At 46.0% G+C, this 70,830-nt stretch overlaps 3 protein-coding genes across 3 annotated transcripts; 1 reads left to right on the top strand and 2 right to left on the bottom strand.

Moving 5' to 3' along the window:
- Window positions 1-19,132: 19,132 nt before the first annotated feature.
- On the top strand, window positions 19,133-23,162 carry LOC121555391 (regulatory factor X-associated protein). Its single transcript, XM_041869218.2, has 3 exons — window positions 19,133-19,949; window positions 20,256-20,366; window positions 20,862-23,162. Exons 1-3 carry the CDS (start codon window positions 19,512-19,514, stop codon window positions 20,964-20,966), a joined length of 654 nt encoding a protein of 217 aa, XP_041725152.1. The 5' UTR covers window positions 19,133-19,511; the 3' UTR covers window positions 20,967-23,162.
- Window positions 23,163-26,423: 3,261 nt separating this feature from the next.
- On the bottom strand, window positions 26,424-28,799 carry LOC121555387. The gene is made up of 2 exons (XM_041869214.2): window positions 28,480-28,799; window positions 26,424-28,321 (listed from the first exon to the last, which is right to left on the bottom strand). Exons 1-2 carry the CDS (start codon window positions 28,573-28,575, stop codon window positions 26,588-26,590), a joined length of 1,830 nt encoding a protein of 609 aa, XP_041725148.2. The 5' UTR covers window positions 28,576-28,799; the 3' UTR covers window positions 26,424-26,587.
- A 108-nt stretch (window positions 28,800-28,907) lies between these two features.
- LOC121555395 (mothers against decapentaplegic homolog 9-like) lies at window positions 28,908-50,507 on the bottom strand. The gene is given in 8 exon segments (XM_041869220.2): window positions 28,908-29,096; window positions 36,203-36,459; window positions 38,242-38,463; window positions 38,727-38,837; window positions 48,003-48,099; window positions 48,101-48,261; window positions 49,092-49,307; window positions 49,981-50,507. Coding segments are annotated over 8 exon segments (1,446 nt in total). The 5' UTR covers window positions 50,219-50,507; the 3' UTR covers window positions 28,908-28,952.
- Window positions 50,508-70,830: the final 20,323 nt, after the last annotated feature.

Below are 70,830 nucleotides of genomic sequence, written 5' to 3'. Positions count from 1 at the left end.
CCCAGGTAACATCTTGTTCCTACAGGACAGCAGGCCTACATGTCTTTCCCCAGGTAACATCTTGTTCCTACAGGACAGCAGGCCTACATGTCTTTCCCCAGGTAACATCTTGTTCCTACAGGACAGCAGGCCTACATGTCTTTCCCCAGGTAACATCTTGTTCCTACAGGACAGCAGGCCTACATGTCTTTCCCCAGGTAACATCTTGTTCCTACAGGACAGCAGGCCTACATGTCTTTCCCCAGGTAACATCTTGTTCCTACAGGACAGCAGGCCTACATGTCTTTCTCCAGGTAACATCTTGTTCCTACAGGACAGCAGGCCTACATGTCTTTCCCCAGGTAACATCTTGTTCCTATAGGACAGCAGGCCTACATGTCTTTCCCCAGGTAACATCTTGTTCCTACAGGACAGCAGGCCTACATGTCTTTCCCCAGGTAACATCTTGTTCCTACAGGACAGCAGGCCTACATGTCTTTCCCCAGGTAACATCTTGTTCCTACAGGACAGCAGGCCTACATGTCTTTCCCCAGGTAACATCTTGTTCCTATAGGACAGCAGGCCTACATGTCTTTCCCCAGGTAACATCTTGTTCCTACAGGACAGCAGGCCTACATGTCTTTCCCCAGGTAACATCTTGTTCCTACAGGACAGCAGGCCTACATGTCTTTCCCCAGGTAACTTATTGTTCCTATAGGACAGCAGGCCTACATGTCTTTCCCCAGGTAACTTATTGTTCCTACAGGACAGCAGGCCTACATGTCTTTCCCCAGGTAACTTATTGTTCCTATAGGACAGCAGGCCTACATGTCTTTCCCCAGGTAACATCTTGTTCCTATAGGACAGCAGGCCTACATGTCTTTCCCCAGGTAACATCTTGTTCCTACAGGACAGCAGGCCTACATGTATTTCCCCAGGTAACATCTTGTTCCTATAGGACAGCAGGCCTACATGTCTTTCCCCAGGTAACATCTTGTTCCTATAGGACAGCAGGCCTACATGTCTTTCCCCAGGTAACATCTTGTTCCTATAGGACAGCAGGCCTACATGTCTTTCCCCAGGTAACTTATTGTTCCTACAGGACAGCAGGCCTACATGTCTTTCTCCAGGTAACTTCTTGTTCCTACAGGACAGCAGGCCTACATGTCTTTCTCCAGGTAACTTCTTGTTCCTACAGGACAGCAGGCCTACATGTCTTTCTCCAGGTAACTTCTTGTTCCTACAGGACAGCAGGCCTACATGTCTTTCTCCAGGTAACTTCTTGTTCTTTATATGGGCAAAGAGGCAGACCACCTGACAAAAGACATTGAGCTGTTTCTTTGCAGGATCCATTCAAAGACAGAGAAGTGCACGGTCACTGAACTCTGACCAAGGTCTTACCAATGCGTTTGCGAGGAGAGCTAAACGTTTATTTATTTTTTTAAGCTTTAATTTACATTCCATCAGTCATTAAAAATAGTTTTCTGCAGTTCAAATAATAACAAAGCGGTTACCATGCCAATGGTTGAGTAAACAGCTGAGGAACAGGGCTGGAGAAATTAAATCCATCTACAGATGCAAGACCTGACCATCCATGATGTCAAAATTATAGTTTTAACCTAGTTTTGAGGCTCTACAGTGTTTTACCTGGATTCAACCAGAAAGCGGGTTATAGGCATCGGCGGATTTTAAAGGCAATGTTCCTGTGTCCGCGGAGATCCCATTGTTGGGAGACACTGCATATGTCGGTTCAATCGGAAATTGCTTTTAAAACCTGCAATGCTAATAACCCGCTTTCGGATTGATTCCAGGCCTTCGTTTACGATTACATTCTTTACAAACAAGCTTATATTGTGGGTTCTGATCGGGTACGACAGTTGAACTAAGTTAACAAGGCATTTATAAGTTATATTATTCAAGAATCAACAGGTATATATAATTAATTTCAAAGTAAAACAATGTATGCATCAATGCCCCTTTAAACATACTTTGTTTTTTTAAACCATTGGAAACTAATATATTTACATTTAGATTACAAAATTTGATTTTAACTAAAAAGCAATGGTTTTAGGATGTAATTTGAGATTAAGTCGCATTTTTGAAAATGTGGATCTCACAGGGTTAAACACTTAACTGGACAAGACAAACCTATCAGAACTGTGCTGACAAAGGGAGTCGCTGGCATATGTGGAAAACACATCTCTGTGCAGAAGTTCATTCTGGGCTGGGCTGAAGGGAAAGCCAATCAGGATGTCATTTTCTAGAGCTGAATTTGATGAAGAAAAACTACAGCTTGATGGAACTTCTTCATCACTTCTCCATGGAAACCAGAACATCAGGAATCTCCAGAAGAGTTCTGTTTGTCTTTGATGGTCTGGATGAGTGCCGACTGACCCCAAGCTGTTGTGATGTCACAGAGCCAACCTCAGTGGATGAGCAGCTGACAAACCTCATCAAGGGGAATCTGCTTCCCTCTGCTCTCCTCTGGATAACCTCCAAACCTGCAGCAGCCAATCAGATCCCTCCTGAGAGTGTTGACCGGGTGATAGAGATATGAGGGTTCAACGACCCACCGAAAGGAGGAGTACTTCAGGAAGAGAATCAGTGAAGAGAACCTGGCCGGCAGAATCATCACATGCATGAAGACATCATGGAACCACTACAATATGTGTCACACTCCAGTCTTCTGTTGGATCTCTGCCACTGTTCTAGAGAGACTGTTGGGTGAGGCAGAGAGTGGAGAAATGCCTAAGGCTCTGACTGAGATGTACTCACACTTCGTGAACTACAACAGACTACAGAGAAGACCGAAATATTCAGAGGGACCAGAAAAACACTGAGACCGATTCACAAGTGAAAACAGATGCAGATCTGATTCTGAAACTGGGGAAACTAGTCTTTCCAACAGCCAGAGAAAGGCAATCTGATCTTCTGTGAGGAAGACCTAAGAGAGCGTGACATTGATGTCACAGATGCATCAGTGTAGTCAGGAGTGTCCACACAAACCTTTAGAGAGGATTGTGGGCTGTACCAGGTGAAGCTGCTTTGTTCATCTGAGCATTCAGGAGTTTCTTGCTGCTTTGTTTGTGTTTGTTTCATTGAACAATGACAATGTGAATCTAATGGCCAAACAAGAACCCCCCTTAAGAACCCTCCACACACTTCAGAAGTATGGACACTCACCTGCAACCATATTTCACAGGTGGTGTGAACCAAGGTGAGGTGAACCAAGGTGAGGTGAACCAAGCCATACAGAGTGAGAATGGACACCTGGACCTGTTCCTACGCTTCCTTTGGGGCCTCTCACAGGAGTCCAAACAGACTCTCCTACGAGGCCTACTGACACAGACAAGAAGCTGGTCACAGACCAATGAGGAAATGTACTGTACAGTGCGGTACGATACAGTACGATACAGTACGATACAGTACGATTCAGTACGATACAGTACGATACAGTACGATACAGTACGATTCAATACGATACAGTACGATTCAATACGATACAGTACGATACAGTACGATACAGTATTACACAGTACGATACAGTATGATACAGTACGATACAGTACGATACAGTGTGATACAGTATGATACATTACGATACAGTACGATACAGTGTGATACACTGTATCGTACTGTGGTCCTCTGCTTCCCTCTGCTCTCCTCTGTAGCTCAACTGGTAGAGCACGGCGCTTGTAACGCCAAGGTAGTGGGTTCGATCCCCGGGACCACCCATACACAAAAATGTATGCACGCATGACTGTAAGTCGCTTTGGATAAAAGCGTCTGCTAAATGGCATATTATTATATTATATTATTATACAGTATGATACATTACGATACAGTATGATAAAGTACCATACATTATGATACAGTACGATACATTATGATACAGTATGATACAGTACGATACATTATGATACAGTACGATACATTATGATACAGTACGATACATTATGATACAGTATGATACAGTACGATACATTATGATACAGTACGATACAGTATGATAAAGTACGATACATTATGATACAGTACGATACATTATGATACAGTATGATACAGTACGATACAGTACGATACAGTACGATACAGTATGATACAGTATAAAGGAAAAGATCAGGGAGGATCCGCATCCAGAAAGGTGCATTAATCTGTTCCATTGTCTGAATGAACTGAAAAACCATTCTCTAGTGGAGGAAATCCAAAGCTATCTGAGCTCAGGACGTCTCTCCACAGAAAAACAATCACCTTCCCTTGGGTCAGCTCTGGTCTTTGTTTTACTGACTTCAGAAGAGGATATGGGTGTGTTTGACCTGAGGAAGTATTCCAGTTTAGAGGAGTGTCTTCTGGGGCTGCTGCCAGGGGTCAAAGCCTCCAGAACAGCTCTGGAAGTACATTAGAAATCTCATCACCAGGAAGAAAACCCCATGTTTGTAAAAACAGTGTTTTTGGATGTGATTCATTTGGAGGTTGCATTAGAGAAACCTGACAGACCACAAGAGTACTTTCTAATTTTATAATGTTTGCCATTATCTTCTTATATATGCAAAACTTGTTGAAAGTGAGATGGAGACGACCTTACTGACAGATTCTGTGAAGTGTTTGATTTGGGCCACTAACCGAAAAGTTGCTGGTTTGAATCCCCAAACCAACTAGGTGAAGAATCTGTCGTTGTGCCCTTGAGCAAGGCACTTAACCCTAGTTGCTCTGGATAAGAGCGTCTGCTAAATGACGTAAAGTGCAGACTATTACGTGTACATTCTTTTTAACATGCCTTTACATCCTTATATCTTTCTTAGACTGAATCAGTTTATCAGAGGGATGCTGTGAAGAGTTAAACATGAACAGCAGTCAGGCCCTATTAAATGTAGACTCAGTGATACACAAAGTTAACAGCTGTAGCGGACTGACTGACTTCCTCTGTGGTTGTCTTGCGGCTATCATATTGCAGCAGAGAGATGCTAACCTCTGTGCACACCAGGGTCGGGGTCAATTCCAATTTCATTTGAAATTCCAATTAAATGTGTGAATTCCCTCATGAAGTGGAGAATTCACGTTGAATTCAATTCGAATTTCAACAATCTTCAAGTTATGGAATTGGAATTGAATTGGAATTAGACTGTTTGAACTGTTTGAATTGGAATTTAAATGGAATTGTAAAAACATTGAATATTTGGAATTGAATTGGAATTCAATATTTGTACATTTCCCAGTTAATGGATTTAATGCTTTTAGTATAAAACATTTACTGCAGGATTTGTTTTAAATCATTTCAACTTGTATTTATTAAATGTTTTATTTAGGAGTGGGGCAGTCCCACTCCTCGTGTATTGATTGTTTAAAGGACGGAAGTAGAAAGGAGAGATAGCAGCAGGCCAGAATCAAATACCCCCAAGACATGCTAACCTCTCACCATTTCAATAACAGGGGAGGTTAGCATTCTTGGGGGGGGTATGATATTTGTGTATCTGTAACTTTCTCAATCATCATTATTCATGATTAATTCAGGATTATACGTAATCATGGTAGCATCCACATTGATGTAGAAGTATTTAGAAACATATTGTATTCTTATTTACAATTAAAGTGACTCCAAAATGACACAATACATTATTTACCATTAATTTCTATTGGGCACAAAATAATCTGAAACACAACCTAAACAAACAGCAAATGCATCCAAAAGGTTTGTAAAGTCACAAGCTTGATGTAATCATTGCGTGCCGTGAATATGGGACCAAATACTCAACCTCTGACTACTTTAATACACATAAGTCTTTTCTCAATACTTTTGGTCCCATAAAATGGGGGGGGGGGACTATGTAGAAAAAGTGCTGTAATTTCTAAATGGTTCACCCAATATGGATGAAAATACCTTAAAATTAAAGCTGACAGTCTGCACTTAAACCTCATAGTCATTGTATCATTTCAAATCCCAAGTGCTGGAGTACAGAGCCAAAACAACAACAAATGTGTCACTGTCCCAATACTTTTGTAGCTCACTGTATCTACCTCAATTACCTCGTACCCCTGCACATGGACTCGGTACTGGTACCCCGTCTAGCAAAGTTATCGTTACTCATTGTGTATTTATTCCTTGTGTTGTTATTTTTCTATTATTTCAAAAAATGTGTCTCTGCATTGTTGGGAAAAATGTGGATCGGTCGAGTTGATCAATATCAAATCAAAATCAAATTTGATGTCTTTTTCAGACAAAAATATGATTTATAATATATATATATATATATATATATATATATATATATATATATATATATATATATATATATGTATATATATATATATTCCATCACACCTAAATGCTTTTTGATCCATTTTGATGTGATTGAATTATAATATTTTTTTACTTACCACACACCTTGAAGCCCATTGATGCATTACTGCAAAGTTTCCAGAAAATCATTCTAAAAACTCAAAATTCGAAAAATTTATCTTTTTCATAAACAGAGGGCTATTACAAGTATTTCTGAAGGGTAATACATGTTTTTCCTCATTTGGATCTGTGCTTGGGTTTCACAGGGTTAAAATATATTTTTTAAATTATTTGACACATTTGACTGTGTAAAATCCCCATCAACATCGGTCAATTTAAACTAGAGATATCAGATTTTTTGCATGGGCTGCGTCTCAATCCATCAGTGTTTGTCAGACCATGAGACATCACGAAAATCGGTCTTCTCACGAACACATCTGTAGCTTCCGAACGGTTTGGCCTACTAATACGACCACTCTATGGAAAGATAAGACTCTCACGAACGCGATGAGGGTCTCCATTTTGCTCTACATCCCCCACAAGCCCTACGGTAGTCGTCTGAATTTGGTACCGTCAATGTGCCAACTTCTGTTTGTAGCATCCACACCGTTTGGGCTACAAACTAATGTGACCCCACTGTAGAAAGTGGAGATTCTGATGAACATGATGGTGTTCTCAGTTTTGCTCTACAACTTCCACAAGTGTCACAGGACTTGTCTGAATGTAACCGGTACCGGTAAACATTTTCTATGGAAGTATGAGGTAGTTTTGTGCCTACCCAAAAAATGGGTTAAATATGTGTATAAAAAAAACACAAATATCTCCTAGATATAGAACAGACACTTCAAAACCTAATTCTTTATTATTAATTGTTTTACTGTCTTTTTTGCCATTCATTCAATGTGTTTCTATGGGCTATAGGGTTAGGGGTTAGAGTTAGAGTTAGGGTTAGATTTAGGGTTAGGGTTAGAGTTAGAGTTAGAGATAGGGTTAGGGTTAGGGTTAGGGTTAGAGTTAGGTTAGGGTTAGAGTTAGGGTTAGAGTTAGGGTTAGGGTTAGAGTTAGAGTTAGAGATAGGGTTAGGGTTAGGGTTAGGGTTAGAGTTAGGGTTAGGGGTTAGAGTTAGGTTAGGGTTAGAGTTAGGGTTAGAGTTAGAGTTAGAGTTAGAGTTAGAGTTAGGGTTAGAGTTAGGGTTAGGGTTAGAGTTAGAGTTAGAGTTAGGGTTAGGGTTAGAGTTAGAGTTAGAGTTAGGGTTAGAGTTAGGTTAGGGTTAGGGTTAGGGTTAGAGTTAGGGTTAGAGTTAGAGTTAGGGTTAGAGTTAGAGTTAGGGTTAGGGTTAGAGTTAGGGTTAGGGTTAGGGTTAGAGTTAGAGTTAGAGTTAGGGTTAGGGTAGGGTTTAGGGTTTAGGGTTTAGGGTTAGAGTTAGAGTTAGAGTTAGAGTTAGAGTTAGAGTTAGAGTTAGGGTTAGAGTTAGAGTTAGAGTTAGGGTTAGAGTTAGGGTTAGAGTTAGAGTTAGAGTTAGAGTTAGAGTTAGGGTTAGAGTTAGGGTTAGAGTTAGGGTTAGGGTTAGAGTTAGAGTTAGAGTTAGGGTTAGGGTTAGGGTTAGGGTTAGGGTTAGGGGTTAGGGTTAGAGTTAGGGTTAGAGTTAGAGTTAGGGTTAGGGTTAGGGTTAGAGTTAGGGTTAGGGTTAGGGTTAGAGTTAGAGTTAGAGTTAGGGTTAGGGTTAGGGTTGGGCTACAGTAGGGAAGGCCAAATTCAATATTTTATGAGATGGCTAGGTGGCTAACATTAGCTAGCTCGCTAACGTTAGCAAGGCTAGGGGTTAGGGTTAAGGTTAGGGTTAAGTTTAGAGAATTAGGTTAAAGGTTAGGGTTTGCTGAAGGGTTAGCTAAAAGGGTTAGGATTAGGGGAAGTGTTAGCTAACATGCTAAGTAGTTGCAAAGTAGCTAAAAAGTAGTTAGTAGTTGAACGGTTGCTAATTAGCTAAAATACTAAAGTTGTCCGTGATGAGATTTGAACTCGCAACCACCCATCCACCCCGACCAATCACCCATCCACCCCGACCAACCACCCATCCACCCCGACCAACCACCCATCCACCCCGACCAACCACCCATCCACCCCGACCAACCACCCATCCACCCCGACCAACCACCCATCCACCCCGACCAACCACCCATCCACCCCGACCAACCACCCATCCACCCAGACCAACCACCCATCCACCCTGACCAACCACCCATCCACCCCGACCAACCACCCATCCACCCCGACCAACCACCCATCCACCCCGACCAACCACCCATCCACCCCGACCAACCACCCATCCACCCCGACCAACCACCCATCCACCCCGACCAACCACCCATCCACCCCGACCAACCACCCATCCACCCCGACCAACCACCCATCCACCCTGACCAACCACCCATCCACCCGACCAACCACCCATCCACCCCGACCAACCACCCATCCACCCCGACCAACCACCCATCCACCCTGACCAACCACCCATCCACCCTGACCAACCACCCATCCACCCCGACCAACCACCCATCCACCCCGACCAACCACCCATCCACCCAGACCAACCACCCATCCACCCCGACCAACCACCCATCCACCCCGACCAACCACCCATCCACCCCGACCAACCACCCATCCACCCCCGACCAACCACCCATCCACCTGACCAACCACCCATCCACCCCGACCAACCACCCATCCACCCTGACCAACCACCCATCCACCCTGACCAACCACCCATCCACCCCGACCAACCACCCATCCACCCCGACCAACCACCCATCCACCCCGACCAACCACCCATCCACCCCGACCAACCACCCATCCACCCTGACCAACCACCCATCCACCCCGACCAACCACCCATCCACCCCGACCAACCACCCATCCACCCTGACCAATCACCCATCCACCCCGACCAACCACCCATCCACCCCGACCAACCACCCATCCACCCCGACCAACCACCCATCCACCCCGACCAACCACCCATCCACCCCGACCAACCACCCATCCACCCCGACCAACCACCCTACTTTCATGTTTTTGCCTTAAGTCTCCACCTGTCTTATGTAACCGTACCAAACGTAACATATCATACTAATTTGAGTGTCCCGGTTTAGTGACCATGAGGCTGCTGGTTGGTATAGTAACCATGAGGCTGCTGGTTGGATTAGTAACCATGAGGCTGCTGGTTGGTTTAGTAACCATGAGGCTGCTGGTTTGTTTAGTGACCATTAGGCTGCTGGTTGGTTTAGTAACCATGAGGCTGCTGGTTGGTTTAGTAACCATGAGGCTGCTGGTTTGTTTAGTGACCATGAGGCTACTGGTTGGTTTAGTAACCATGAGGCTGCTGGTTGGTTTAGTGACCATGAGGCTGCTGGTTGGTTTAGTAACCATGAGGCTGCTGGTTGGTTTAGTAACCATGACACTGCTGGTTGGTTTAGTGACCATGAGGCTGCTGGTTGGTTTAGTAACCATGAGGCTGCTGGTTGGTTTAGTGACCATGAGGCTGCTGGTTGTTTTAGTAACCATGAGGCTGCTGGTTGGTTTAGTAACCATGAGGCTGCTGGTTGGTTTACTGACCATGAAGCTGCTGGTTGGTTTAGTAACAATGAGGCTGCTGGTTGGTTTAGTAACCATGAGGCTGCTGGTTGGTTTAGTGACCATGAGGCTGCTGGTTGGTTTAGTAACCATGAGGCTGCTGGTTGGTTTAGTGACCATGAGGCTGCTGGTTGGTTTAGTAACCATGAGGCTGCTGGTTGGTTTAGTGACCATGAGGCTGCTGGTTGGTTTAGTGACCATGAGGCTGCTGGTTGGTTTAGTAACCATGAGGCTGCTGGTTGGTTTAGTAACCATGAGGCTGCTGGTTGGTTTAGTGACCATGAGGCTGCTGGTTGGTTTAGTAACCATGAGGCTGCTGGTTGGTTTACTGACCATGAGGCTGCTGGTTGGTTTAGTAACAATGAGGCTGCTGGTTGGTTTAGTAACCATGAGGCTGCTGGTTGGTTTAGTGACAATGAGGCTGCTGGTTGGTTTAGTAACCATGAAGCTGCTGGTTGGTTTAGTGACCATGAGGCTGCTGGTTGGTTTAGTAACCATGAGGCTGCTGGTTGGTTTAGTAACCATGAGGCTGCTGGTTGGTTTAGTAACCATGAGGCTGCTGGTTGGTTTAGTGACCATGAGGCTGCTGGTTGGTTTAGTAACCATGAGGCTGCTGGTTGGTTTAGTAACCATGAGGCTGCTGGTTGGTTTAGTGACCATGAGGCTGCTGGTTGGTTTAGTAACCATGAGGCTGCTGGTTGGTTTAGTAACCATGAGGCTGCTGGTTGGTTTAGTAACCATGAGGCTGCTGGTTGGTTTAGTAACCATGAGGCTGCTGGTTGGTTTAGTAACCATGAGGCTGCTGGTTGGTTTAGTGACCATGAGGCTGCTGGTTGGTTTAGTAACCATGAGGCTGCTGGTTGGTTTAGTAACCATGAGGCTGCTGGTTGGTTTAGTGACCATGAGGCTGCTGGTTGGTTTAGTAACCATGAGGCTGCTGGTTGGTTTAGTAACCATGAGGCTGCTGGTTGGTTTAGTGACCATGAGGCTGCTGGTTGGTTTAGTAACCATGAGGCTGCTGGTTGGTTTAGTAACCATGAGGCTGCTGGTTGGTTTAGTGACCATGAGGCTGCTGGTTGGTTTAGTAACCATGAGGCTGCTGGTTGGTTTAGTAACCATGAGGCTGCTGGTTGGTTTAGTAACCATGAGGCTGCTGGTTGGTTTAGTAACCATGAGGCTGCTGGTTGGTTTAGTAACCATGAGGCTGCTGGTTGGTTTAGTGACCATGAGGCTGCTGGTTGGTTTAGTAACCATGAGGCTGCTGGTTGGTTTAGTAACCATGAGGCTGCTGGTTGGTTTAGTAACCATGAGGCTGCTGGTTGGTTTAGTAACCATGAGGCTGCTGGTTGGTTTAGTAACCATGAGGCTGCTGGTTGGTTTAGTAACCATGAGGCTGCTGGTTGGTTTAGTGACCATGAGGCTGCTGGTTGGTTTAGTAACCATGAGGCTGCTGGTTGGTTTAGTGACCATGAGGCTGCTGGTTGGTTTAGTAACCATGAGGCTGCTGGTTGGTTTAGTAACCATGAGGCTGCTGGTTGGTTTAGTGACCATGAGGCTGCTGGTTGGTTTAGTAACCATGAGGCTGCTGGTTGGTTTAGTAACCATGACGCTGCTGGTTGGATTAGTAACAAAGAGGCTGCTGGTTGGTTTAGTGACCATAAGGCTGCTGGTTGGTTTAGTGACCATGAGGCTGCTGGTTGGTTTAGTAACCATGACGCTGCTGGTTGGTTTAGTAACCATGAGGCTGCTGGTTGGTTTAGTAACCATGAGGCTGCTGGTTGGTTTAGTAACCATGAGGCTGCTGGTTGGTTTAGTAACCATGAGGGTGCTGGTTGGTTTAGTAACAATGAGGCTGCTGGTTGGTTTAGTGACCATGAGGCTGCTGGTTGGTTTAGTGAACATGAGGCTGCTGGTTGGTTTAGTAACCATGAGGCTGCTGGTTGGTTTAGTGACCATGAGGCTGCTGGTTGGTTTAGTAACCATGAGGCTGCTGGTTGGTTTAGTAACCATGAGGCTGCTGGTTGGTTTAGTGACCATGAGGCTGCTGGTTGGTTTAGTAACCATGAGGCTGCTGGTTGGTTTAGTGACCATGAGGCTGCTGGTTGGTTTAGTAACCATGAGGCTGCTGGTTGGTTTAGTGACCATGAGGCTGCTGGTTGGTTTAGTGACCATGAGGCTGCTGGTTGGTTTAGTAACCATGAGGCTGCTGGTTGGTTTAGTAACCATGAGGCTGCTGGTTGGTTTAGTAACCATGAGGCTGCTGGTTGGTTTAGTAACCATGAGGCTGCTGGTTGGTTTAGTGACCATGAGGCTGCTGGTTGGTTTAGTAACCATGAGGCTGCTGGTTGGTTTAGTAACCATGAGGCTGCTGGTTGGTTTAGTAACCATGAGGCTGCTGGTTGGTTTAGTAACCATGAGGCTGCTGGTTGGTTTAGTAACCATGAGGCTGCTGGTTGGTTTAGTAACCATGAGGCTGCTGGTTGGTTTAGTGACCATGAGGCTGCTGGTTGGTTTAGTAACCATGAGGCTGCTGGTTGGTTTAGTGACCATGAGGCTGCTGGTTGGTTTAGTAACCATGAGGCTGCTGGTTGGTTTAGTAACCATGAGGCTGCTGGTTGGTTTAGTAACCATGAGGCTGCTGGTTGGTTTAGTAACCATGAGGCTGCTGGTTGGTTTAGTGACCATGAGGCTGCTGGTTGGTTTAGTGACCATGAGGCTGCTGGTTGGTTTAGTAACCATGAGGCTGCTGGTTGGTTTAGTAACCATGAGGCTGCTGGTTGGTTTAGTAACCATGAGGCTGCTGGTTGGTTTAGTAACCATGAGGCTGCTGGTTGGTTTAGTAACCATGAGGCTGCTGGTTGGTTTAGTAACCATGAGGCTGCTGGTTGGTTTAGTAACCATGAGGCTGCTGGTTGGTTTAGTAACCATGAGGCTGCTGGTTGGTTTAGTGACCATGAGGCTGCTGGTTGGTTTAGTAACCATGAGGCTGCTGGTTGGTTTAGTAACCATGAGGCTGCTGGTTGGTTTAGTAACCATGAGGCTGCTGGTTGGTTTAGTAACCATGAGGCTGCTGGTTGGTTTAGTAACCATGAGGCTGCTGGTTGGTTTAGTGACCATGAGGCTGCTGGTTGGTTTAGTAACCATGAGGCTGCTGGTTGGTTTAGTAACCATGAGGCTGCTGGTTGGTTTAGTGACCATGAGGCTGCTGGTTGGTTTAGTAACCATGAGGCTGCTGGTTGGTTTAGTAACCATGAGGCTGCTGGTTGGTTTAGTAACCATGAGGCTGCTGGTTGGTTTAGTGACCATGAGGCTGCTGGTTGGTTTAGTGACCATGAGGCTGCTGGTTGGTTTAGTAACCATGAGGCTGCTGGTTGGTTTAGTAACCATGAGGCTGCTGGTTGGTTTAGTAACCATGAGGCTGCTGGTTGGTTTAGTGACCATGAGGCTGCTGGTTGGTTTAGTAACCATGAGGCTGCTGGTTGGTTTAGTAACCATGAGGCTGCTGGTTGGTTTAGTAACCATGAGGCTGCTGGTTGGTTTAGTAACCATGAGGCTGCTGGTTGGTTTAGTAACCATGAGGCTGCTGGTTGGTTTAGTAACCATGAGGCTGCTGGTTGGTTTAGTAACCATGAGGCTGCTGGTTGGTTTAGTGACCATGAGGCTGCTGGTTGGTTTAGTAACCATGAGGCTGCTGGTTGGTTTAGTAACCATGAGGCTGCTGGTTGGTTTAGTAACCATGAGGCTGCTGGTTGGTTTAGTAACCATGAGGCTGCTGGTTGGTTTAGTGACCATGAGGCTGCTGGTTGGTTTAGTAACCATGAGGCTGCTGGTTGGTTTAGTAACCATGAGGCTGCTGGTTGGTTTAGTAACCATGAGGCTGCTGGTTGGTTTAGTAACCATGAGGCTGCTGGTTGGTTTAGTAACCATGAGGCTGCTGGTTGGTTTAGTAACCATGAGGCTGCTGGTTGGTTTAGTGACCATGAGGCTGCTGGTTGGTTTAGTAACCATGAGGCTGCTGGTTGGTTTAGTAACCATGAGGCTGCTGGTTGGTTTAGTGACCATGAGGCTGCTGGTTGGTTTAGTAACCATGAGGCTGCTGGTTGGTTTAGTAACCATGAGGCTGCTGGTTGGTTTAGTAACCATGAGGCTGCTGGTTGGTTTAGTGACCATGAGGCTGCTGGTTGGTTTAGTGACCATGAGGCTGCTGGTTGGTTTAGTAACCATGAGGCTGCTGGTTGGTTTAGTAACCATGAGGCTGCTGGTTGGTTTAGTAACCATGAGGCTGCTGGTTGGTTTAGTAACCATGAGGCTGCTGGTTGGTTTAGTAACCATGAGGCTGCTGGTTGGTTTAGTAACCATGAGGCTGCTGGTTGGTTTAGTAACCATGAGGCTGCTGGTTGGTTTAGTAACCATGAGGCTGCTGGTTGGTTTAGTAACCATGAGGCTGCTGGTTGGTTTAGTAACCATGAGGCTGCTGGTTGGTTTAGTAACCATGAGGCTGCTGGTTGGTTTAGTAACCATGAGGCTGCTGGTTGGTTTAGTAACCATGAGGCTGCTGGTTGGTTTAGTAACCATGAGGCTGCTGGTTGGTTTAGTAACCATGAGGCTGCTGGTTGGTTTAGTAACCATGAGGCTGCTGGTTGGTTTAGTAACCATGAGGCTGCTGGTTGGTTTAGTAACCATGAGGCTGCTGGTTGGTTTAGTAACCATGAGGCTGCTGGTTGGTTTAGTAACCATGAGGCTGCTGGTTGGTTTAGTAACCATGAGGCTGCTGGTTGGTTTAGTAACCATGAGGCTGCTGGTTGGTTTAGTGACCATGAGGCTGCTGGTTGGTTTAGTAACCATGAGGCTGCTGGTTGGTTTAGTAACCATGAGGCTGCTGGTTGGTTTAGTGACCATGAGGCTGCTGGTTGGTTTAGTAACCATGAGGCTGCTGGTTGGTTTAGTAACCATGACGCTGCTGGTTGGTTTAGTAACCATGAGGCTGCTGGTTGGTTTAGTAACCATGAGGCTGCTGGTTGGTTTAGTAACCATGAGGCTGCTGGTTGGTTTAGTGACCATGAGGCTGCTGGTTGGTTTAGTAACCATGACGCTGCTGGTTGGTTTAGTAACCATGAGGCTGCTGGTTGGTTTAGTAACCATGAGGCTGCTGGTTGGTTTAGTAACCATGAGGCTGCTGGTTGGTTTAGTAACCATGAGGCTGCTGGTTGGTTTAGTAACCATGAGGCTGCTGGTTGGTTTAGTAACCATGAGGCTGCTGGTTGGTTTAGTAACCATGAGGCTGCTGGTTGGTTTAGTAACCATGAGGCTGCTGGTTGGTTTAGTAACCATGAGGCTGCTGGTTGGTTTAGTAACCATGAGGCTGCTGGTTGGTTTAGTAACCATGAGGCTGCTGGTTGGTTTAGTAACCATGAGGCTGCTGGTTGGTTTAGTAACCATGAGGCTGCTGGTTGGTTTAGTAACCATGAGGCTGCTGGTTGGTTTAGTAACCATGAGGCTGCTGGTTGGTTTAGTAACCATGAGGCTGCTGGTTGGTTTACTGACCATGAGGCTGCTGGTTGGTTTAGTAACCATGAGGCTGCTGGTTGGTTTAGTAACCATGAGGCTGCTGGTTGGTTTAGTGACCATGAGGCTGCTGGTTGGTTTAGTAACCATGACGCTGCTGGTTGGTTTAGTAACCATGAGGCTGCTGGTTGGTTTAGTAACCATGAGGCTGCTGGTTGGTTTAGTAACCATGAGGCTGCTGGTTGGTTTAGTAACCATGAGGCTGCTGGTTGGTTTAGTAACCATGAGGCTGCTGGTTGGTTTAGTAACCATGAGGCTGCTGGTTGGTTTAGTAACCATGAGGCTGCTGGTTGGTTTAGTAACCATGAGGCTGCTGGTTGGTTTAGTAACCATGAGGCTGCTGGTTGGTTTAGTAACCATGAGGCTGCTGGTTGGTTTAGTAACCATGAGGCTGCTGGTTGGTTTAGTAACCATGAGGCTGCTGGTTGGTTTAGTAACCATGAGGCTGCTGGTTGGTTTAGTAACCATGAGGCTGCTTGTTGGTTTAGTAACCATGAGGCTGCTGGTTGGTTTAGTAACCATGAGGCTGCTGGTTGGTTTAGTGACCATGAGGCTGCTGGTTGGTTTAGTAACCATGAGGCTGCTGGTTGGTTTAGTAACCATGAGGCTGCTGGTTGGTTTAGTAACCATGAGGCTGCTTGTTGGTTTAGTAACCATGAGGCTGCTGGTTGGTTTAGTAACCATGACGCTGCTGGTTGGTTTAGTGACCATGAGGCTGCTGGTTGGTTTAGTAACCATGAGGTTGCTGGTTGGTTTAGTAACCATGAGGCTGCTGGTTGGTTTAGTAACCTTGAGGCTGCTGGTTGGTTTAGTAACCATGAGGCTTCTGGTTGGTTTAGTAACCATGAGGCTGCTGGTTGGTTTAGTAACCATGAGGCTGCTGGTTGGTTTAGTAACCATGAGGCTGCTGGTTGGTTTAGTAACCATGAGGCTGCTGGTTGGTTTAGTAACCATGAGGCTGCTGGTTGGTTTAGTAACCATGAGACTGCTGGTTGGTTTAGTAACCATGAGGCTGCTGGTTGGTTTAGTAACCATGAGGTTGCTGGTTGGTTTAGTAACCATGAGGCTGCTGGTTGGTTTAGTAACCATGAGGCTGCTGGTTGGTTTAGTAACCATGACGCTGCTGGTTGGTTTAGTAACCATGACGCTGCTGGTTGGTTTAGTGACCATGAGGCTGCTGGTTGGTTTAGTAACCATGAGGCTGCTGGTTGGTTTAGTGACCATGAGGCTGCTGGTTGGTTTAGTGACCATGAGGCTGCTGGTTGGTTTAGTGACCATGAGGCTGCTGGTTGGTTTAGTGACCATGAGGCTGCTGGTTGGTTTAGTGACCATGAGGCTGCAGGTTGGTTTAGTAACCATGAGGCTGCTGGTTGGTTTAGTAACCATGAGGCTGCTGGTTGGTTTAGTAACCATGAGGCTGCTGGTTGGTTTAGTAACCATGAGGCTGCTGGTTGGTTTAGTAACCATGACGCTGCTGGTTGGTTTAGTAACCATGAGGCTGCTGGTTGGTTTAGTAACCATGAGGCTGCTGGTTGGTTTAGTGACCATTAGGCTGCTGGTTGGTTTAGTAACCATGAGGCTGCTGGTTGGTTTAGTAACCATGACGCTGCTGGTTGGTTTAGTAACCATGACGCTGCTGGTTGGTTTAGTGACCATGAGGCTGCTGGTTGGTTTAGTGACCATGAGGCTGCTGGTTGGTTTAGTGACCATTAGGCTGCTGGTTGGTTTAGTGACCATGAGGCTGCTGGTTGGTTTAGTAACCATGAGGCTGCTGGTTGGTTTAGTGACCATTAGGCTGCTGGTTGGTTTAGTAACCATGAGGCTGCTGGTTGGTTTAGTGACCATGAGGCTGCTGGTTGGTTTTGAGTCTTTAGTTTAGGCATCAACACAACATGGAACAATTCCAAAGGTTTTCCTGAGTTACAGTTCATATAAGGAAATCAGTCAGTTACAGTTCAGTTCATATCAGGAAATCAGTCAATTGAAATAAATAAATTAGGCCCTAATATATGGATTTCAAATGACTGGGAATAAAGATGATTAGAAATCGTTTTTCTTTTTCAGAAGAGCAAGTTGATTTTGTTTGGTTAATATATTTTTTGATAGTTTGTATGATATAAGATTTATTTTTACCCAAATTATTTCATTTTTTAGGATCCTTATTATTCCCCTGCACAGTAGGTGGTGGAATCCACATAAAATTGTTGCAAATGCCATTATACCATAAAAGAAGAAGTCCATAGGATGAGACTACTCCAGCATTACAGGTGGAGATGGGGGATATGCCATTGCAGATTAGGAGACAGCAGCTGGCAATGAATTATTGGGTCAACCTACAGGGACATGGGGTCTCTCATCCTGCGAAAGGGATTTTACAGGCATGCTGGGTACCTGAACGAAGACAGAACATGAGCTTTGGGGTGGGTGGGTTATACCGAGGCGAAGGAGATGGGACTGTATGGAAGGGAGTTTAGTCCAACTGTAGTTATTCCTGTAAATCCATCATGGCTACTCCCGCCTCCAGTAGTTGATCTAGAAGTGTTGGAGAGACTACAGAAAGATAGGGAAGGTGTTGATCCAGCTGATTTGTTTAAGAGACGTCTGGATACTGTGTATCAGGATTTTGTAGCCATTTACACAGATGGTTCAAAAGATCCAAGGACAGGACGTAACGGGTCAGCATTTGTAGTGCAGGAATGTGGGGTGGAAGTCAGGAAACGTATGACAGATCTTCTGGCTGTATATACGGTGGAGCTGATGGCCATACTGTTGGCCTTGCAGTGGGTGGAGGAAGCTAAACCAGACAGAGTAGTTATATGCTCTGATTCATGTGCAGTGTTGATGAGTCTCCAGTCCTTTAGCAGACAAGACTTGCTTTATGATGTACTACAAACCCATGGCAGGGTTAGACGAATGGGTATACAGATAAGATTTACTTGGGTCCCAGCCCATGTGGGGGTGGAGGGGAACGAGGCGGTAGATGTACTGGCTAAACAAGCACTTAGTAGTGGGGATGTTGACGTTTTAATGAGCAAGGCAGAGACAAAAAGACTGATATATACAGTGATGGTGCAGAGATGGTAGGAGCAGTGGAATAGAGATAATAAGGGAAGGCATTTATTTCAAGTACAGAGGAAAGTCGGGGAGGGGAGGACGGCAGGAAGGGACAGAAGAGAGGAGGCTACTTTTACAAAATTAAGGGTGGGACACAGCCAGTTGAATAAGACATTAAATGTGATAGGAAAGCATCCAACAGGAAGGCGTGATTATTGCCAGGAAACAGAGACAGTGGAGCATTTATTGCTACAGTGTGGGCAGTATGAGAGGGAAAGAGAGGCTGAGATCCAGTGTGAGGGAGAAGGGGATACAGGAAATTAGTTTAATAGTATATTGAGTAGAACGTCATTAGATATAGTCTCAAATATTTTGTTATTTTTATTTAAGAGCAACGGGGCTGGCAGGTAGGATTTGGTTTCTCCCTGTCTCTGGCCCACACTCCAGTACAGTAGGTGGCGGTAATGCAACCTGTAGCTCAGTTGGTAGAGCATGGCGTTTGCAACGCCAGGGTTGTGGGTTCTATTCCCACGGGGGGCCAGTATGAAAAAATAAATAAATAAATGTATGCACTCACTAACTGTAAGTCGCTTTGGATAAGAGCGTCTGCTAAATGACTAAAATGTAAAAATGTAATAAGGTTGGATGCCAACCCCACTGAAGAACAAGAAGCAGATCAGACTCCTCCTCATGACGTGCTCTCGGTGGCAGGGAGAATGTCCTCCTTTATTTTGGTTTTGAGGATGTTTGTGTGTTTGCAAGCATTTCGGCTATTTATAAAACATATTATGTGATTTTCTTTTTTTAGAGCAGGTAGTCATTCTGGTTTTTTTTCAGTTAACTTAGCGTGGTCCATCGCTTATTGCAGACTCACTCAGATGTACTTAGGGAGAGGGGAAGTGAATGAAATGTCAAGCTAGCCAGCCAAGTAGCTTCCAATGCTCTGCCAGCCAGCCAGCTAACGTTAGCTTACAACTTGCTAGCAAGAAAATATCGTATCCCAATCATGAGTGAAGAGGAGAGATCCTCATCAGCGGGTAACAACAATACGGACTCAAGCATTCTACTCACCAAGGACGGACAGACGTACTACGTTGACAAGAGCGGTGTTGTCGACAGCAGAAATGTAGTCACGCCGCAAGAGTCGGACAGTAACGTGTTCTCGTACGACATGGATGATGCCGACGAGGAGAGCGATGTTTTGGACACCTCGGACCCGCGGTATAGCGCTGCGAGCCCCGAAGAACTCAACGACGACGAAGAAGGGTTCGGGGACAACGATAACATTTCGAAGACGTGCACATACGACGGCTGCACGGAGACTACGACCCAGGTAGCCAAGCAGCGGAAGCCGTGGATGTGTAAGAAGCACCGCAACAAGATGTACAAAGACAAGTATAAGAAGAAGAAGAGCGACCAGGCTATGTCCAGTGGGAAACAAGATGTAAGAATGTACCTGGCTGACACACAAAACACACACACACGTGTTGCTTTCTTTTACATGGCCTTCTAAGCTGGTGCAGGAAACCCACAATATGTGCATGCTTTGTTACAGCCCAGTACTAATCCATATAATCCAGCTAATCATCACATATTTGTTTTAGTTGTCAGTTACATTAGTACAGGGCTGGAACAAAACCCTGATGTGGATCCCCGGGACTAGGACTGGAAAGTTTTGGTTTAGTCTAAACAATGAGATGGTTATAAATTGGACTGAACTGTGTGTGTGTGTGTGTGTGTGTGACTGCAGGAGAGCTTGGAGGAGAGGCCTGTATCTGTGAACAAGCAGCATCTCGGCGCCATGGGGGACCGGCCAGCCAGACCTTCCCTCATCGAACAGGTGCTCAACCAGAAGAGACTGGTGAGTCATTCACACACAGTTAATACAGACTGACAGTCATACAGACAGACAGACAGTTAATAAAGACTGACTGACTGACTGACTGACATACAGATAATACAGACAGACAGACAGACAGACAGACAGACAGTTCAGACAGACAGACACAGATAGTTAATACAGTCATACAGATAGTTAATACAGCCAGACAGATAGTTAATACAGCCAGACAGATAGTTAATACAGCTGTAGTTATACTAGTTCACACACATCTCTAGCTGTTGCAAAATGTGTCTCAATTATGAATTCAGACAATGCATTACACATAAAACTAACGTCTGTTTTCTCTCTCTCTGTCTGTCTCGCTATGTTCTGTGTGTGTGTGTGTCTACGTGCTGTATGCATCCGTGTGTGTGTGTGTGTGTGTGTGTGTGTGTGTGTGTGTACATGCGGTGTGTGTGTGTGTGTGTGTGTGTACATGCGGTGTGTGTGTGTGTGTGTGTGTTCTGTCCTCAGTCTCTGCTGAGGAGTCCTGAGGTGATCATGTTTCTACAGCAGCATCAGCGTCTCCTGGCCACCCAGAGCCTCAGCCAGTCACAGCCTCACTTCCAGGGCTGCTAATGGCAACAGGGGAGGGGCCAGCCCCTCTGGGTGTTCTGCCAACTCATTCTGAAACTATTCCCTGATTCTGACAGGAGAAGGACCATAGAGATCCTATTAACTAACATCGCGTGTAATTCCTAATTCTGTGAGAAGGACAGAGTCGTTACCGTGGAATTAGAATACTAGAATCGACATGAACCTTCTTATGATGGGGTAAAGGTCGGCCGTTTTGGTCAGGGAGTTGGTCAACCATGGTTTGCCAGTGCTGTGACAAGATATTGTATAAAACAATGACTTTGAAGAATTTATCTGCACTGTATGTTTTTTAGCCAGCCAGTTTTAGAGGAATGGTTCAATAAATGTTTTTTAATTAACTGCCAAAATGCCAACATTCCATTCAAACAATGCAGTTAATCCACAGCCATACACTGGCTAAAATCAGTTGATGATAGGATTTAGGAAGTTGTACATGCAACAAGTACTGATATTGTATCATATAATAGCATTTTTTTTTGGTGACATTTAAGATCTGTTTACATATATTTTAGAGGTTATTTATACAGAAAATGTGTATAAAATCAGTATAAACTGTATTTCAAATGAAATGAAAATAGTTTACGTTGACAATAATTAAATTGCACAACTTCTGATATATCACGTCATACTTTTATTTTCCTACATAAGTAAAATCAGGAAATGCATCAGCTGTGCCTCTACTGCCGTGCATTCCAATTAGACTGGGTTGTATTTCTCCCTGACCAAAATGGCTGCCATGTCGTTCTATTCTAGAACTTCGAGGGATTATGACATAGTCCCTTCTAGTAATTTAATAGGATCTCTACGGCCCTTACCACCCAGGAACTGCACTCTTATCATCAATAACTGAGCTTCCATGATCAATCAATCAATGAATCATTTATACCACACTTGAAGCTGTTAGTACCAACAACATAAACATGTTTCACTCTATCAGCTAAAAAGGGAAGTCATTGTTTCAATGTTGTTTTATTTTGTATTGTCAGCTATGTACTTATGTTGTTAGCTATTTAGTAAGTTATTACAAGAGGACCGGTCTTGGCATCTTGCCCAATTTTATTTCATGTTATTTTAAAAACAGACTTATTTAACAAACAGATACTAAAAGTGAAGGATATCATTTTAGAAACTTCTGCTGATAACTAGGCAGCTAATACTAGTGTGGTTGTTAAATGGCTAATTTATCAAGTCTGAATTCACTATCAGTTTGCTATCAGTTTGTCTGTTTTTACATGTGACAATCATGCTTTATGGCGTACGTGTGTGTGTGTGTGTGTGTGCGTTCATGCACGCCATAGCATGTGGTTTCTGAACTGGTTACTAATGCTCAAGAGCTACTGTGTCATTGCGTTACGTCGGATAGCGTGACGATTCCGCCTGAGACGAGCGTCGCGTAGGACTCCACCTGACGTTAATGCTACTGTCTGTTTAAAAAATAAATAATCTATAACCAGTTGTGATGTGTGTATTCTGCATCTTGGGGTAGAAGTTGTACCCCAAACCACAGATCTAGGATCAGATTACTGTGCCATAATACTCATATTTATCATTAAGCCATGTTATATCAGGGGTTGGGGTGAAATTCCAATTCTCTTCAATGCTTTTCGATGAGGAGAGTTTGGAATTGGAATTGAAATTAGGTTTACTTTCTGAATTGACTGGAATTGACCCCAACCCTGATGTAAACCCTATGCAAGAATACATCTTATCAACTGGCTACACAAAATGGGCATCCTGCCTTGAGACAAATTGCGGGGCTGCACATATTTGTGCTACGCAAGTAAATATAATTTAGCGTTATTTGGTATAAATTAGGCTTTAGGGAGATAGAAAGATATCTAACCTTGGAATCAGTGGGTATTGGGGCAACTTCGACCTACTAGTCATCTATAGGAAACCCCGTTCCTGGTACCACAGGATTTTGTTCCAACTAGGCACCACACCTGACCAACTGAGATAATTGATCAGTTCAGTGATTGCCTAAATTCAACACACACCTGTTCTTCCTGGTCGGTAAATCATAAACATGAAGCGCCTGTGGTACTCCAGGACCAGGGTTGCCTTGTTACCATGATATATCTTCTATTTCCCCTGTGAACATCGAATGAGAATAACGATGAACATGATGGTCCTCAGGCTGTGCCTAATGAAATCCATTAAACAAGGTGTCTGACCATGTATCGAGAGTGTTTTCTAGTGTTCGCTATGCTTGTAAGAACCACTAGTACAACAACTAGAATCTAGGCCAGGATTCAATCCAATTGCACATTACGATTGTGCCTTTTAAAGGTAATTCGCAGAGATCCCATTCTTGGTAAACACTGCATATAAAATAACCTTTAAATAAACAATCGACTTGACTCCTGGCCTTATTCACAGAGATCAGTAGTATAATGAGAATAGTTCATCAGTGTATAATAAATAAATTACACATAAAACTAAAAAATACTTAATAGTACTTCAAATGGGAAGAAAAAAAGCTTTAATGAAATAAGCTAAACGAATGTCATTACACATTAGTAAAAGTAAAGAAACCATTACACATTAGTAAACATGAAGTAAAGAAACCATTACACATTAGTAAACTTGAAGTAAAGAAACCATTACACATTAGTAAACTTGAAGTAAAGAAACCATTACACAATAGTAAACATGTTTCCATATAAAACACCACAGTATACATGGACATATAAATCTCTATTAGTACTTACTGTAAATGTATATCCCATGTTTCCTTGATGCGTCTCAAATTTGTATTTGTATTTATTAGGGATCCCCATTAGCTGCTGCCAAGGCAGCAGCTACTCTTCCTGGGGTCCAAACATATCAAAGCACTTACATTACATATAAAACAGTACATCATATGACATTATTACACCACTACCTATCTACAATACAAAATGTTTAATACCACCATACAACAATATCACAATGTGTGCGTATGCATCTGTCTATACCCCTGTGTGTGTCTCTTCACGGTCCCCGTTGTTCCATAAGGTGTATTTTTACCTGTTTTTTTAAATCTGATTCTACTGCTTGCGTCAGTTACCTGATGTGGAATAGAGTTCCATGTAGTCATGGCTCTATGCAGTACTGTGTGCCTCCCATAGTCTGTTCTGGACTTGGGGACTGTGAAGAGACCTCTGGTGGCATGTCTTGTGGGGTATGCATGGGTGTCCGAGCTGTGAGCCAGTATTCCAAACAGACAGCTCGGTACATTCAACATGTCAACACCTCTTACAAAAACAAGCAGTGATGAAGTCAATCTCTCTTCCACTCTGAGCCAGGAGAGACTGACACGCTTGTCATCAATGTTAGCTCTCCGTGTACTTTTAAGGGCCAGCCATGCTGCCCTGTTCTGAGCCAACTGCAATTTTCCCAAGTTCCTCTTTGTGGCACCTGACCACACTACTGAACAGTAGTCCAGGTGCGACAAAACTAGAGCCTGTAGGACCTGCCTTGTTGATAGTGCTGTTAAGAAGGCAGAGCAGCACTTTATTATGGACAGACTTCTCCCCATCCTAGCTACTGTTGTTTCAATATGTTTTGACCATGACAGTTTACAATCCAGGGTTACTCCAAGCAGTTTAGTCACCTCAACTTGCTCAATTTCCACATTATTCATTACGCAATGTAGTTGAGGTTTAGGGTTAAGTGAATGATTTGACCCAAATACAATACTTTTAGTTTTGGAAATATTCAGGACTAACTTATTCCTTGCCACCCATTCCGAAACTAACTGCAACTCTTTGTTAAGTGTTGCAGTTATTTCAGTTGCTGTAGTAGCTGACGTGTATAGTGTTGAGTCATCCGCACACATAGACACACTTGGCTTTACTCAAAGCCAGTGGCATGTTGTTAGTAAAGATGGCAAAAAGCAAGGGGCCTAGACAGCTGCCCTGGGGAATTCCTGATTCTACCTGGATTATGTTGGAGAGGCTTCCAATTAAAGAACACCCCCTGTGTTCTGTTAGACAAGTAACTCTTTATCCACATTATAGCAGGGGGTGTAAAGCCATAACACATACATTTTTCCAGCAGCAGACTATGATCGATAATGTCAAAAGCCGCACTGAAGTCTAACAAAACAGCCCCCACAATATTTTTATCATCAATTTCTCTCAGCCAATCATCAGTCATTTGTGTAAGTGCTGTGCTTGTTGAATGTCCTTCTCTATAAGCATGCTGAAAGTTTGTTGTCAATTTGTTTCCAGTAAAATAGCATTGTATCTGGTCAAACACAATTTTTTCCAATAGTTTACTAAGGGTTGGTAACAGGCTGATTGGTCGGCTATTTGAGCCAGTAAAGGGGGCTTTACTATTCTTAGGTAGCGGAATGACTTTTGCTTCCCTCCAGGCCTGAGGGGGCACACTTTCTAGTAGGCTTAAATTTAAAATATGGCAAATAGGAGTGGCAATATCATCCACTATTATCCTCAGTAATTTTCCATCCAAGTTGTCAGACCCCGGTGGCTTGTCATTGTTAATAGACAACAATAATTTGTTCACCTCTTCCACACTCACTTTACGGAATTCAAAATGACAATGTTTGTCTTTCATAATTTGGTCAGATATACTTGGATGTGTAGTGTCAGCAATTGTTTCTGGCATGTCATGCCTAAGTTTACTAATCTTGCCAATGAAAAAAAGTATTAAAGTAGTTGGCAATATCAGTTGGTTTGTGATGAAGGAGCCATCTGATTCAATGAATGATGGAGCTGAGTTTGCCTTGTTTCCCAAAATTTCATTTAAGGTTCTCCAAAGCGTTTTACTATCATTCTTTATGTCATTTATCTTTGTTTCATAGTGTTGTTTCTTCTTAGTTGTATTCAGTTTAGTCACATGATTTCTCAATTTGCAGTACGTTTGCCAATCGGTTGTGCAGCCAGACTTAATGGCTCCCTATTTCCTATGTAATGCACTACTTCTGGGACTTCTTGTCTTTGAGTGCAGTTAAAGGGTTATTTAAACAGAGCTCTGTATGGTCGAATGCAGTATTGTAGCTTACAGCAAAAGAAAGGCTGTCTGAAGGACCATTAAAACCATGGTAATGACATTAGTCAGTGTAACTAGGCTGTCTGAAGGACCATTAAAACCATGGTAATGACATTAGTCAGTGTAACTAGGCTGTCTGGAGGACCATTAAAACCATGGTAATGACATTAGTCAGTGTAACTAGGCTGTCTGGAGGACCATTAAAACCATGGTAATGACATTAGTCAGTGTAACTAGGCTGTCTGAAGCACTGACAGAAAGCTACAGTAATGGGCCGGGAGACCCATGGGGCGGTGCACAATTGGCCCAGCGTCGTCCAGGGTACGGGAGGGAATGCCCGGCAGGGATGTAGCTCAGTTGGTAGAGCATGGCGTTTTGCAACGCCAGGGTTGTGGGTTTGATTCCCACGGGGGGGCAGTATGAAAAATAAAAGAATGTATGCACTCACTAACTGTAAGTCGCTCTGGATAAGAGCGTCTACTAAATGACTAAAATGTAAATGTAATGTAACCTATGTATGATTACCTGCCATGAACTGAAACACATAATGTAGCGTAAGAAATTATGGTTGCTTCCTGTAAGGAAGGAAAGGAGGTTTTTCAATAGCATCAATGGAGATAAGCACAGACCCATGGAGATGATAAGCACAGACCCATGGAGATGATAAGCACAGACCCATGGAGATGATAAGCACAGACCCGCGGAGATGATAAGCACAGACCCATGGAGATGATAAGCACAGACCCATGGAGATGATAAGCACAGACCCATGGAGATGATAAGCACAGACCCATGGAGATGATAAGCACAGACCCATGGAGATGATAAGCACAGACCCATGGAGATGATAAGCACAGACCCATGGAGATGATAAGCACAGACCCATGGAGATGATAAGCACAGACCCATGGAGATGATAAGCACAGACCCATGGAGATGATAAGCACAGACCCATGGAGATGATAAGCACAGACCCATGGAGATGATAAGCACAGACCCATGGAGATGATAAGCACAGACCCATGGAGATGATAAGCACAGACCCATGGAGATGATAAGCACAGACCCATGGAGATGATAAGCACAGACCCATGGAGATGATAAGCACAGACCCATGGAGATGATAAGCACAGACCCATGGAGATAAGCACAGACCCATGGAGATGATAAGCACAGACCCATGGAGATGATAAGCACAGACCCATGGAGATGATAAGCACAGACCAATGGAGATGATAAGCACAGACACATGGAGATGATAAGCACAGACCCGCGGAGATGATAAGCACAGACCCATGGAGATGATAAGCACAGACCCATGGAGATAAGCACAGACCCATGGAGATGATAAGCACAGACCCATGGAGATGATAAGCACAGACCCATGGAGATGATAAGCACAGACCCATGGAGATGATAAGCACAGACCCATGGAGATAAGCACAGACCCATGGAGATGATAAGCACAGACCCATGGAGATGATAAGCACAGACCCATGGAGATGATAAGCACAGACCCATGGAGATGATAAGCACAGACCCATGGAGATGATAAGCACAGACCCATGGAGATGATAAGCACAGACCCATGGAGATGATAAGCACAGACCCATGGAGATGATAAGCACAGACCCATGGAGATGATAAGCACAGACCCATGGAGATGATAAGCACAGACCCATGGAGATGATAAGCACAGACCCATGGAGATGATAAGCACAGACCCGTGGAGATGATAAGCACAGACCCATGGAGATGATAAGCACAGACCCATGGAGATGATAAGCACAGACCCGTGGAGATGATAAGCACAGACCTGTGGAGATGATAAGCACAGACCCATGGAGATGATAAGCACAGACCCATGGAGATGATAAGCACAGACCCATGGAGATGATAAGCACAGACCCGTGGAGATGATAAGCACAGACCCATGGAGATGATAAGCACAGACCCATGGAGATGATAAGCACAGACCCATGGAGATGATAAGCACAGACCCATGGAGATGATAAGCACAGACCCATGGAGATGATAAGCACAGACCCATGGAGATAAGCACAGACCCATGGAGATGATAAGCACAGACCCATGGAGATGATAAGCACAGACCCATGGAGATGATAAGCACAGACCCGTGGAGATGATAAGCACAGACCCGTGGAGATGATAAGCACAGACCCATGGAGATGATAAGCACAGACCCATGGAGATGATAAGCACAGACCCATGGAGATGATAAGCACAGACCCATGGAGATGATAAGCACAGACCCATGGAGATGATAAGCACAGACCCATGGAGATGATAAGCACAGACCCATGGAGATGATAAGCACAGACCCGTGGAGATGATAAGCACAGACCCATGGAGATAAGCACAGACCCATGGAGATGATAAGCACAGACCCATGGAGATGATAAGCACAGACCCATGGAGATGATAAGCACAGACCCATGGAGAAGATAAGCACAGACCCATGGAGATGATAAGCACAGACCCATGGAGATGATAAGCACAGACCCATGGAGATGATAAGCACAGACCCATGGAGATGATAAGCACAGACCCATGGAGATGATAAGCACAGACCCATGGAGATGATAAGCACAGACCCATGGAGATGATAAGCACAGACCCATGGAGATGCGTGTGTGTGTTAAGACACGGACGTGATGGGGTTAGGTGTGTGTCTGTGTACGCAGTGTGTGTTTCAGGCCAGGCAATATTATTATTTCACCTTTAATTATCCAGGTTAGTCTCGTTGAGATAAAAAATAAATAATCCAGAGAGACATGTGTGTGTGTGTGTGTGTGTGTGTGTGTGTGTGTGTGTGTGTTAGGACACAGCAGAGATGGGGTGTGTGTGTGTGTGTGTGTGTGTGTTAGGACACAGCAGAGATGGGGTTGTGTGTGTGTGTGTGTGTGTGTGTGTGTGTGTGTGTGTGTGTGTGTGTGTGTGTGTGTGTGTGCGTTAGGACACGGAGGAGATGGGGTTATGGGGAGAGCCCATCTGTGTCAGGACCTTGTCCAGCCACTGCAGAGGGCCGTGCAGGTGCACCTCTATCCAGCAGGGGGTGCTGGTGACGTCCTGACGGTGGTACTCTGCACCCCAGCCCTGCACAGAGGAAGTAAATAGGATTATCAGTTGGGTCATATGCATTAGTGCACACTGTAACAAAACAGTGCAAAAGGGTTTAGCAACAGAAAAGGAAAATGGGTGTTTCTGGTAGGATGAATTCAGCTCCATGTTTCAGTCTGTTTTCTTCTGTTTGGTGCCTAGAGAATTGAACCTTGTGTTCTGTTTGGTGCCTAGAGAATTGAACCTTGTGTTCTGTTTGGTGCCTAGAGAATTGAACCTTGTGTTCTGTTTGGTGCCTAGAGAATTGAACCTTGTGTTCAGTTTGGTGCCTAGAGAATTTAACCTTGTGTTCTGTTGGGTGCCTAGTGAATTGAACCTTGTGTTCAGTTGGGTGCCTAGTGAATTGAACCTTGTGTTCAGTTGGGTGCCTAGAGAATTGAACCTTGTGTTCTGTTGGGTGCCTAGAGAATTGAACCTTGTGTTCTGTTGGGTGCCTAGAGAATTGAACCTTGTGTTCTGTTGGGTGCCTAGAGAATTGAACATTGTGTTCTGTTGGGTGCATAGTGAATTGAACCTTGTGTTCTGTTGGGTGCATAGTGAATTGAACCTTGTGTTCTGTTGGGTGCCTAGAGAATTGAACCTTGTGTTCTGTTGGGTGCCTAGAGAATTGAACCTTGTGTTCTGTTGGGTGCATAGTGAATTGAACCTTGTGTTCTGTTGGGTGCATAGTGAATTGAACCTTGTGTTCTGTTGGGTGCCTAGAGAATTGAACCTTGTGTTCTGTTGGGTGCCTAGAGAATTGAACCTTGGGTTCTGTTGGGTGCATAGTGAATTGAACCTTGTGTTCTGTTGGGTGCCTAGTGAATTGAACCTTGTGTTCTGTTGGGTGCCTAGAGAATTGAACCTTGTGTTCTGTTGGGTGCCTAGAGAATTGAACCTTGTGTTCTGTTGGGTGCATAGTGAATTGAACCTTGTGTTCTGTTGGGTGCAAAGTGAATTGAACCTTGTGTTCTGTTGGGTGCCTAGAGAATTGAACCTTGTGTTCTGTTGGGTGCCTAGAGAATTGAACCTTGTGTTATGTTGGGTGCCTAGTGAATTTAACCTTGTGTTCTGTTAGGTGCCTAGAGAATTGAACCTTGTGTTCTGTTGGGTGCCTAGAGAATTTAACCTTGTGTTCTGTTGGGTGCCTAGAGAATTGAACCTTGTGTTCTGTTGGGTGCCTAGAGAATTGAACCTTGTGTTAGTTTGGTGCCTAGAGAATTTAACCTTGTGTTCTGTTTGGTGCCTAGAGAATTTAACCTTGTGTTCAGTTTGGTGCCTAGAGATTTGAACCTTGTGTTCAGTTTGGTGCCTAGTGAATTGAACCTTGTGTTCTGTTGGGTGCCTAGAGAATTGAACCTTGTGTTCTGTTGGGTGCCTAGTGAATTGAACCTTGTGTTCTGTTTGGTGCCTAGTGAATTGAACGTTGTGTTCAGTTTGGTGCCTAGTGAATTGAACCTTGTGTTCTGTTGGGTGCCTAGAGAATTTAACCTTGTGTTCTGTTGGGTGCCTAGTGAATTGAACCTTGTGTTCTGTTGGGTGCATAGTGAATTGAACCTTGTGTTCTGTTGGGTGCCTAGAGAATTGAACCTTGTGTTCTGTTGGGTGCCTAGAGAATTGAACCTTGTGTTCAGTTAGGTGCATAGTGAATTGAACCTTGTGTTCTGTTGGGTGCATAGTGAATTGAACCTTGTGTTCTGTTGGGTGCCTAGAGAATTGTACCTTGTGTTCTGTTGGGTGCCTAGAGAATTGAACCTTGTGTTCTGTTGGGTGCCTAGAGAATTGAACCTTGTGTTCAGTTAGGTGCATAGTGAATTGAACCTTGTGTTCTGTTGGGTGCATAGTGAATTGAACCTTGTGTTCTGTTGGGTGCCTAGAGAATTGAACCTTGTGTTCTGTTGGGTGCCTAGAGAATTGAACCTTGTGTTCTGTTGGGTGCCTAGAGAATTGAACCTTGTGTTCTGTTGGGTGCCTAGAGAATTGAACCTTGTGTTCTGTTGGGTGCCTAGAGAATTGAACCTTGTGTTCTGTTGGGTGCCTATAGAATTGAACCTTGTGTTCAGTTTGGTGCCTAGTGACTTGAACCTTGTGTTATGTTGGGTGCCTAGAGAATTGAACCTTGTGTTCTGTTGGGTGCCTAGAGAATTGAACCTTGTGTTCTGTTGGGTGCATAGAGAATTGAACCTTGTGTTCAGTTAGGTGCATAGTGAATTGAACCTTGTGTTCTGTTGGGTGCATAGTGAATTGAACCTTGTGTTCTGTTGGGTGCCTAGAGAATTGAATCTTGTGTTCTGTTGGGTGCCTAGAGAATTGAACCTTGTGTTCAGTTAGGTGCATAGTGAATTGAACCTTGTGTTCTGTTGGGTGCATAGTGAATTGAACCTTGTGTTCTGTTGGGTGCCTAGAGAATTGTACCTTGTGTTCTGTTGGGTGCCTAGAGAATTGAACCTTGTGTTCTGTTGGGTGCCTAGAGAATTGAACCTTGTGTTCAGTTAGGTGCATAGTGAATTGAACCTTGTGTTCTGTTGGGTGCATAGTGAATTGAACCTTGTGTTCTGTTGGGTGCCTAGAGAATTGAACCTTGTGTTCTGTTGGGTGCCTAGAGAATTGAACCTTGTGTTCTGTTGGGTGCCTAGAGAATTGAACCTTGTGTTCTGTTGGGTGCCTAGAGAATTGAACCTTGTGTTCTGTTGGGTGCCTAGAGAATTGAACATTGTGTTCTGTTGGGTGCATAGTGAATTGAACCTTGTGTTCTGTTGGGTGCCTAGAGAATTGAACCTTGTGTTCTGTTGGGTGCCTAGAGAATTGTACCTTGTGTTCTGTTGGGTGCCTAGAGAATTGAACCTTGTGTTCTGTTGGGTGCCTAGAGAATTGAACCTTGTGTTCAGTTAGGTGCATAGTGAATTGAACCTTGTGTTCTGTTGGGTGCATAGTGAATTGAACCTTGTGTTCTGTTGGGTGCCTAGAGAATTGAACCTTGTGTTCTGTTGGGTGCCTAGAGAATTGAACCTTGTGTTCTGTTGGGTGCCTAGTGACTTGAACCTTGTGTTATGTTGGGTGCCTAGAGAATTGAACCTTGTGTTAGTTTGGTGCATAGAGAATTTAACCTTGTGTTCTGTTGGGTGCCTAGAGAATTGAACCTTGTGTTCTGTTGGGTGCCTAGAGAATTGAACCTAGTGTTAGTTTGGTGCCTAGAGAATTTAACCTTGTGTTCTGTTGGGTGCATAGTGAATTGAACCTTGTGTTCTGTTTGGTGCCTAGAGAATTGAACCTTGTGTTCTGTTTGGTGCCTAGAGAATTGAACCTTGTGTTCTGTTTGGTGCCTAGAGAATTGAACCTTGTGTTCAGTTTGGTGCCTAGATAATTTAACCTTGTGTTCTGTTGGGTGCCTAGTGAATTGAACCTTGTGTTCAGTTGGGTGCCTAGTGAATTGAACCTTGTGTTCAGTTGGGTGCCTAGAGAATTGAACCTTGTGTTCTGTTGGGTGCCTAGAGAATTGAACCTTGTGTTCTGTTGGGTGCCTAGATAATTGAACCTTGTGTTCTGTTGGGTGCCTAGAGAATTGAACATTGTGTTCTGTTGGGTGCATAGTGAATTGAACCTTGTGTTCTGTTGGGTGCCTAGAGAATTGAACCTTGTGTTCTGTTGGGTGCCTAGAGAATTGAACATTGTGTTCTGTTGGGTGCATAGTGAATTGAACCTTGTGTTCTGTTGGGTGCATAGTGAATTGAACCTTGTGTTCTGTTGGGTGCCTAGAGAATTGAACATTGTGTTCTGTTGGGTGCCTAGAGAATTGAACCTTGTGTTCTGTTGGGTGCATAGTGAATTGAACCTTGTGTTCTGTTGGGTGCATAGTGAATTGAACCTTGTGTTCTGTTGGGTGCCTAGAGAATTGAACCTTGTGTTCTGTTGGGTGCCTAGAGAATTGAACCTTGTGTTCTGTTGGGTGCCTAGTGAATTGAACCTTGTGTTCTGTTGGGTGCATAGAGAATTGAACCTTGTGTTCTGTTGGGTGCCTAGAGAATTGAACCTTGTGTTCTGTTGGGTGCCTAGAGAATTGAACCTTGTGTTATGTTGGGTGCCTAGTGAATTGAACCTTGTGTTCTGTTAGGTGCCTAGAGAATTGAACCTTGTGTTCTGTTGGGTGCCTAGAGAATTGAACCTTGTGTTCTGTTGGGTGCCTAGAGAATTGAACCTTGTGTTCAGTTAGGTGCATAGTGAATTGAACCTTGTGTTCTGTTGGGTGCATAGTGAATTGAACCTTGTGTTCTGTTGGGTGCCTAGAGAATTGAACCTTGTGTTCTGTTGGGTGCCTAGAGAATTGAACCTTGTGTTCAGTTAGGTGCATAGTGAATTGAACCTTGTGTTCTGTTGGGTGCATAGTGAATTGAACCTTGTGTTCTGTTGGGTGCCTAGAGAATTGTACCTTGTGTTCTGTTGGGTGCCTAGAGAATTGAACCTTGTGTTCTGTTGGGTGCCTAGAGAATTGAACCTTGTGTTCAGTTAGGTGCATAGTGAATTGAACCTTGTGTTCTGTTGGGTGCATAGTGAATTGAACCTTGTGTTCTGTTGGGTGCCTAGAGAATTGAACCTTGTGTTCTGTTGGGTGCCTAGAGAATTGAACCTTGTGTTCTGTTGGGTGCCTAGAGAATTGAACCTTGTGTTCTGTTGGGTGCCTAGAGAATTGAACCTTGTGTTCTGTTGGGTGCCTAGAGAATTGAACCTTGTGTTCAGTTTGGTGCCTAGTGACTTGAACCTTGTGCTCTGTTGGGTGCCTAGAGAATTGAACCTTGTGTTATGTTGGGTGCCTAGAGAATTGAACCTTGTGTTAGTTTGGTGCCTAGAGAATTTAACCTTGTGTTCTGTTGGGTGCCTAGAGAATTGAACCTTGTGTTCTGTTGGGTGCCTAGAGAATTGAACCTTGTGTTCTGTTGGGTGCCTAGAGAATTGAACCTTGTGTTCTGTTGGGTGCATAGTGAATTGAACCTTGTGTTCTGTTGGGTGCATAGTGAATTGAACCTTGTGTTCTGTTGGGTGCCTAGAGAATTGAACCTTGTGTTCTGTTGGGTGCCTAGAGAATTGAACCTTGTGTTATGTTGGGTGCCTAGTGAATTGAACCTTGTGTTCTGTTAGGTGCCTAGAGAATTGAACCTTGTGTTCTGTTGGGTGCCTAGAGAATTGAACCTTGTGTTCTGTTGGGTGCCTAGAGAATTGAACCTTGTGTTCAGTTAGGTGCATAGTGAATTGAACCTTGTGTTCTGTTGGGTGCATAGTGAATTGAACCTTGTGTTCTGTTGGGTGCCTAGAGAATTGAACATTGTGTTCTGTTGGGTGCCTAGAGTATTGAACCTTGTGTTCAGTTAGGTGCATAGTGAATTGAACCTTGTGTTCTGTTGGGTGCATAGTGAATTGAACCTTGTGTTCTGTTGGGTGCCTAGAGAATTGTACCTTGTGTTCTGTTGGGTGCCTAGAGAATTGAACCTTGTGTTCTGTTGGGTGCCTAGAGAATTGAACCTTGTGTTCAGTTAGGTGCATAGTGAATTGAACCTTGTGTTCTGTTGGGTGCATAGTGAATTGAACCTTGTGTTCTGTTGGGTGCCTAGAGAATTGAACCTTGTGTTCTGTTGGGTGCCTAGAGAATTGAACCTTGTGTTCTGTTGGGTGCCTAGAGAATTGAACCTTGTGTTCTGTTGGGTGCCTAGAGAATTGAACCTTGTGTTCTGTTGGGTGCCTAGAGAATTGAACCTTGTGTTCTGTTGGGTGCCTAGAGAATTGAACCTTGTGTTCTGTTGGGTGCCTATAGAATTGAACCTTGTGTTCAGTTTGGTGCCTAGTGACTTGAACCTTGTGTTCTGTTGGGTGCCTAGAGAATTGAACCTTGTGTTATGTTGGGTGCCTAGAGAATTGAACCTTGTGTTAGTTTGGTGCCTAGAGAATTTAACCTTGTGTTCTGTTGGGTGCCTAGAGAATTGAACCTTGTGTTCTGTTGGGTGCCTAGAGAATTGAACCTTGTGTTAGTTTGGTGCCTAGAGAATTTAACCTTGTGTTCTGTTTGGTGCCTAGAGAATTTAACCTTGTGTTCAGTTTGGTGCCTAGAGATTTGAACCTTGTGTTCAGTTTGGTGCCTAGTGAATTGAACCTTGTGTTCTGTTGGGTGCCTAGAGAATTGAACCTTGTGTTCTGTTGGGTGCCTAGTGAATTGAACCTTGTGTTCTGTTTGGTGCCTAGTGAATTGAACGTTGTGTTCAGTTTGGTGCCTAGTGAATTGAACCTTGTGTTCTGTTGGGTGCCTAGAGAATTTAACCTTGTGTTCTGTTGGGTGCCTAGTGAATTTAACCTTGTGTTCAGTTGGGTGCCTATAGAATTGAACCTTGTGTTCTGTTGGGTGCCTAGTGAATTGAACCTTGTGTTCAGTTTGGTGCCCAGTGAATTTAACCTTGTGTTCTGTTTGGTGCCTAGAGAATTTAACTTTGTGTTCTGTTGGGTGCCTAGAGAATTGAACCTTGGGTGTGTGTCTTTGTGTGTCTGTAACTAGATTCGGCCGTGACCAATACGTGTGTCGTGTGTGTAGTATGTTTTGGAACCCTGTCACATCACTCCAGGCTGGAGCCAAAGGTCAGAATAACATGGTGTTGAGTTACCGTGGAAACAGTGGAAATTAATTTTGCAACGCATTCTACCTAATGTCTTAAGTTCTTCTTACAAACACCACCTTACTGCGAAACTCAAGTCAAATCATAAACCATAAATGTTTAGCAAATATAGAAAGCAATTGAATGCATCCTGGGCTATAAGGATGTCTGCTGTACACTAGTATGTAGTTGTTCTCTGAAGCTCCTAAACAACGTTGTTTCTCCAAACATCTCAGTAACTATTTTCTTTCACAAACATCTGTTGAAATGTGATTAATCATTTCAGAGCTGTATTGACTGCCCGTGTTGAGGTCACGTGACAGACTGCCATTAATAAACACGATTGGCATTACCTTGACAAAGCTTGTTGGGATGGTGCACATCTTGGTGAGTTCGTAGACCACCTCGAACCCTCAATCCCACCCTCTGACCCCCTGACCCTTCACCCCTTACCCTTAACAACATAGTTACCTTGACAAAGCTCATGCGTATAGTGCACATCTTGGTGAGTTCGTAGACCACCTCAAAGCCGTGGTTGACAGACTGAGAGAGGAGCTGGGCAAACAGCTGGTTGTTGAAGATCTTCAGACTGCAGCCACTGGGGATCTTACACACCGTGGTGGCATGGAAACCATGCTGGTAGTTACAGTTACGACTCTGGACGAAGATACTGCTGTCACTCAGACACTCAGCGTAGACTTCACCACCCACGTAGTAGAGATGAACACCTGGAGGGAGAGGGAGAGGGAGAGGGAGAGGGAGAGAGAGAGGGAGGAAGAGGGGGAGGGGGAGATGGGGAGGGAGGGGGAGGGGGAGAGAGGAGAGAGGGAGGAGGGAGAGGGAGAGGGGGAGGAAGAGGGGAGGGGAGATGGGTAGGGAGGGGGGAGGGATAGGGGGAGAGAGGAGAGAGAAGAGGAGGGAGAGGGAGAGGGAGAGAGAGAGGGAGAGGGAGAGGGAGAGGGAGAGGGAGAGGGAGAGGAGAGAGAGGGGGAGGGAGAGGGGAGAGGGAGGGGGGGAGAGAGGAGAGAGAGGGAGAGGGAGAGGGAGAGGGAGAGGGAGAGGGAGAGGGAGAGGGAGAGGGAGAGGGAGAGAGAGACAGAGTTAGGACTCTGGACAAAGATACTAGTATCGCTCAGACACACTGAGTACACACTCCTACATATTAGAGATGGACACCTGGGAGAGAGAGAGAGAGAGGGAGAGAGAGAGAGAGAGAGAGAGAGAGAGAGAGAGAGAGAGAGAGAGAGAGAGAGAGAGAGAGAGAGAGAGAGAGAGAGAGAGAGAGAGAGAGGAGAGAGAGGAGAGAGAGAGAGAGGATAGAGAGAGGGAGAGGAGAGGGAGGAGAGAGTTAGGACTGGATAAAGATACTGCTGTCGTTCAGACATTCACCACTCACGTAGGCTAGAGATGGACACATGGAGGAGATGGGGAAAGAGGGAGAGAGAGGGGTAGTGAGAAGAGCTTAGGGTGGGAGAAATAGAGGGGAGAGAGGAAGGGGGACAGAGAGAGAGTAGGGTTAACATTCTTGACATCATTGCTACCTGCTACTGTGTCTTGGCAGAAAAGAGGACACGTGTAGACATGAATGACTCTACACTGATTACCTGTGTGTGTTAGTGTGTGTGTGTGTGTGTGTGCGTTTGTGTGTGAGAGAGAGAGCGAGAGGGGGGGACAGTGGCGTGGGGTTGGGGGTCCAAAACACATACACGCAGGAAAGTTTTTTAACAGGAAACCATGGCAACGCTTTACCTCTATCCAATGTTGGCACGGCAACAATGGTCTTACACCATATAGGGTTCTTCGGTTTGTCCCCATAGGAGAACCCTTTTTGGTGATAGGTAGAACCCTTTATGTGGGGTTCTTCATCGAACCCCATGTAAATGGTTCTACCTGGAACCTTCTATGAAGGGTTCTTCCTAAAAACCCTTTATAAATGGTTCTACCGAGAACCCTTCATTGCCATGCCTTCATTGTAAATTAGAATTTGTTCTTAATTAACTTGACTGGTTAAATAAATGTTAAATAACACTCACCTCTGGTTATTAACACCAACACTGGGATTATTTTACACCACTGAGTGTTAATTTATCTCTTTACAGAGTTGATTTAACTCCTGAATAAACTCTAGACATGTTACACTGAAAGATCCACACTAGGTGAAACTGGCCAATTTGCTGTATACAAATATTCCCATATAGGTACAGTTGAAAACATTCTCACACCTATCGTTTTTAACTCTGGAGGGTTAACGTTTAAACACTGAGATAAACACTAATGCTCAAGGCACTATTTAAAAGAAAGAAAAACAAATACAATAAAAAAGATTATTCAGATTCAGTAGGGTTCTATGTAGAATCCTTCTTGCCTTCCATAGAATCCTTCTTGCCTTCCAAAGAATCATCAAAGAACCCTTTCTTCCAAAAATGGTTCTTAGGATGTTAAAGGTTCTAGGTAAAACCCCATGTCTTCCAAAAAGGGTTCTGTGTGTGTGTGTGTGTGTGTGTTCTCACCTTTCCCTATGTGCCTGCGTGTGTGTTCGATGGTTGAGTTACGGTTGACGTTGGACAGCAGGCCGAGACAGAAGCGGTTCTTGTTGTTGGAGGGGTCGGTGAAGCCGTCGACCAGGATGCTTCGGGACGAGGCGTGGAACGTCTCTCCAACGCGATTATTGAGCTCGTAGTACGCCACTGAACACCAGTACTCTGGCTCCTCATAACACACAGGCCGCAGGGCTACACAGAGAGGACGGGGGGTTAGAGTGTCTCTCTCTCTCTCTCTCTGTGTGTGTGTGTGTGTGTGTGTGTGTGTGTGTGTGTGTGTGTGTGTGTGTGTGTGTGTGTGTGTGCATGAGTGTGTGTGTGTGTGTGTGTGTGTATGAGTGTGTGTGTGTGTGTGTGTGTGTGTGTGTGTGTGTGTGTGTGTGTGTGTGTGTGTGTGTGTGTGTGTGTGTGTGTGTGTGTGTGTGTGTGTGTGTGTGTGTGTGTGTGTGTGCTACCTCTGTGTGGAGCTGAGAAGGTGAGCTTGTGTGTGTTTGAAGGGTCTCCAGGTTTGATGTCCTCTGTTGGGGCCGTCTCTATCATGCTGTAGGGGGGAGGGGGAGTCTCTGCTGGGAGGAGGACAAGGGAACAGAGGGGAGAGGAGGGGGTGAGGGAGGGAGGGAGGGAGGGAGGGAGGGAGGAAGAGAGGAATTACAGAACATCCAAAAGTTGCAAATGAGCTATAAAGGATTATAATAATAGGACAATGAAAAGACAGTGACAGCTATTTGATCCTTATTGATGTGATGAGGTACTATAGTAGGAGGAGTTATAGCTAACAGCAGGAGGAGGAGTTATAGCTAGCAGCAGTAGTAGGAGGAGTATAGCTAACAGCAGTAGGAGGAGTTATAGCTAGCAGCAGTAGGAGGAGTTATAGCTAGCAGCAGTAGTAGGAGGAGTTATAGCTAGCAGCAGTAGGAGGAGGAGTTATAGCTAGCAGCAGCAGTAGGAGGAGTTATAGCTAACAGCAGTAGGAGGAGTTATAGCTAACAGCAGCAGTAGGAGGAGTTATAGCTAGCAGCAGTAGTAGGAGGAGTTATAGCTAACAGCAGTAGGAGGAGTTATAGCTAACAGCAGTAGTAGGAGGAGTTATAGCTAGCAGCAGTAGGAGGAGGAGTTATAGCTAGCAGCAGTAGGAGGAGTTATAGCTAGCAGCAGTAGGAGGAGTTATAGGTAACAGCAGTAGGAGGAGTTATAGCTAGCAGCAGTAGGAGGAGTTATAGCTAGCAGCAGTAGTAGGAGGAGTTATAGCTAGCAGCAGTAGGAGGAGTTATAGCTAGCAGCAGTAGTAGGAGGAGTTATAGCTAGCAGCAGTAGGAGGAGTTATAGGTAACAGCAGTAGTAGGAGGAGTTATTGCTAACAGCAGTAGTAGGAGGAGTTATAGCTAGCAGCAGTAGGAGGAGTTATAGCTAACAGCAGTAGGAGGAGGAGTTATAGCTAGCAGCAGTAGGAGGAGTTATAGCTAGCAGCAGTAGTAGGAGTTATAGCTAGCAGCAGTAGTAGGAGGAGTTATAGCTAACAGCAGTAGGAGGAGTTATAGCTAACAGCAGTAGTAGGAGGAGTTATAGCTAACAGCAGCAGTAGGAGGAGTTATAGCTAGCAGCAGTAGGAGGAGGAGTTATAGCTAACAGCAGTAGGAGGAGGAGTTATAGCTAACAGCAGTAGGAGGAGGAGTTATAGCTAACAGCAGTAGGAGGAGTTATAGCTAACAGCAGTAGTAGGAGGAGTTATAGCTAACAGCAGCAGTAGGAGGAGTTATAGCTAGCAGCAGTAGGAGGAGGAGTTATAGCTAACAGCAGTAGTAGGAGGAGTTATAGCTAACAGCAGTAGGAGGAGTTATAGCTAACAGCAGTAGGAGGAGTTATAGCTAGCAGCAGTAGGAGGAGTTATAGCTAGCAGCAGTAGTAGGAGGAGTTATAGCTAGCAGCAGTAGTAGGAGAAGTTATAGCTAGCAGCAGTAGCAGGAGGAGTTATAGCTAACAGCAGTAGTAGGAGGAGTTATAGCTAACAGCAGCAGTAGGAGGAGTTATAGCTAACAGCAGTAGGAGGAGTTATAGCTAGCAGCAGTAGTAGGAGGAGTTATAGCTAGCAGCAGTAGGAGGAGTTATAGCTAGCAGCAGTAGTAGGAGGAGTTATAGCTAGCAGCAGTAGTAGGAGGAGTTATAGCTAGCAGCAGTAGCAGGAGGAGTTATAGCTAACAGCAGCAGTAGGAGGAGTTATAGCTAGAAGCAGTAGGAGGAGTTATAGCTAGCAGCAGTAGTAGGAGGAGTTATAGCTAGCAGCAGTAGGAGGAGGAGTTATAGCTAGCAGCAGTAGGAGGAGGAGTTATAGCTAACAGCAGGAGGAGGAGTTATAGCTAGCAGCAGTAGGAGGAGGAGTTATAGCTAACAGCAGGAGGAGGAGTTATAGCTAGCAGCAGTAGTAGGAGGAGTTATAGCTAACAGCAGTAGTAGGAGGAGGAGTTATAGCTAACAGCAGTAGGAGGAGTTATAGCTAAAAGCAGTAGGAGGAGTTATAGCTAGCAGCAGTAGGAGGAGGAGTTATAGCTAACAGCAGGAGGAGGAGTTATAGCTAACAGCAGGAGGAGGAGTTATAGCTAGCAGCAGTAGTAGGAGGAGTTATAGCTAGAAGCAGTAGGAGGAGTTATAGCTAGCAGCAGTAGGAGGAGGAGTTATAGCTAGCAGCAGTAGTAGGAGGAGTTATAGCTAGCAGCAGTAGGAGGAGTTATAGCTAACAGCAGTAGTAGGAGGAGTTATAGCTAACAGCAGTAGGAGGAGTTATAGCTAACAGCAGTAGTAGGAGGAGTTATAGCTAACAGCAGTAGGAGGAGTTATAGCTAACAGCAGGAGGAGGAGGAGTTATAGCTAGCAGCAGTAGGAGGAGGAGTTATAGCTAGCAGCAGTAGGAGGAGGAGTTATAGCTAGCAGCAGTAGGAGGAGTTATAGCTAGCAGCAGTAGGAGGAGTTATAGCTAGCAGCAGTAGGAGGAGTTATAGCTAGCAGCAGTAGGAGGAGGAGTTATAGCTAACAGCAGTAGGAGGAGTTATAGCTAACAGCAGTAGGAGGAGGAGTTATAGCTAGCAGCAGTAGGAGGAGTTATAGCTAGCAGCAGTAGGAGGAGTTATAGCTAGCAGCAGTAGGAGGAGGAGTTATAGCTAACAGCAGTAGGAGGAGGAGTTATAGCTAGCAGCAGTAGTAGGAGGAGTTATAGCTAACAGCAGTAGGAGGAGTTATAGCTAACAGCAGTAGGAGGAGGAGTTATAGCTAGCAGCAGTAGGAGGAGTTATAGCTAGCAGCAGTAGGAGGAGTTATAGCTAACAGCAGTAGGAGGAGTTATAGCTAGCAGCAGTAGAAGGAGGAGTTATAGCTAGCAGCAGTAGGAGGAGGAGTTATAGCTAGCAGCAGTAGGAGGAGTTATAGCTAACAGCAGTAGGAGGAGTTATAGCTAACAGCAGTAGGAGGAGTTATAGCTAGCAGCAGTAGGAGGAGTTATAGCTAACAGCAGTAGGAGGAGTTATAGCTAGCAGCAGTAGGAGGAGGAGTTATAGCTAGCAGCAGTAGGAGGAGGAGTTATAGCTAACAGCAGTAGTAGGAGGAGTTATAGCTAGCAGCAGTAGGAGGAGTTATAGCTAGCAGCAGTAGGAGGAGTTATAGCTAACAGCAGTAGGAGGAGGAGTTATAGCTAACAGCAGTAGGAGGAGGAGTTATAGCTAACAGCAGGAGGAGGAGTTATAGCTAGCAGCAGTAGGAGGAGTTATAGCTAACAGCAGTAGGAGGAGTTATAGCTAACAGCAGTAGGAGGAGTTATAGCTAACAGCAGTAGGAGGAGGAGTTATAGCTAGCAGCAGTAGGAGGAGGAGTTATAGCTAACAGCAGGAGGAGGAGTTATAGCTAGCAGCAGTAGTAGGAGGAGTTATAGCTAACAGCAGTAGGAGGAGTTATAGCTAGCAGCAGTAGTAGGAGGAGTTATAGCTAACAGCAGTAGTAGGAGGAGTCATAGCTAACAGTAGTAGGAGGAGTCATAGCTAACAGTAGTAGGAGGAGTTATAGCTAGCAGCAGTAGGAGGAGGAGTTATAGCTAACAGCAGTAGTAGGAGGAGTTATAGCTAGCAGCAGTAGGAGGAGGAGTTATAGCTAACAGCAGCAGGAGGAGGAGTTATAGCTAGCAGCAGTAGGAGGAGGAGTTATAGCTAGCAGCAGTAGGAGGAGTTATAGCTAGCAGCAGTAGTAGGAGGAGTTATAGCTAACAGCAGTAGTAGGAGGAGTTATAGCTAGCAGCAGTAGGAGGAGGAGTTATAGCTAGCAGCAGTAGGAGGAGTTATAGCTAGCAGCAGTAGGAGGAGTTATAGCTAGCAGCAGTAGGAGGAGGAGTTATAGCTAACAGCAGTAGGAGGAGTTATAGCTAGCAGCAGTAGGAGGAGGAGTTATAGCTAACAGCAGTAGGAGGAGTTATAGCTAACAGCAGTAGGAGGAGGAGTTATAGCTAGCAGCAGTAGGAGGAGTTATAGCTAACAGCAGTAGTAGGAGGAGTTATAGCTAGCAGCAGTAGGAGGAGTTATAGCTAGCAGCAGTAGGAGGAGTTATAGCTAGCAGCAGTAGGAGGAGTTATAGCTAACAGCAGCAGTAGGAGAGTTATAGCAACAGTAGGAGGAGGAGTTATAGCTAGCAGCAGTAGGAGGAGTTATAGCTACAGCAGTAGGAGGAGGTTATAGCTAACAGCAGGAGGAGGAGTTATAGCTAGCAGCAGTAGTGGAGAGTTATAGCTAACAGCTGTAGGAGGAGTTATAGCTAACAGCAGGAGGAGGAGTTATAGCTAGCAGCAGTAGGAGGAGTTATAGCTAGCAGCAGTAGGAGGAGTTATAGCTAGCAGCAGTAGGAGGAGGAGTTATAGCTAACAGCAGTAGGAGGAGTTATAGCTAACAGCAGTAGGAGGAGGAGTTATAGCTATCAGCAGTAGGAGGAGTTATAGCTAGCAGCAGTAGGAGGAGTTATAGCTAGCAGCAGTAGGAGGAGGAGTTATAGCTAGCAGCAGTAGGAGGAGTTATAGCTAACAGCAGTAGGAGGAGTTATAGCTAACAGCAGTAGGAGGAGTTATAGCTAGCAGCAGTAGGAGGAGGAGTTATAGCTAACAGCAGTAGGAGGAGTTATAGCTAGCAGCAGTAGGAGGAGTTATAGCTAGCAGCAGTAGGAGGAGGAGTTATAGCTAACAGCAGTAGTAGGAGGAGTTATAGCTAGCAGCAGTAGGAGGAGTTATAGCTAGCAGCAGTAGGAGGAGTTATAGCTAACAGCAGTAGGAGGAGGAGTTATAGCTAACAGCAGTAGGAGGAGGAGTTATAGCTAGCAGCAGTAGGAGGAGTTATAGCTAGCAGCAGTAGGAGGAGTTATAGCTAGCAGCAGTAGGAGGAGGAGTTATAGCTAACAGCAGTAGGAGGAGTTATAGCTAGCAGCAGTAGGAGGAGGAGTTATAGCTAACAGCAGTAGGAGGAGTTATAGCTAACAGCAGTAGGAGGAGGAGTTATAGCTAGCAGCAGTAGGAGGAGTTATAGCTAACAGCAGTAGTAGGAGGAGTTATAGCTAGCAGCAGTAGGAGGAGTTATAGCTAGCAGCAGTAGGAGTTAACAGCAGCAGTAGGAGGAGTTATAGCTAGCAGCAGTAGGAGGAGGAGTTATAGCCAACAGCAGTAGGAGGAGGAGTTATAGGCTAGCAGCAGTAGGAGGAGTTATAGCTAGCAGCAGTAGGAGGAGTTATAGCTAACAGCAGTAGGAGGAGTTATAGCTAACAGCAGCAGTAGGAGGAGGGAGTTATAGCTACAGCTGTGGAGGAGGAGTTATAGCTAGCAGCAGTAGGAGGAGTTATAGCTAACAGCAGTAGGAGGAGGTTATAGCTAACAGCAGGAGGAGGAGTTATAGCTAGCAGCAGTAGGAGGAGTTACAGCTAGCAGCAGTAGGAGGAGGAGTTATAGCTAACAGCAGTAGGAGGAGTTATAGCTAGCAGCAGTAGGAGGAGTTATAGCTAACAGCAGTAGGAGGAGTCATAGCTAACAGCAGTAGGAGGAGGAGTTATAGCTAGCAGCAGTAGGAGGAGTTATAGCTAACAGCAGTAGTAGGAGGAGTTATAGCTAGCAGCAGTAGGAGGAGTTATAGCTAGCAGCAGTAGGAGGAGTTATAGCTAGCAGCAGTAGGAGGAGTTATAGCTAGCAGCAGTAGGAGGAGGAGTTATAGCTAACAGCAGTAGGAGGAGGAGTTATAGCTAGCAGCAGTAGGAGGAGTTATAGCTAGCAGCAGTAGGAGGAGTTATAGCTAACAGCAGTAGGAGGAGTTATAGCTAACAGCAGCAGTAGGAGGAGGAGTTATAGCTAACAGCAGTAGGAGGAGGAGTTATAGCTAGCAGCAGTAGGAGGAGTTATAGCTAACAGCAGTAGGAGGAGGAGTTATAGCTAACAGCAGGAGGAGGAGTTATAGCTAGCAGCAGTAGTAGGAGGAGTTATAGCTAGCAGCAGTAGGAGGAGTTATAGCTAGCAGCAGTAGGAGGAGTTATAGCTAGCAGCAGTAGGAGGAGGAGTTATAGCTAGCAGTAGTAGGAGGAGTTATAGCTAACAGCAGTAGGAGGAGGAGTTATAGCTAGCAGCAGTAGGAGGAGTTATAGCTAGCAGCAGCAGTAGGAGGAGTTATAGCTAGCAGCAGTAGGAGGAGGAGTTATAGCTAGCAGCAGTAGGAGGAGTTATAGCTAGCAGCAGTAGTAGGAGGAGTTATAGCTAGCAGTAGTAGGAGGAGTTATAGCTAACAGCAGTAGGAGGAGGAGTTATAGCTAGCAGCAGTAGGAGGAGTTATAGCTAGCAGCAGCAGTAGGAGGAGTTATAGCTAGCAGCAGTAGTAGGAGGAGTTATAGCTAGCAGCAGTAGGAGGAGGAGTTATAGCTAGCAGCAGTAGGAGGAGTTATAGCTAACAGCAGTAGGAGGAGTTATAGCTAACAGCAGTAGTAGGAGGAGTTATAGCTAACAGCAGTAGGAGGAGGAGTTATAGCTAACAGCAGTAGGAGGAGTTATAGCTAACAGCAGTAGGAGGAGGAGTTATAGCTAGCAGCAGTAGGAGGAGTTATAGCTAGCAGCAGCAGTAGGAGGAGTTATAGCTAGCAGCAGTAGGAGGAGGAGTTATAGCTAGCAGCAGTAGGAGGAGTTATAGCTAACAGCAGTAGGAGGAGGAGTTATAGCTAACAGCAGTAGTAGGAGGAGTTATAGCTAGCAGCAGTAGGAGGAGGAGTTATAGCTAACAGCAGTAGGAGGAGTTATAGCTAACAGCAGTAGGAGGAGTTATAGCTAACAGCAGTAGGAGGAGTTATAGCTAGCAGCAGTAGGAGGAGTTATAGCTAGCAGCAGTAGTAGGAGGAGTTATAGCTAACAGCAGTAGGAGGAGGAGGAGTTATAGCTAGCAGCAGTAGTAGGAGGAGTTATAGCTAACAGCAGTAGGAGGAGGAGTTATAGCTAGCAGCAGTAGTAGGAGTTATAGCTAACAGCAGTAGTAGGAGGAGTTATAGCTAACAGCAGTAGGAGGAGGAGTTATAGCTAACAGCAGTAGTAGGAGGAGGAGTTATAGCTAGCAGCAGTAGGAGGAGTTATAGCTAGCAGCAGTAGGAGGAGTTATAGCTAACAGCAGTAGGAGGAGTTATAGCTAGCAGCAGTAGGAGGAGTTATAGCTAGCAGCAGTAGTAGGAGGAGTTATAGCTAACAGCAGTAGGAGGAGGAGGAGTTATAGCTAGCAGCAGTAGTAGGAGGAGTTATAGCTAACAGCAGTAGGAGGAGGAGTTATAGCTAGCAGCAGTAGTAGGAGTTATAGCTAACAGCAGTAGTAGGAGGAGTTATAGCTAACAGCAGTAGGAGGAGGAGTTATAGCTAACAGCAGTAGTAGGAGGAGGAGTTATAGCTAGCAGCAGTAGGAGGAGTTATAGCTAGCAGCAGTAGGAGGAGTTATAGCTAGCAGCAGTAGGAGGAGTTATAGCTAGCAGCAGTAGGAGGAGTTATAGCTAACAGCAGCAGTAGGAGGAGTTATAGCTAGCAGCAGTAGTAGGAGGAGTTATAGCTAGCAGCAGTAGGAGGAGTTATAGCTAGCAGCAGTAGGAGGAGTTATAGCTAACAGCAGTAGGAGGAGTTATAGCTAGCAGCAGTAGGAGGAGTTATAGCTAGCAGCAGTAGTAGGAGGAGTTATAGCTAACAGCAGTAGGAGGAGGAGGAGTTATAGCTAGCAGCAGTAGTAGGAGGAGTTATAGCTAACAGCAGTAGGAGGAGGAGTTATAGCTAGCAGCAGTAGTAGGAGTTATAGCTAACAGCAGTAGTAGGAGGAGTTATAGCTAACAGCAGTAGGAGGAGGAGTTATAGCTAACAGCAGTAGTAGGAGGAGGAGTTATAGCTAGCAGCAGTAGGAGGAGTTATAGCTAGCAGCAGTAGGAGGAGTTATAGCTAGCAGCAGTAGGAGGAGTTATAGCTAGCAGCAGTAGGAGGAGTTATAGCTAACAGCAGCAGTAGGAGGAGTTATAGCTAGCAGCAGTAGTAGGAGGAGTTATAGCTAGCAGCAGTAGGAGGAGTTATAGCTAGCAGCAGTAGGAGGAGTTATAGCTAGCAGCAGTAGGAGGAGTTATAGCTAACAGCAGTAGGAGGAGGAGTTATAGCTAGCAGCAGTAGTAGGAGGAGTTATAGCTAGCAGCAGTAGGAGGAGTTATAGCTAGCAGCAGTAGGAGGAGGAGTTATAGCTAGCAGCAGCAGTAGGAGGAGTTATAGCTAGCAGCAGTAGGAGGAGTTATAGCTAGCAGCAGTAGGAGGAGTTATAGCTAACAGCAGTAGGAGGAGTTATAGCTAGCAGCAGTAGGAGGAGGAGTTATAGCTAGCAGCAGTAGTAGGAGGAGTTATAGCTAACAGCAGTAGTAGGAGGAGTTATAGCTAGCAGCAGTAGTAGGAGGAGTTATAGCTAGCAGCAGTAGTAGGAGGAGTTATAGCTAACAGCAGTAGTAGGAGGAGTTATAGCTAACAGCAGTAGGAGGAGTTATAGCTAGCAGCAGTAGGAGGAGGAGTTATAGCTAGCAGCAGTAGTAGGAGGAGTTATAGCTAACAGCAGTAGTAGGAGGAGTTATAGCTAGCAGCAGCAGTAGGAGGAGTTATAGCTAACAGCAGGAGGAGGAGTTATAGCTAGCAGCAGTAGGAGGAGTTATAGCTAACAGCAGTAGGAGGAGTTATAGCTAACAGCAGCAGTAGGAGGAGTTATAGCTAGCAGCAGTAGGAGGAGTTATAGCTAGCAGCAGTAGGAGGAGGAGTTAAAGCTAGCAGCAGTAGGAGGAGTTATAGCTAGCAGCAGTAGGAGGAGTTATAGCTAACAGCAGTAGGAGGAGTTATAGCTAGCAGCAGTAGGAGGAGTTATAGCTAGCAGCAGTAGGAGGAGTTATAGCTAACAGCAGTAGGAGGAGTTATAGCTAGCAGCAGTAGGAGGAGTTATAGCTAACAGCAGTAGGAGGAGGAGTTATAGCTAACAGCAGTAGGAGGAGTTATAGATAACAGCAGTAGTAGGAGGAGTTATAGCTAGCAGCAGTAGGAGGAGTTATAGCTAACAGTAGTAATGTAATATAGTAATCGTGTTCCTACCTGTAATGTGGCAGGGCCTGGTTACAGAATGGTAGTAGTAATGTAGTAGTAGTTATGTAGTAGTAAGTATAGTGTGTATGTTTGTATGTAGTAGCAATAGTGATAGTACCTGTGATGTGGTACGGGCTGGCTGGCTCTGCTGCACTACTGGGGGAGTTAGGGTAGCTGGTAGGGGTGGGGGACTGATTGAGGGAGGAGGAGGAGGGGGGAGGAGAAGGAGGTGCATGGGAGATGAGGGAAGGAGTCTGGGTAGGTGGCGTTCTGTGGCATCAGTGGCTCGTTGTGGAGAGAGGCGTTCCGGAACTTAGCCAGTAGACTGTGCTGGGGGTTAAACTCACTGTGGCGGGGGACCAACACCGGGGGGAGCACTGAGAGAGGGAGAGGAGGGGGAGGGAGGAGGAGGGAGGAGGAGGAGAGGGAGGAGCAGAGGGAGAGATAACGAGAGACAGAGGGATAGAGTGATAGAGAGAGAGGGGGAGAGTAAGAGCGAGAGAGAGAGAGACAGAGAGAGACAGAGAGACAGACAGAGAGAGAGAGAGAGAGAGAGAGAGAGACAGAGACAGAGAGAGAGACAGACAGAGAGCGAGAGACAGACAGACAGACAGACAGACAGACAGACAGACAGACAGACAGACAGACAGACAGACAAACAGAGAGAGAGAGAGAGAGAGAGAGAGAGAGAGAGAGAGAGAGAGAGGGGGAGGGACAGGGAGAGAGAGAGAGAGAGAGAGAGAGAGAGAGAGAGAGAGAGAGAGAGAGAGAGAGAGAGAGAGAGAGAGAGAGAGAGAGAGAGAGGAGGAGGGAAAAAAGTGAGAGATAGAGACAGATGGAGATTAGATATTTCTTTGTCTGATTTTTACAGATATTTGCTTTACGTAGAAGAAAATGCACTGCGATAAGGTGAGACATAGCATAGGCCAGAATTAATATAGCTACATACCTGGTGTCTCTACCCGTCTGTAGTGGTTAATATAGCTACATACCTGGTGTCTCTACCCGTCTGTAGTGGTTAATATAGCTACATACCTGGTGTCTCTATCCGTCTGTAGTGGTTAATATAGCTACATACCTGGTGTCTCTACCCGTCTGTAGTGGTTAATATAGCTACATACCTGGTGTCTCTACCCGTCTGTAGTGGTTAATATAGCTACATACCTGGTGTCTCTACCCGTCTGTAGTGGTTAATATAGCTACATACCTGGTGTCTCTACCCGTCTGTAGTGGTAGGGGTTGATACAGATGTCTTTCTGTTTGGATCCGAAGGCGAATTCGCAGCACTCTAAGGCCTTGAGCTCATGGTGAGACTGCAGGTCGGGCCAACGCCACACCCTGCAGTAGATAACGTGGGGGAGACCCTTCCTGTGGGACACCTGGAGACGACCGTCCAACGACCGGGGGATAGTCACACACTTACCTGTTGGAGGAGGTAGAGAGGGGGGTTAGAGACACACAGAGGAGGAGGTAGAGAGGGGGGTTAGAGACACACAGAGGAGGAGGAGGTAGAGAGGGGGGTTAGAGACACACAGAGGAGGAGGTAGAGAGGGGGGTTAGAGACACACAGAGGAGGAGGAGGTAGAGAGGGGGGTTAGAGACACACACAGAGGAGGAGGAGGAGGTAGAGAGGGGGGTTAGAGACACACAGAGGAGGAGGAGGTAGAGAGGGGGGTTAGAGACACACAGAGGAGGAGGAGGTAGAGAGGGGGGTTAGAGACACATAGAGGAGGAGGAGGTAGAGAGGGGAGTTAGAGACACACACAGAGGAGGAGGTAGAGAGGGGGGTTAGAGACACACAGAGGAGGAGGTAGAGAGGGGAGTTAGAGGATATTATTGATGACTACAAGTGCTCACCGCTCACTGCACTTTAATAATTTCTCCTCATATATTTAATTCATTCCAGATCCATGAGAGTACAGAGAACAACTGTGAAATGAAGTGAGATCTTTCTTTATCTCTTCTCACACACACACACACACACACATACACAAACACAAACACACACACACAAAAACACACAAATACACACACACCCACACACACACACACACACACACACACACACACACACACACACACACAGTGTCACTCACTGGGCTGTCCGGGGCAGCTGAGAGCTCTCTCCAGCTCCTCCATCACTCCTTTCTTCTTCTTCAGTTTCTTCACCAGGGAGTCCACAGCCTTCTCCGCCCACTTCTCCTCCTCATCCCCCTGTTTCCATCCCAGCAGCCTCTTCACTGCCGGGCTGGTGAAGGAGAAGAGTGACGTAATGGAGGTGGACGAGTGCATGATGGAGGGATGAATGGATGGAGAGATGGAGGGATAAGACATCCAACTTGGACGAAGGAGTGAGGGAATGTGATGGACGGAGTTGAGAGGGGGGAAGGGGATAGAGGGATGTGACGGATGGATTAACGAACCACGCGGGTAGAGGAGTGAGGGAACGAGGGAGCGAGGGTTGGATGGAACTCAAGGAGGAGTGTGAGGTGTCAATGTAAACAGAAGTTGGGGTTCTCTGCTTCCTGAAGAGACCAGGAGTAGGGAGTCCGGAACGGAGGTGGGAATGTTGGAACGCTGCCACCATCCCAAATATCTTATTTTTCTTCCCCTCTCTCTCTCTCTCTCTCTCTCTCTCTCTCTCTCTCTCTCTCTCTCTCTCTCTCTCTCTCTCTCTCTCTCTCTCTCTCTCTCTCTCTCTCTCTCTCTCTCTCTCTCTCTCTCTCTCTCTCTCTCTCTCTCTCTCTCTCTCTCTCTCTCTCTCTCTCTCTCTCTCTCTCTCTCTCTCTCTCTCTCTCTCTCTCTCTCTCTCTCTCTCTCTCTCTCTCTCTCTCTCCTGGTGTGGTCAGAATGGTAGCCTCCTGTAGTGATTGTTATTCCTCACACAGTCAGAAGTCAAGTCCCGGTCGGGTTTCAGTCATCTGGCCAGAGAAGAGAGGGAAGGAGTTAGGTGCTAATTTAACACACACACACACACACATAGAGGCACAGAGTTTGGCACTAATTTAACAGAAACGGTGGCTGGTCAGTGATAGGACTCAAATGAATTAGAAGTTTGATACAACAGAAGATTTGGGATTGATTTTGTTAGGAGAGAATTAGGGCTGGACACTGAATCAAGTCTATGGGGACTATAGGGATTATATATCAAATCTATGGGGACTATAGGGATTATATATCAAATCTATGGGGACTATAGGGATTATATATCAAATCTACGGGGACTATAGGGATTATATATCAAATCAATCATCAAATCTATGGGGACTATATTAATTATATATCAAATCAATCATCAAATATATGGGGACTATAGGGATTATATATCAAATCTATGGGGACTATAGGGATTATATATCAAATCTATGGGGACTATAGGGATTATATATCAAATCTATGGGGACTATAGGGATTATATATCAAATCAATCATAAAGTCTATGGGGACTATAGGAATTATATATCAAATCAATCATCAAATGTATGGGGACTATAGGGATTATATATCAAATCAATCATCAAATCTATGGGGACTATAGCGATTATATATCAAATCAATCATCAAGTCTATGGGGACTATAGGGATTATATATCAAATCAATCATCAAGTCTATGGGGACTATAGGGATTATATATCAAATCAATCATCAAGTCTATGGGGACTATAGGGATTATATATCAAATCAATCATCAAGTCTATGGGGACTATAGGGATTATATATCAAATCAATCATCAAGTCTATGGGGACTATAGGGATTATATATCAAATCAATCATCAAGTCTATGGGGACTATAGGGATTATATATCAAATCAATCATCAAGTCTATGGGGACTATAGGGATTATATATCAAATCAATCATCAAGTCTATGGGGACTATAGGGATTATATATCAAATCAATCATCAAGTCTATGGGGACTATAGGGATTATATATCAAATCAATCATCAAGTCTATGGGGACTATAGGAATTATATATCAAATCAATCATCAAGTCTATGGGGACTATAGGGATTATATATCAAATCAATCCAATTGAGCACATCTGGGACATCATGTCTCGCTCCATCCACCAACGCCACGTTGCACCACAGACTGTCCAGGAGTTGGCGGATGCTTTAGTCCAGGTCTGGGAAGAGATCCCTCAGGAGACCATCCGCCACCTCATCAGGAGCATGCCCAGGCGTTGTAGGGAGGTCATACAGGCACGTGGAGGCCACACACACTACTGAGCCTCATTTTGACTTGTTTTAAGGACATTACATCAAAGTTGGATCAGCCTGTAGTGTGGTTTTCCACTTTAATTTTGAGGGTGACTCCAAATCCAGACCTCCATGGGTTGATACATTTGATTTCCATTGATAATTTTTGTGTGATTTTGTTGTCAGCACATTCAACTATGTAAAGAAAAAAGTATTTAATAAGATTATTTCATTCATTCAGATCTAGGATGTGTTATTTTAGTGTTCCCTTTATTTTTTTGAGCAGTGTATATCAAATCAATCATCAAGTCTATGGGGACTATAGGGATTATATATCAAATCAATCATCAAGTCTATGGGGACTATAGGGATTATATATCAAATCAATCATCAAGTCTATGGGGACTATAGGGATTATATATCAAATCAATCATCAAGTCTATGGGGACTATAGGGATTATATATCAAATCAGTCAAATGGATTTATAAAGCCCATTTTATATCAGCTGTTGTCACAAAGTGGTTTATGGTAACCCAACCTATAGCCCTCTTTCTTTCCCAGGACTCCCTCATTCCCTCTCCCCCTCGCTCACTCCCTCATTCCCTCTCCCCCTCGCTCACTCCCTCATTCCCTCTCCCCCTCTCCCCCTCGCTCGCTCCCTCTCTCTCTCGCTCTCTCTCTCTCTCTCTGTTTTAGTCAGGCTGGCTCCCGTCCAGCAAGGTTTTGCCAAACATTACCTAATGTTTCAGTCCTACGTTTTCCTCCTCAAAATCTCCAGTTCACTGTTTTGTTTATGATCCGTCGCTCTTCATGTTTGAACCTCTTGGACTGACATGACAAAACTGATATAACATTGTTATAATGATGTTATATCTGCATTATAATCTATAGTACGTAGAATGCAGGGCAACATAAAAATGCGGAACATGTTGTGAGTTGGACGCACCATGTTAACTGGGCTACCTAAGTAAGATCACGATCGTTGAGAGACGGGTCAGACCAAGGTGCAGCGTGCGATGTGAACGTGTTTTATTTAATAATAAAACACAAACCAACGTAACGTGAAGCCCAAGGCTACACACACAATACAAGCCCAACACAGGAACAAGATCCCACAGCTAAGGTAGGCAAACAGGCTGCCTAAGTATGGTCCCCAATCAGAGACAACGAGCGACAGCTGCCTCTGATTGGGAAACAACACCTGGCCAAGCATAGACATATAAATCCTAGATCGTAAACATAGAAATAATAACATAGAACTTCCACTCCCTGACTCAACTAACAAGAGTTCTATAGGTCAGGGCGCGACAGCACCGTATTGATATGCCGGGAGCAAGCGTCACTATAGGTCAGCAGGCAAGGGAGTTTCATTCTGTGACTGATCATCGGATGGGAAACAGGACAGAGACTACCTCTTTACACGCAGTCCCCCCGTGTAGCTCAGTTGGTAGAGCACGGCGCTTGCAACGCCAGGGTTGTGGGTTCGATTCCCACGGGGGGGCCAGCATAAAAAATTGTGTGCACTCACTAACTGTAAGTTGCTCTGGATAAGAGCGTCTGCTAAATGACTAAAATTGTAAAATGTGTTTCAGCCAGTCACGGTCAATTAAAAACCTACTAGCCTTGACAACGGAATTAAACAATCATGAAAGAGATCTTACCCCACCTTACCCCTCATCTTTAGCCCACATCTTTAGCCCACATGTCAGTAGGAAAGGCAGGACTGTAACTGCATAGGTTACTAGGTTTGTATTTTGGCAGCTGCGGCGCTCTAGCTGACACTACAACTGCTCACCGCTCACTGCACTTGAATGCGGCGGCACGGCACCAGTGCGTCTGTTCCGCTCTGCCTGTCTTGACTCCTTTTTTTTTTAAACTGGCGTCACTTGGTCTACAGGCTCAGATAATGCTTAATTACCAAATGTTTTATCATCACCCCCCCTCCCTCCCCCCGAATATAAACACACCAGTTTCCTTTTACTACTAGGACGTTTCTTTCTGTACATGATGTTGAGGTCCCCCCCCTCGCCCTCTGAACACCTTCACAGAGCGACAAGGTAAACAACACGGTCACACAAACACACCGCTTTCCAACCTAGTGGTAAACTGGGTTACATATTAGCATCACAATCTCTTCTGCTATTTCGCAATACTTGTTTTCCTCTGTAGCCCACCACGCTTTGAAATGGCGCGATGACTTCTGATTAAAACACATTACAACCTAAGCGCACTAGGCCTATTAAATACAGGACCTAAAGATTGAGATTGGCCTAAAACATCCAATAAAAATCAGAATCTGAAAATCCTTGTCATGTTTACATTGTCTACATGTTTGACCTACAATCCCAAAACAACATTTATTTAACGTGCTCATGTCTGTTGTAATCAACCAACACTAGAGGATCCACAAATTAAAGTTATTAATACCCCCCCCCCAAAAAAAATAAAATAAATAATATTCTGTCTCTTACCTCTGCGGTGTGATGTCCATTCAAATACACGCTGCATGGTTGTTGTGAATGAGGGATGATCCCTGTCCCCACGCGTGCGTGTTTGTGTCTGTCTGTCTGTGTGTGTGTGTGTGTGTGTGTGTGTGTGTGTGTGTGTGTGTGTGTGTGTGTGTGTGTGTGTCTGTGTGTGTGTGTGTGTGTGTGTGTGTGTGTGTGTGTGTGTGTGTGTGTGTGTGTGTGTGTGTGTGTGTGTCTGTGTGTCTGTGTGTGTGTGTGTGTGTGTGTGTGTCTGTGTGTCTGTGTGTGTGTGTGTGTGTGTGTGTGTGTGTGTGTGTGTGTGTGTGTGTGTGTGTGTGTGTGTTTTGTGTAATTGCCTGAGTGTGTGTGTGATATCTAGCTGGCCAGTTGAGCGCAGCGCAGAGCAGAGCAGAGCAGAGCAGAGAGAGCAGTCAGTAGGTGTGGAGCGTGCTTGCTAGGAGCCCTGGAGCCTCTGCGAGCCGGGGCCGAGCGCCACAACCCCGGCGTCAGACAGGCTGGAGCCGCAGCGCCTGTGTGCCAGATCCCTCCGCAGCCTGCCTGCCCCTGGAACTTTCCCAGGATTTCAGAGAGATTCAGACAGACAGAGAGTCAGCAGTGGTGTGTGTGTGTTTTCTCTCTCTCTCTGTGTGTGTGTGTGTGTGTGTGTGTGTGTGTGTGTGTGTGTGTGTGTGTGTGTGTGTGTGTGTGTGTGTGTGTGAGAGTGTGCTGCTCATCCTAAAGCTATCTGCAACAGATAATTGTAATTCTGTTGCCCATATGAAACACCATATATTTACCATACATCTATAGAGTGAATCTATATGGTTGAGTACTATAGAGTCGGACACTGATTGACTCAGACACCGGTTCCATTTCATTTTTTTGGTCAGAATTCAAAAAAAGGTTTCAAAACATTATTTTTTTCACTTATCAATCTCTGTCTCTCTATGTTGTTCCGTTTTGATGTGTGAAATGGCCAACACATTTTACATTTGAGTCATTTAGCAGACGCTCTTATCCAGAGCGACTTACAGTTAGTGAGTGCATACATTATTTTTTTATACTGGCCCCCCCGTGGGAAACAACACAACAACTTTATTATATTCTTCAATTCCAGGTTGCTGGAGAGGCGGTGCGGGCTAGAGAGCGCAGCTGTGTGTGTGTGTGTGTGTGTGTGTGTGTGTGTGTGTGTGTGTGTGCGTCTGTGTGTGTGCGTGCGTGTGCGTGTGCGTGTGCGTGTGCGTGTGCGTGTGTGTGTGTGTGTATCGTTAAAAATGGCCATAAATCCCATCTATCCTCCTCCCTATTGTAGGACATACTGGGCATAATCACCTATGGTTACTACTAGCTGGTTGTTTATTAACAGGTCTGACACAGTGATAAAATAATAATATTAGGTTGTCATTGAGTCATGAGCCCCGTTTATGCCTGGTGCTAACATGGGTCCTTTGTCCTGATACAGTCTACATTCTGATTGTGGCCACATTTCCTGAAATGTGTCTACACATGGTACTAAACTGTATCTGATATCCGTCCACTGTGTCTGCATTATGTCCACATTTCCTGGTCCCTTCCTTTAGGCAAATGTTTTAACAGCAATCCTTTCAACATATAATTGATTTATTAAATGTAAGACATATATTGATGTAATCAGTCAATGGTGCCACCAGTCAATGATTTTAGAGAATGGGAAAAAGTATGATTTAATGGTTTCTCCGTCCAGATCTGTCTACACTTGTGAGATATCCAGACACAATGCCTGTCTGACTACCTCCGAAGGTGGGATGATCTGATCACAATGTGTCTTTTGATTGTCTACACTTGTCTAAAAAGGTCGGCACAATCGGAATGTGGACAAAGGACGCAAGTAAGAATCAGGTGTAAGCGGGGCTATACTATAACACTGAAACAAAAGCACCTGTGCTTTATAATAGTTTATATACTATGACAATATTCTAAAATAATGAATAGCCTTTTCCTACAAAATAAAAATCTTCAAGCAGACATTTTCTATGAACAAGCGATAATAGTTTGCAGCAGCCTAGTTTAGAGACGCCTCACTCAGACTATTTTTCATTGCGGATGGATACACCCGGTATTGTGTGAGTGCCGTGACTTGTCCAGTTAATGACGCAAGCCCGGCTGGCGACAGCGAGTCTAGAAGTTTGACATTTTCACAGTTTACAACAACTGTTGTGGAACGTAACAATACTTCCAATATTAAGCGCATCCATTTCGAGGGATTCTCTCAAATCATATTTCTCGGACTCGGACGGATCGTCCAGACCAGAGCAGACTGTAAAAAGGAGGTCAGGAGACCTGTCAGCATGTCGTGATTCAAGGTATATCCTAACTGAGGAGCGTGCAGCATGCATTGAAAGTGTGTGTCATCCCTGTATGAAACAGTTCACAAATATTTCTCATCTCTCTTCATCCCCCTTTGCATAGAAACTTGGCTATTTAAGATATAAAATTAAGTGCATAAATACACTGACTAATACACTGACTAGGCTAAACAAATGAGGGGGGAGAGGGAAGAGAGAGGGGGCAGAGAGGGAGAGGAAAGAGAGAGGGGGAGAGGGAAGAGAGAGAGGGAGAGGGAAGAGAGAGGGGGGAGAGGAAAGAGAGAGGGGGAGAGGAAAGAGAGAGGGGGAGAGGAAAGAGAGAGGGGGAGAGAGGTACAGAGAGAGGGATAAGAGCGTCTGCTAAATGACTAAAATGTAAATGTAGAGGGACAGAGAGAGGGAGAAGAAAGAGAGAGGGGCAGAGAGAGGGAGAAAGGTAATAGAGGGGGGAGAGGGACAGAGAGAGGGAGAGAGATAGGGGGCAGAGAGAGGAAAGAGAGAGGGGGAGAGGAAAGAGAGCGCGACAGAGAGCGGGAGAGGGGGGAAAGAGAGAGGGAGAGAGAAAGGGGTAGAGGAAAGAGAGAGGGGGCAGAGAGAGGGGGAAGAGGCAAAGAGAGAGGGGATGAGAGAGGGACAGCTAGAGGGAGAGAGAGGGAGAGAGAGGGACAGAGAGAGGGAGAGATAGGGATAGAGAGAGGGAGAGAGAAGTACAGAGAGAGAGAGAGAGGGGGAGAGGGAAGAGAGAGGGGCAGAGAGAGGGAGAGAGAGTGTCAGAGAGAGGGAGAGAGAGAGGGGGGAGAGGAAAGAGAGAGGGGGCAGAGAGAGGAAGAGAGGGAATAGAGAGGGGGAGAGGAAAGAGAGATGGGGAGAGGAAAGAGAGAAGAGAAGAGAGGGAGAGAGAGGGACAGAGAAAGGGAGAGAGAGGGACAGAGAGAAGGAGAGAGAGAGGGGGAGAGGGAGGGAGAGGGGGCAGAGAGTGGGAGAGAGGAAAGAGAGAGGATGAGAGAGAGAGGGGGAAGAGAGAGGGAGAGAGGGGGAGAGGAAAGAGAGAGGGGCAGAGAGAGGGAGAGAGAGGAACAGAGAGAGGGAGAGAGAGAGAGAGAGAGGGAGATGAAAGAGAGAGGGGGACAGGAAAGAGAGAGGGGGAGAGGAAAGAGAGCGCAGCAGAGAGCGGGGGAGGGGGGGAAGAGAGAGGAAGAGAGAGAGGGGGTAGAGGAAAGAGAGAGGGGGCAGAGAGAGGGGGAAGAGGCAAAGAGAGAGGGGCTGAGAGAGGGACAGAGAGAGGGAGAGAGAGGTCAGAGAGAGGGAGAGAGAGGTCAGAGAGAGGGAGAGAGAGGGACAGAGAGAGGGAGAGAGAGCGATAGAGAGAGGTAGAGAGAGGGGGGGAGAGGAAAGAGAGGGGGACAGGAAAGAGAGAGGGGGAGAGGAAAGAGAGTGCGGGAGAGAGAGGGGGGAGAGAAAAGAGAGAGGGAGAGAGAGAGGGGGTAGAGGAAAGAGAGAAGGGGCAGAGAGAGGGGGAAGAGGAAAGCGAGAGGGAAAGAGAGAGGGGCTGAGAGAGGGACAGAGATAGGGAGAGAGGGACAGAGATAGGGAGAGAGAGAGGGAGAGAGAAGGACAGAAAGAGGGAGAGAGAGAGGGGGAGAGGAAAGAGAGAGGGGGCAGAGAGAGGGAGAGAGGGAATAGAGAGGGGGAGAGGAAAGAGAGAGGGGGAGAGGAAAGAGAGAGGGGGCAGAGAGAGGGCGAGAGAGAGGGGGAGAGGAAAGAGAGAGGGGGCAAAGAGTGGGAGAGAGGAAAGAGAGAGGATGAGAGAGAGAGGGGGCAGAGGAGAGAGAGAGGGGGAGAGGAAAGAGAGAAGGGGAGAGAGAGGGGGAGAGAGGAACAGAGAGAGGGAGAGAGAGGGGGGAGAGGAAAGAGAGGGGGACAGGAAAGAGAGAGGGGGAGAGGAAAGAGAGCGCGGGAGAGAGAGGGGGAGAGGAAAGAGAGAAAGGGCAGAGAGAGGGGAAGATGAAAGAGAGAGGGAAAGAGAGAGGGGCTGAGAGAGAGACAGAGAGAGGGACAGAGAGGGAGAGAAAGAGGGAGAGAGAAGGACAGAAAGGGGGAGAGGTAAGAGAGAGGGGGAGAGGAAAGAGAGAGGGGGAGAGGAAAGAGAGAGGGGGAGAGGAAAGAGAGAGGGGGAGAGGAAAGAGAGAGGGGGAAGAGAGAGGGACAGAGAGGGGGAGAGAGAGGGACAGAGAGGGGGAGAGAGAGGGGGAGAGGAAAGAGAGAGGGGAGAGGAAAGAGAGAGGGGGGAGAGGAAAGAGAGAGGGGGAGAGAGAGGGACAGAGAGGGACAGAGAGAGGGAGAGAGAGAAGGGGGAGAGGAAAGAGAGAGGGGACAGAGAGAGGTCCTGGGGCTCTGTTCACAAACACAAACAGACCCCACAGAGCCCCAGGACAACAACAACAACACAATTAGACCCAACCACATCATGAGAAAACAAATAGAGAATTACTTGACACATTGGAAAGAATTAACAAAAAAGCAGAGCAAACTAGAATGCTATTTGGCTCTAAACAGAGAGTACACAGTGGCAGAATACCTGACCACTGTGACTGACCCAAACTTAAGGAAAGCTTTGACTATGTACAGACTCAGTGAGCATAGCCTTGCTATTGAGAAAGGCCGCCGTAGGCAGACCTGGCTCTCAAGAGAAGACAGGCTATGTGCACACTGCCCACAAAACGAGGTGGAAACTGAGCTGCACTTCCTAACCTCCTGCCAAATGTATGACCATATTAGAGACACATATATCCCTCAGATTACAGAGATCCACAAAGAATTTGAAAACAAACCCAATTTTGATAAACTCCCTTATCTACTGGGTGAAAAAACCACAGTGTGCCATCACAGCTGCAAGATTTGTGACCTGTTGCCACAAGAAAAGGGCAACCAGTGAAGAACAAACACCATTGTAAATACAACCCATATTTATGTTTATTTATTTTCCCATTTGTACTTTAACTATTTGCACATTGTTACAACACTGTATATAGACATAATATGACATTTGAAATGTCTTTATTCTTTTGGAACTTCTGAGTGTAATGTTTACTGTTAATACACTGCTCAAAAAAATGAAAGGAACACTAAAATAACACATCCTAGATCTGAATGAATGAAATAATCTTATTAAATACTTTTTTCTTTACATAGTTGAATGTGCTGACAACAAAATCACACAAAAATTATCAATGGAAATCAAATGTATCAACCCATGGAGGTCTGGATTTGGACTCACCCTCAAAATTAAAGTGGAAAACCACACTACATGCTGATCCAACTTTGATGTAATGTCCTTAAAACAAGTCAAAATGAGGCTCAGTAGTGTGTGTGGCCTCCACGTGCCTGTATGACCTCCCTACAACGCCTGGGCATGCTCCTGATGAGGTGGCGGATGGTCTCCTGAGGGATCTCCTCCCAGACCTGGACTAAAGCATCCGCCAACTCCTGGACAGTCTGTGGTGCAACGTGGCGTTGGTGGATGGAGCGAGACATGATGTCCCAGATGTGCTCAATTGGATTCAGGTCTGGGGAACGGGCGGGCCAGTCCATAGCATCAATGCCTTTCTCTTGCAGGAACTGCTGACACACTCCAGCCACATGAGGTCTAGCATTGTCTTTCATTAGGAGGAACCCAGGGCCAACCGCACCAGCATATGGTCTCACAAGGGGTCTGAGGATCTCATCTCGGTACCTAATGGCAGTCAGGCTACCTCTGGCGAGCACATGGAGGGCTGTGCGGCCCCCCAAAGAAATGCCACCCCACACCATGACTGACCCACCGCCAAACCGGTCATGCTGGAGGATGTTGCAGGCTGCAGAACGTTCTCCACGGCGTCTCCAGACTCTGTCACGTCTGTCACGTGCTCAGTGTGAACCTGCTTTCATCTGTGAAGAGCACAGGGCGCCAGTGGCGATTTGCCAATCTTGGTGTTCTCTGGCAAATGCCAAACGTCCTGCACGGTGTTGGGCTGTAAGCACAACCCCCACCTGTGGACGTCGGGCCCTCATACCACCCTCATGGAGTCTGTTTCTGACCGTTTGAGCAGACACATGCACATTTGTGGCCTGCTGGAGGTCATTTTGCAGGGCTCTGGCAGTGCTCCTCCTGCTCCTCCTTGCACAAAGGCGGAGGTAGCAGTCCTGCTGCTGGGTTGTTGCCCTCCTACGGCCTCCTCCACGTCTCATGTACTGGCCTGTCTCCTGGTAGCGCCTCCATGCTCTGGACACTACGCTGACTGACACAGCAAACCTTCTTGCCACAGCTCGCATTGATGTGCCATCCTGGATGAGCTGCACTACCTGAGCCACTTGTGTGGGTTGTAGACTCTGTCTCATGCTACCACTAGCGTGAAAGCACCGCCAGCATTCAAAAATGACCAAAACATCAGCCAGGAAGCATAGGAACTGAGAAGTGGTCTGTGGTCACCAACTGCAAAACCAGTCCTTTATTGGGGGTGTCTTGCTAATTGCCTATAATTTCCACCTGTTGTCTATTCCATTTGCACAACAGCATGTGACATTTATTGTCAATCAGTGTTGCTTCCTAAGTGGACAGTTTGATTTCACAGAAGTGTGATTGACTTGGAGTTACATTGTGTTGTTTAAGTGTTCCCTTTATTTTTTTGAGCAGTGTATTTATTGTTTATTTCACTTGTGTTTATTATCTACTTCACTTGCTATGGCAATGTTAACATACGTTTTCCATGCCAATAAAGCCCTTAAATTGAAATTGAATTGAATTGAGAGGGACAGAGAGAGGGGGGAGAGAGAGGGGGAGAGGAAAGAGAGAGGGACAGAGAGAGGGGGGAGAGAGAGGGGGAGAGGAAAGAGAGAGCGGGCAGTGAGAGGGGGGAGAGAGAGGGGGAGAGGAAAGGGGGGAGGGGGGGCAAACAGGATGCACTCCCCTGGGCTCGCGGAGGCGGAGACATCCGCATTATTAGCGGGCCCTTCACCAAACCTCAGCCTCGCAGTAGAACACATTTAATGACAGAGAGACTTCATTTAGTCAGACCGCAAGAACTCTCTGCGTGCATGCATGCCAAATGGCACCCTATTCCCTGTATAGTGCACTACTTTAGACCAGAGAATGGCACCCTATTCCCTGTATAGTGCACTACTTTAGACCAGAGAATGGCACCCTATTCCCTGTATAGTGCACTACTTTAGACCAGAGAATGGCACCCTATTCCCTGTATAGTGCACTACTTTAGACCAGAGAATGGCACCCTATTCCCTGTATAGTGCACTACTTTAGACCAGAGAATGGCACCCTATTCCCTATATAGTGCACTACTTTAGACCAGAGAATGGCACCCTATTCCCTATATAGTGCACTACTTTAGACCAGAGAATGGCACCCTATTCCCTATATAGTGCACTACTTTAGACCAGAGAATGGCACCCTATTCCCTGTATAGTGCACTACTTTAGACCAGAGAATGGCACCCTATTCCCTGTATAGTGCACTACTTTAGACCAGAGAATGGCACCCTATTCCCTATATAGTGCACTACTTTAGACCAGAGAATGGCACCCTATTCCCTGTATAGTGCACTACTTTAGACCAGAGAATGGCACCCTATTCCCTGTATAGTGCACTACTTTAGACCAGAGAATGGCACCCTATTCCCTGTATAGTGCACTACTTTAGACCAGGGCCCATAGGGTGTCAATTAGGATGTATTCTCTGTGGAGATGTTTCAAGACAAGCCACCTCACAGGAACTATACATACTCAATATCACTTGGCTATGAGAAACAGAGTTAATATGGGTTGGCTATGAGAAACAGAGTTAATATCGCTTGGCTATGGGAACCAGAGTTAATATGGGTTGGCTATGGGAAACAGAGTTAATATGGGTTGCTACGGGAACCAGAGTTAATTGGGTTGCTATGGGAACCAGAGTTAATATGGGTTGCTATCGGAACCGGAGTTAATGTGGGTTGGCTATGGGAAACAGAGTAAATATGGATTGCTATGGGAACCAGAGTTAATATGGGTTGCTACGGGAACCAGAGTTAATTGGGTTGCTATGGGAACCAGAGTTAATATGGGTTGCTATCGGAACCGGAGTTAATGTGGGTTGGCTATGGGAACCAGAGTTAATATGGGTTGCTATGGGAACCAGAGTTAATACGGGTTGCTATGGGAACCAGAGTTAATATGGGTTGCTATGGGAACCAGAGTTAATACAGCTGAATGAAATAAACATTGACTACATCGAGCCAAATGTCTGTAATAATGTTGAAACATCCCTGAGAGAATTGGCTGTTTGTCCCAAATAGTACCCGATTCCCTTTAGAGTGCACTACTTTGACCAAGGCCCATAGTTCAATAGTCAAAAGTAGTGCACTATATAGGGAATAGGGTGCCAACATTCAACACATTCTGGGAGAAGGCTGACAGACATTGGAGAAAGTTGGTTCAGTTAAACTGAACTCAAGGTGGGGCGGTAATTTGTGGCTCAGTTGGTAGAGCATGGTGTTTGCAACACCAGGGTTGCGGGTTTGATTCCCACGGGTGACCAGTATGAAAATGTATGCACTCACTACTGTAAGTCGTTCTGGATAAGAGCGTCTGCTTAGTGACTAAAATGTTTAAGACAGTCAAGTCTGTTCAAGAGCGCTCCGGGGGTGAAGTTTCCCCTGCGTACAGGTCTAGGACCAGCTTCCCCTCCTCCAATGCTAATCGTTAACAATTAGTGAAGAAAATGCCAAAACTGAGCTAAGATCACCCTCTAGGGGCAACTTCCCCTTGCACGGTTCTAGAGCTGTCTTCCACCCAATATGGGCTGGCTCCTTTATAGTGCAGTACTTTGGACCAGGGCCCACTGTAGTGCATTCTATAGGAAATAGAGTTCTGTTTGGGACTCAGCCTGGGCATGGTGGAGAGCAAACTCATCAGATCATTATAATAACATGTTATAGTATATTAATATTCAGATGTGCATGCTGAAAGCACAACTTTAGAAACTGTTCATTCATTCATTCTTCTTCATCATCTTCTTCATCTTCTTCTTCATCTTCATCTTCATCTTCTTCTTCGTCGTCTTCATCTTCATCTTCTTCTTCATCTTCCGCTGCCACCTGTAGGGTCAAAACCTTAAAAGCTACCAACACCAAAACAACTTTAAACCGTGCAGGCTGACCGTCAAGCAGTGTGCGTTTGATATTACTAATTAAACCGTGCAGGCTGACCGTCAAGCAGTGTGCGTTTGATATTACTAATTAAACCGTGCAGGCTGACCGTCAAGCAGTGTGCGTTTGATATTACTAATACTTTTCACACTACAGCCATGTCTGCATAAATGCATTTTCAATGGCCATAGACTTGAATGGGAACATTTCTGTTTGCAACTAGTCTTCCACCGTTTAAGCTAAAAACTCCATTCAAACTTTTAAAATGTGCAGACCGGTCTGGAATAGTGTTCTTGTATACAGCTTTTTGATACCAGTGATACTTTTTACATTTACATTTTTTACATTTTAGTCATTTAGCAGACGCTCTTATCCAGAGCGACTTACAGGAGCAATTAGGGTTAAGTGCCTTGCTCAAGGGCACATTAACGTCATTTAGCAGACGCTCTTAGCCAGAGCGACTCGCAAATTGGTGCGTTCACCCTATAGCCAGTGGGATAACCACTTTACAATTTGGGGGGTTAGAAGGAACACTTTATCCTATCCCAGGTATTCCTTAAAGAGGTGGGGTTTCAAATGTCTCCGGAAGGTGGTGAGTGACTCCGCTGTCCTGGCGTCGTGAGGGAGCTTGTTCCACCATTGGGGTGCCAGAGCAGCGAACAGTTTTGACTGGGCTGAGCGGGAGCTATGCTTCCGCAGAGGAAGGGAGCCAGCAGGCCAGAGGTGGATGAAACGTAATGCCCTCGTTTGGGTGTAGGGACTGATCAGAGCCTGAAGGTACAGAGGTGCCGTTCCCCTCACTGCTCCATAGGCAAGCACCATGGTCTTGTAGCGGATGCGAGCTTCAACTGGAAGCCAGTGGAGTGTGCGGAGGAGGGGGTGACGTGAGAGAACTTGGGAAGGTTGAACACCAGACGGGCTGCGGCATTCTGGATGAGTTGTAGGGGTTTAATGGCACAGGCAGGGAGGCCAGCCAACAGCGAGTTGCAGTAGTCCAGACGGGAGATGACAAGTGCCTGGATTAGGACCTGTGCCGCTTCCTGTGTAAGGCAGGGTCGTACTCTCCGAATGTTGTAGAGCATGAACCTGCAGGAGCGGGTCACCGCCTTGATGTTGGCGGAGAACGACAGGGTGTTGTCCAGGGTCACGCCTAGGCTCTTCGCACTCTGGGAGGAGGACACAGCGGAGTTGTCAACCGTGATGGCGAGATCATGGAACGGGCAGTCCTTCCCCGGGAGGAAGAGCAGCTCCGTCTTGCCAGGGTTCAGCTTGAGGTGGTGATCCGTCATCCATACTGATATGTCTGCCAGACATGCAGAGATGCGATTCGCCACCTGGTTATCAGAAGGGGGAAAGGAGAAGATTAGTTGTGTATCGTCAGCGTAGCAATGATAGGAAAGGCCATGTGAGGATATGACAGAGCCAAGTGACTTGGTGTATAGGGAGAAAAGGAGAGGGCCTAGAACTGAGCCCTGGGGGACACCAGTGGTGAGAGTACGTGGTGCGGAGACAGCTTCTCGCCACGCCACTTGGTAGGAGCGACCGGTCAGGTAGGACGCAATCCAGGAGTGAGCCGCGCCGGAGATGCCCAGCTCGGAGAGGGTGGAGAGGAGGATCTGATGGTTCACAGTATCAAAGGCAGCAGACAGGTCTAGAAGGACAAGAGCAGAGGAGAGAGAGTTAGCTTTAGCAGTGCGGAGAGTCTCAGTGACACAGAGAAGAGCAGTCTCAGTTGAATGACCAGTCCTGAAACCTGATTGGTTTGGATCAAGAAGGTCATTCTGAGAGAGATAGCAAGAGAGTTGGCTAAAGACGGCACGCTCAATAGTTTTGGAAAGAAAAGAAAGAAGGGATACTGGTCTGTAGTTGTTGACATCAGTGGGGTCGAGTGTTGGTTTTTTGAGAAGGGGAGCAACTCTCGCTCTCTTGAAGACGGAAGGGACATGGCCAGCGGTCAAGGATGAGTTGATCAGCGAGGTGAGGTAGGGGAGAAGGTCACCGGAGATGGTCTGGAGAAGGGAGGAGGGGATGGGGTCAAGCGGGCAGGTTGTTGGGCGGCCTGCAGTCACAAGTCGCAGGATTTTATCTGGAGAGAGAGGGAGAAAGAAGTCAAAGCATAGGGTAGGGCAGTGTGAGCAGGACCAGCAGTGTCATTAGACTTAACAAACGAGGATCGGATGTCGTCAACCTTCTTTTCAAAGTGGTTGACGAAGCCATCTACAGAGAGAGAGGAGGGGGGATTCAGGAGGGAGGAAAATGTGGCAAAGAGCTTCCTAGGGTTAGAGGCAGATGCTTGGAATTTAGAGTGGTAGAAGGTGGCCTTAGCAGCAGAAACAGATGAAGAAAATGTAGAGAGGAGGGAGTGAAAAGATGCCAGGTCGGCAGGGAGTTTAGTTTTCTTCCATTTCCGCTCCGCTGCCCGGAGCTCTGTTCTGTGAGCTCGCAATGAGTCATCAAGCCACGGAGCTGGAGGGGAGGACCGAGCCGGCCGGGAGGATAGGGGACACAGAGAGTCAAAGGATGCAGAAAGGGAGGAAAGGAGGGTTGAGGAGGCAGAATCAGGAGATTGGAGGGAGAAGGATTGAGCAGAGGGAAGAGATGATAGGATGGAAGAGGAGAGAGTAGTGGGAGAGAGAGAGCGAAGGTTGCGGCGGCGCATTACCATCTGTGTAGGGGCAGAGTGAGTAGTGTGGGAGGAGAGCGAGAGAAAAAAGGAAACAAAGTAGTGGTCAGAGACATGGAGGGGAGTTGCAGTGAGATTAGTAGAGGAGCAGCATCTAGTGAAGATGAGGTCAAAGCGTATTGCCTGCCTTGTGAGTAGGGGGACGGTGAGAGGGTGAGGTCAAAAGAGGAGAGGAGTGGAAAGAAGGAGGCAGAGAGAAATGAGTCAAATGTGGACATAGGGAGGTTGAAATCCCCCAAAACTGTGAGGGGTGAGCCATCCTCAGGGAAGGAACTTATCAAGGCGTCAAGCTCATTGATGAACTCTCCAAGGGAACCTGGAGGGCGATAGATGACAAGGATATTAAGCTTAAATGGGCTAGTGACTGTGACAGCATGGAATTCAAATGAGGAGATAGACAGATGGGTTAGGGGAAAAATTGAGAATGTCCACTTGGGAGAGATGAGGATTCCTGTACCACCACCCCTCTGACCAGATGCTCTCGGGTATGCGAGAACACATGGTCAGACGAGGAGAGAGCAGTAGGAGTAGCAGTGTTTTCAGTGGTGATCCATGTTTCCGTCAGCGCCAGGAAGTCGAGGGACTGGAGGTTGGCATAGGCTGGGATGAAGTCAGCTTTGTTGGCAGCAGAACGGCAGTTCCAGAGGCTGCCTGCGACCTGGAACTCCACGTGGGTGGTGCGTGCAGGGACCACCAGGTTAGAGAGGCAGCAGCCACGCGGTGTGGTCCGTTTGTGTAGCCTGTGCAGAGAGGAGAGAACAGGGATAGGCAGAGACATAGTTGACAGGCTGTAGCAAATGGCTACAAAATGCAGAGGAGATCGGAATGAAATGAGCTAAGCATCTGGGAGCGGAGAGAGCAGGGCCTCCCCTCACCAAAAACGTCTGCCTCAGAAACTAAAATTGTTTCACTGAACCACCCGAACAAAAACTCTCCCAACTTCCGCCTTTAGAAATCAGAATTGTTGTGAACCACAGCGGTTCAATGTTTAAAGGAATAGACTCAACCCACTTTATTCAGCTAGCCAACTATGACACCATAGCTAACTAGCAAGCTAGCATCCAATAACAATAACACACCGTTTAGCACCAACACTTGGTCACAACAAACCACCAATAGTGTGATAACACACTAAACAGATCATTCGTGTCTGTGTCAAGTTCCTTTCATGACGCAGCAATGATTAGACGTTGGCTAGCTAGGACAAGTATATTGTATTTAGCTACTACCGTACAGTTAGCTGGTCGTGTTGGGTAGCTAGCAATGGCCACTGTGTTGACTTTGTTTGAAGAACGGCTAGCTAGCTAGCTTCGTGCTACACCCGGCACACAATGGCTATTGTGTTGACTCTGACTCTGTTCGAAAAAACGGCTAGGTAGCTCGCTCGTGCTACAGCCGGCACTGCCAAGACACAGTAACTACACACAACAACCCACGATGCCTAGCTATGACGCCGTAGCTAACTTGCAAGCTAGCATCCATTAACACACAATTTAGCATCAATACTTGGTTACAACAAACTGCCAAGAGTGTGTTAGCACACTAAACAGATAATTCAAGTCCGTGTCTAGTTCCTTTCATAACGCATAACGCAGCAAAAAATTAAACGTTGGCTAGCACTACATTAACATTGGAACCAGCTCTCCAGCGTTGCTAATCGTTACCAGTAGCTACCCGCTAGCTAGCCAGCCTCGTGCTTCGATACTAACCTACAATTACCTACGGAAACCTACAATAACAACAATACTAACCTATAATAAATACAATACCTAACTACGGCTAACTACCTACCTACGATCTAATACATGGTTAAGCAAAAATTTAACGTTGGCTAGCACTACATTAACATTGGGACCAGCTCTCTAGCGTTGCTAATCGTTACCAGTAGCTACCCGCTAGCTAGCTAGCCTCGTACTTCGATACTAACCTACAATTACCTACGGAAACCTACAAAAACAACAATACTAACCTATGATAAATACAATACCTAGCTACAGCTAACTACCTACCTACGATCTAATACATGGTTAAGCTTTACTCAACACCAAATGAGAAGATTACCTCCTGCTTACCTCCTGCTTACCTCCAGCTAGAGAAAAACACGACCTCTCCCGACACGACCTCTCCCGACACGGTTACAGTAAATCAATTGGGATTTTTGAACTATAACCGTTTTAAATGTGCATAAAAGTACCATAGGCTTGAATGGAAGTATTTGGATACACCACTACTCTCGACCCGTTAAAGCTACTCACTTCAAAATGAGGGTTTTCTCAAGGGTTCTTTGGGAAGGGTGATAGTTTTATGTGGAACCATACTGACCCAAATAACCCTTTGAGCCCTTCAATGGTTCTTTGCAGTTCAAAAAATGGTTATTTTCTCTTTTAGTGAGAATTAAAATGTAAGGCGGAGGCTCATTAAAATATTTTGAGGCGTGGTTTGTTCACAGCTGTTTTTTTGTGCAACTGTGAGTGAGAGCGTCATTCCGTTTGACCTAATCTGTTGTGGTATGCTATTACATATTATATTATACTGTATATGACTATGACCACCGATGATGTCTTGTGAAAGACTCATGTAAAGGCCTTGCGTCAATTGAGAACGGTTGACTAAATCAGTCGGTGATTCTCAATTCTCTCCTCAGGGACCCCCAGTCGTTCCCGAGCTAGCACAACTGATTACATTTATTAATACAATAAAACCTATGGAATTTTAACAATATAAACCAGAAGGAAAAAAGCTGTAAGGTTGAGAAGGGTGTCTGCAATTTGGGGGCGTTACTGCATCTGCAGGATTCTTCTATTGGTCCATATTCAAGCTAGGACAGGCGGGAGGCGTGTCCAGTACAGTAGGTAACGTTGGATGCCAAACGGCGATAAACCCCACAGAAGAAGAGGCGATGGCGACAACGGTAGCACTGACGTCTGTAGCCATGAAGTGCTTTGAAACGGCTGGTCATGGCTCACGTCAACACCACTATCCCAGAAACCCTAGACCCACTCCAATTTGCATACCGCCCCAACAGATCCACAGATGATGCAATCTCTACTGCACTCCACACTGCCCTTTCCCACCTGGACAAGAGGAACACCTACGTGAGAATGCTATTCATTGACTGCAGCTCAGCATTCAACACCATAGTGCCCTCAAAGCTCATCACTAAGCTAAGGATCCTGGGACTAAACACCTCCCTCTGCAACTGGATCCTGGCCTTCCTGACGGGCTGCGGCCAGGTGGTAAGGGTAGGTAACAACACATCTGCCACACTGATCCTCAACACGGGGGCCCCTCAGGGTGCGTGCTCAGTCCCCCTCCTGTACTCCCCTGTTCACCCATGACTGCATGGCCAGGCACGACTCCAACACCATCATTAAGTTTGCCGACGACACAACAGTGGTAGGCCTGATCACCGACAATGATGAGACAGCCTATAGGGAGGAGGTCAGAGACCTGGCCGTGTGGTGCCAGGACAACAACCTCTCCCTCAACGTGACCAAGACAAAGGAGATGATTGTGGACTACAGGAAAAAAAAGAGGACTGAGCACGCCCCCATTCTCATCGATAGGGCTGTAGTGGAACAGGTTGAGAGCTTCAAGTTCCTTGGTGTCCACATCACCAACAAACTATCATGGTCCAAACACACCAAGACAGTCGTGAAGAGGGCAAGACAAAGCCTATTCCCCCTCAGGAGACTGAAAAGATTTGCCATGGGTCCTCAGATCCTCAAAAAGTTATACAGCTGCACCATCGAGAGCATCCTGACTGGTTGCATCACCACCTGGTATGGCAACTGCTCGGCCTCCGACCGCAAGGCACTACAGAGGGTAGTGCGTACGGCCCAGTACATCACTGGGGCCAAGCTTCCTGCCATCCAGGACCTCTAAACCAGGCGGTGTCAGAGGAAGGCCCTCAAAATTGTCAAAGACTCCAGCCACCCTAGTCATAGACTGTTCTCTATGCTACCGCACGGCAAGCGGTACCGGAGTGCCAAGTCTAGGTCCAAAAGACTTCTCAACAGCTTCTACCCCCAAGCCATAAGACTCCTGAACAGCTAATCATGGCTACCCG

The sequence above is a fragment of the Coregonus clupeaformis genome, unplaced genomic scaffold (assembly GCF_020615455.1).
Source record: "Coregonus clupeaformis isolate EN_2021a unplaced genomic scaffold, ASM2061545v1 scaf0076, whole genome shotgun sequence".
NCBI classification, from domain to species: Eukaryota; Metazoa; Chordata; class Actinopteri; order Salmoniformes; family Salmonidae; genus Coregonus; species Coregonus clupeaformis.
This window is presented reverse-complemented; position numbering and strand designations above follow the sequence as displayed.

What these genes read in the sequence shown, in the direction of transcription:
- LOC121555391 (XM_041869218.2), top strand. Translation starts at nt 19,512, where the DNA reads ATGAGTGAAGAGGAGAGATCCTCATCAGCGGGTAACAACAATACGGAC. An exon ending in TGTCCAGTGGGAAACAAGAT is followed by an intron (nt 19,950 to 20,255) that starts GTAAGAATGTAC and finishes GTGTGACTGCAG; the next exon opens with GAGAGCTTGGAGGAGAGGCC. An exon ending in TGCTCAACCAGAAGAGACTG is followed by an intron (nt 20,367 to 20,861) that starts GTGAGTCATTCA and finishes TTCTGTCCTCAG; the next exon opens with TCTCTGCTGAGGAGTCCTGA.
- LOC121555387 (XM_041869214.2), bottom strand. Translation starts at nt 28,575, where the DNA reads ATGGGTCTGTGCTTATCATCTCCATGGGTCTGTGCTTATCATCTCCAT. An exon ending in TGTGCTTATCATCTCCATGG is followed by an intron (nt 28,322 to 28,479) that starts GTCTGTGCTTAT and finishes TCATCTCCACGG; the next exon opens with GTCTGTGCTTATCATCTCCA.